The sequence below is a fragment of the Hordeum vulgare genome, chromosome 6H, assembly GCF_904849725.1.
Source record: "Hordeum vulgare subsp. vulgare chromosome 6H, MorexV3_pseudomolecules_assembly, whole genome shotgun sequence".
In the NCBI taxonomy this organism is placed as follows: Eukaryota; Viridiplantae; Streptophyta; class Magnoliopsida; order Poales; family Poaceae; genus Hordeum; species Hordeum vulgare.
The window spans coordinates 542,383,370-542,455,458 of record NC_058523.1 but is presented as its reverse complement, the minus strand read 5'-3'; the positions used below and the strand labels follow the sequence as shown (position 1 = coordinate 542,455,458).

At 46.0% G+C, this 72,089-nt stretch overlaps 3 protein-coding genes across 3 annotated transcripts; 2 read left to right on the top strand and 1 right to left on the bottom strand.

Moving 5' to 3' along the window:
• The first annotated feature begins 22,546 nt into the window (after positions 1 to 22,546).
• LOC123403753 (probable protein phosphatase 2C 27) lies at positions 22,547 to 26,528 on the top strand. Its single transcript, XM_045097667.1, has 4 exons — positions 22,547 to 22,925; positions 24,678 to 24,902; positions 25,002 to 25,213; positions 25,551 to 26,528. Exons 1-4 carry the CDS (start codon positions 22,872 to 22,874, stop codon positions 26,116 to 26,118), a joined length of 1,059 nt encoding a protein of 352 aa, XP_044953602.1. The 5' UTR covers positions 22,547 to 22,871; the 3' UTR covers positions 26,119 to 26,528.
• Positions 26,529 to 39,490: 12,962 nt separating this feature from the next.
• LOC123405817 lies at positions 39,491 to 46,672 on the top strand. Its single transcript, XM_045099361.1, has 2 exons — positions 39,491 to 40,108; positions 46,254 to 46,672. The coding sequence occupies exons 1-2, from the start codon at positions 39,491 to 39,493 to the stop codon at positions 46,518 to 46,520; spliced, it is 885 nt and encodes a 294-aa protein (XP_044955296.1). The 3' UTR covers positions 46,521 to 46,672.
• LOC123406094 lies at positions 40,271 to 43,744 on the bottom strand. The gene is made up of 2 exons (XM_045099584.1): positions 42,003 to 43,744; positions 40,271 to 41,891 (listed from the first exon to the last, which is right to left on the bottom strand). The coding sequence occupies exons 1-2, from the start codon at positions 43,055 to 43,057 to the stop codon at positions 40,433 to 40,435; spliced, it is 2,514 nt and encodes an 837-aa protein (XP_044955519.1). The 5' UTR covers positions 43,058 to 43,744; the 3' UTR covers positions 40,271 to 40,432.
• Positions 46,673 to 72,089: the final 25,417 nt, after the last annotated feature.

The following is a 72,089-nucleotide window of genomic DNA, read 5'->3' as shown; positions in this document are numbered from 1 at the left end:
ATCAAACTTTTTTAAAATGTTCATGAGACCTGGAAAAAGGTCATTGAATTCGAAAGAAGTTCTTCATATATTAAAAAAATTCATCAAATTTTAAAAAAATATCATTTTGAAAAGAAGGTCATCAATTTTGAAAGAAAAATCATTGAATTTGAAAATAATTTCATTGCTTATGCAAAATGTTCATCTATATTTATTTTTAAAAAGAGTAAAATAAAGTGGAGATCCAAAAAGTATTTCAAGTGTGTCAAGTAGGTCCCAAAAGTTTAAAATCGTTAATCGTGGGTCCTAAATGTTTGTAAGTCATTCATCATAGATCTTAAAAGTATTCAAAGTGTGTCAAGTAGGTCCTAAAAGCTACTGGTAAAATATACATATAGGTCTGGTGGTGAACGATCTCAAATTTTAAGGACTTACTTGACACAGTTGAAATACGTTTAGGAACCTCTGTGTATTTTACTCTTTTCAAAATCATCGATTATTCAATAAAATATATGAATTTTAATAGAATCCTGCTTTAGAAAACAGATAAATCATAGAATAAAACCCGCATAAACAGCCCCGGAAATGACCAGTGAACCGCGAAAAAAGGGTTTGGGACTGCAGGATTTGCCCAAAAACTAGAAAAACGAAGAGAGAATTAAAACCAAAAAACAGGTTTGAAACATCTATTACTAGATGGCGTACTGATAGTTGTTGTTGATAGTTGTTGTTCGAAGTCCCACTGCACACCTTCTTAAAACGTTTTAGGAAATAAAAATGGATGATACATAGGCTGGCCCAGTTCGTATCAGTGGGGGACTGCGCTGCAGGTGCCCATTTGCCAACGGTGCCAAATAGAATTTGCGAGCGCTTCTTCGGAAGCCTCCCAGCAAGTATTCTCATGTGTTGCCGCTTGACACCTTCTTAGTCGTAGCCATGAATCGTGTTCTTAGTGCTTCCTTCGGATTTCGTTTTTCTTTTATTGTTTACACGCTATTTTGGCTTTTTAGATTTATTTTTTGGGTGTTTCAAGTTGTCATCGATATTTTCTAGTTTTTTTACGAAAAATCAATATTTTTTCATGCAAAAGAACACGTTTTTTTTTACGAGAGACACGGTTTTGCTCTCGCGAAAGGCACGACCGTGCCTCTCAGAAAAGAAAAAACGCATTTTTTTTATGAGAGTCATGATTTTGTTTCCGCAAGAGGTACTTTTTTGCCTTCATGAAAGGCACACCCGTGCCTCCCGATAGGAAATTAACATGTTTTTTCTGCGAGAGGCACGGTTTTGTTTTCGTGAAAGTCCTGTTTTTACCTTCATGAGAGGCACGGCCATGTCTCTCCGAAAGGGGAAAAAACACATTTTTTTTTTCATTAGAGGCACGGGTTTGCCTTCGTGAGAGGCACGCCGTGCCTCCCGGAAAGGAAAAAAACACATTTTTTTTTTCATTAGAGGCACGGGTTTGCCTTCGTGAGAGGCACGCCGTGCCTCCCGGAAAGGAAAAAAAATATATTTCTTGTTTTTTCCTACTGCGAGAGACACAATTTTTTGATACTGTTTTTTCTGAACAAAAAGTTCATTAAAAGTTATCAACATGGGATCTAGTTTTGACGATTTCATCGCAAAAAATCCAATAATGAAAATGATTCTAGATTTGGACCATAGTTTAAAAGATAAAATATTTTAAAAATACAAATTTACGAAAAAAATCATAGGTTACGAAAAGTGACACATGTAGTGTGCCACCTGTTGCAACCTGAGAAGGTGGGAGTGATCTTTAAAACATGTATTTCTCAATTAGTGATTTCAGTGGAAGATGCATATGTGGGCTGCTGAGCAGAGCCATGGGCTGGGCCGTGCTAAACAGAGGCCTCCGTCCCTTGCATAATACCGTCCAGGTAAATCTTTACTTGTAGGAGTACTGATGTGTAGTATTTCCTTTTAACTTCTGCCACAAAAGGTGTATTTCCTTTTAACTTTTAGCAGTGAGCATATCTCAAAAAAAGTGAACACTGGCAGCAGCAGCGGTTGTTAAAAAAAAAGGATGGCCGATCACTGCACCATTAGCATAATTTGTTCATACGTTAGATATATGCAGAGCCAAGAAATTTACTACCTCCGTCCTAAAATAAATGACTCAAAAATGATTCAACTTTACACTAACTTTAGTATAAAGTTGGGTTACTTTTGAATTATTTATTTTAAAACGGAAAAAGTATATTTTACTGTAAAATTTTGTAGTATCTTCGAGGAGCCACCAAAGAAGCACCGATTCCAGAGCAGAACCAAGTTTTTCCTTCCTTCCATCCATCCATCCACACGACACAAAGCACTAAAAAAGGAAAGTCAGTCAAAGAGCACATACCACCTTCCCATAGAAAACATCAAAAAAAGGCGTCAAAGTTGCATTACCACCATCTCGCTGACCCACTGTTACCCGGTGAACGGTGAATCAGAATCCACGATGCGACGGCATTATTCCGGATGAAGCCAAGCCACGCAACAAGCTAGCTTAGGATCTATACCTTCTTCGACATATATTCCAACGAGCTGATTGATATTCTTCCTCTGAAGAAACGATCTCTATCTGGTTACTAGTATCTCCGATGATACTATATCTTTCCGGCTGGCGTCGATTGATTTCACGCCGTCCCCCACCCCAATCCCACCCGTCGCCGTCGCCAACTTTTGGAGCAGGAGAAGAAAGAAACGCGCCGTCGCCGGGACCCACCGGAAATTCTCGCCGGCGGCGGCTGCGTAGGCGCTACGTAGTGCGGGCGGATCGCGCGCCCACCCACCGCATATACCCTGCGTTGCTGCGTCAAGGGGAGACCGAACAAACAAGCTGCGCAAAATATCACTATATCAGCCCGGATTTCTCGACCGTTCCGGCGATCAGACGGGCTGAGGATGGCCGGGATTTCGGTGGTGAACGCGGGTGGAAAGGTGAGGCGTGAAGTGTGAACCGGCGAGCATCACCAACACACGCACGAAAAGGGACGCGTGCGGTAAACCGGAACGAAATGGCGCGCTCCAGCGACAGAGGGAAAACAGCGCGCGCTAACCGGTTGCGCGCGCGCGAAAAGGCGGCAGCTCGCGCGTCATTTTAGTGCGCCTACTAAAACGCAACTCTGCCGCCGCGAGGAGGACACGAGGGGCAAGGCGCCATTTTAGTGCGCCATTTTGGGCAAGGCGCCGCGAGGAGCGATTGGACAGGCGTCGGCGGAAGACATTGGCGAGTGCGCAGGCCGACCTCGTCAATGCAGGCGGGAGCTCCTTCTTCACTGAAGAAGACGAGCGTTGGTTCGACATCTGGCTGTCAACCTCTGACGACACCACCGACGATGATGATGGTGCAGATGATTGGAGCGACTGGGATTAGTTTTTATATTTTCGAACTATCTAGCATCGAATTATCTATCTATGTTTTCAAACTACCTATCTGTGTAAAATAACTTTGTATGCTTTTTATTTGAATCCAATCTATTTAAAAAATGGGTTGCGCGTCGCATTTTCAGACACTGTTGGAGCGGCGCGTGCGCTGCATTATAACGCGGCTGCTGGAGCCTGCGCCTAACCCCGTGCTAAACCAGCCGAAGCGCGCGCGGCAAACGTATTTTTTGGACGCGACGCGAAGAGCGGTTGTTGGTGATGCTCTAAAATCTGCCGCGGATACGTTGCAAATATAAAACCCAAACGTACGTGCGGCTGCAACTTGGAGGGAGTTCGTTTTCCTTGGGAGCTGGATGTTAGCCGTCCTTTTTTGTCCGGGGATAGTCTCGCAAGCCATCATCTCCGTGACAGCGATCGGTGTGATGTGACGCGGACCGACCAACGGTTCTACTCTTCACAGCGGCTATGCTAAGGCCGCTCTGAACTGATCTCCAGAACATCCTTGCAAGCTCCAGAAATTGTGTAGCAAGCACTCACGCGGGGGGACGGATGCTTTGGCCACAAGGAATGGCGAGGTCAGGTGATGGGCGCATAAAATAATTGTTTCGGCCGGAGATATGTAGACGGCCTAATGTACGGTGTCAATTGCTGGGTCTAGTGGAACGCCCATGGCCGAAAGGGCGCCAAAAGCATCGATCGTTGACTTGAAAAGGTCTTGCACCGATCTGATCTTTTAAGAGTGTCCATCTCGCATGTATGGGCGATGTATCTATGTTCCTTCGGCCATAAGGTTGCGTATCCTCCTGTGTGCAGGAAGAGTTCGTTCACTAGTAGGAGTATCTCACAAGAAGGTGCAAATGAAACTTCCTCCACGGGACTAATCCGACCACACGCAACCAGTATGAAAACAGCAGTGCGAACCAATCAAGATTAAAAATAATAATTAGGCGTTTTTTTCTAAACGAGGTAAGTGGCTAAGTGCGTCTTCAAAACGGACCCTCAAATCTTTACTACTATGCTATTCAATGAAGACTCTTATATATCCGCTTAGCAGTTGAGACATTGGTATTAGTTATACTAATAACAAACGTAGGGGAGCTTTGCCGGAGTTCGGACATGCATTTGAATATAATAAAACCTTGAGTGATTGGGAAATATATATGACATGGAAGCACTAATCCATGAAAAGCAATAGTGATCTTGTTTACACTTTTTAAAGTACTTGCTTGTTATCAATTATATGATTATTGCTTTCAATCACGTTTATCCTAAATTCACACCACAATACGTCATTCGTTCAAGATCATGCTATATAGCGTTTAATGTATTTTTTATATTTTTTAATATTTACCTACTCAAAGACGAGCAAGAATTAACCTTGACGATGTTGATGCATCTCAAACGTTTTTCATATTTTTTACTACTAACTGCTATTATGTTATTATTTCTATATATTTTATTATAACAATTTATGTTATTTTTATGAATTAACCTTTTAATTTAGTGTCGAGTGATAGTTTCTGTTTTCTACTTGTTTTTAATTTCATCGAAAATCAATATCTACGAAGGTAAAAATAAATTACCGACTTTACACTATTTTTTGGGGCGGTAAGGAACACTGAAAGCTTCGAGAAGCATCGATGGGCACCACAAGTCAGCCACAAGGCAAGTGGCGCGGCGAGCGGGTTGCCGCGCCACCTGGTTTTTGTGGACCCCCTAGTTATCGCCTTGGTTCAATTCCACCATCATAATTTCCTATAAGTACAAAAAATATTTGTCGTACTTCCAGAAGACTTTTATTGTGGCCACAAGCGTGTCTTCAGAAGTGGTCCCATTTAGAGCCCTGCTCCGGAGCCCTGCCGGAGGGGTAAGCCATTGACGGGAGGCTCTTCATCAACATTGATGTTTCTCTAACCATGTGTGAGTAGTTTCTTCAGGACCTACGGGTCCATAGTAGTAGATGGATGGTTCTCTTTCTTTTTGGATTTTCAATATCATGTCCCTCTTTTTCCTTGTATGATTGGAAACAATCCAATGTAGTTTTACTGTTTACTTCCTGGGACATGATGAATAGTGAGTTTATGATCAGATTGTTCATTAAATATATGTGAATCTTTGATATTTATTTGTTGTATGATTAAGTAGCTATGTATACTTTTGGTTCTATTTTTCTTCTCTGGCCAAGATTGATTGGTAGATCTTTAGAAGCACTGGTGCATAACAGTGGATTTAATTTTGCGGTGAATGATAATATCACAGTGACAGAATGGATACAAGACACGCATTTGTATTGTTGTCACTAAGGAGAAAACGACGCGGTTGTATCTTATTGTTAGGTTTCTTTCTGTCTATATTATGTCATCTTGCTCAAAGTGTTACTTTATTTTTTATTAACTTAATACTTTGAGACACATACTGGATAGCGGTCTTACATTGGAGTAATAATAATAGATGCAGTTGGATTGATTCTCTACTTGTCACGACCATACTGCTTATAAAAGATTATGCCATGAATGATCATAGTCATACTCACTCTATTCTTGTCAACTGTCCAACTATAATTCATTACCATGCCTTTTGCCTTCTTTTCGAAAAAGATGCCTCCAGTGAACCTATGGCCCCGAGTCTACTCTCCGATCATGATTTTTAAATTCATGTCAAGTGCAACACCGAGTAAATATACAAATAGCATAGTACGGCAATAGTTCACATCCAAAAGCATGGTAATATAAGAGTTACCACTTAAGTTTGTCCCAAAAATATGGGATCACACACAATTAGACGTGATCAAATCAAGAAACACCATTGTTGAGTGTTGACAAGATCATCGCCATCACACCTTTATTGGCCAAAGCGCCATCACCAAATCTCTATTGGCCAAAAGCACCATCACCACCATTGTCGGAAGTACCACCACTGGCCATAAGATCTTGAAACTCTTACGTCCTCCGAAACATGTTCTTCATTCTTTACAATTTCCCAAACTCCCCATCACTCGTTCCATGTCTTTCAAATTGCGGGGTACATGATACGTCAGAGGGGGTGGAGGAGCACACGTCCTCGATTCGTCGAAGCCTTGCCCTTCCTCAAGCCCTCGTCTTGTGATTTCAACCGTCTGCCTGAGGGGGTGGAGGAGACGCCCGTCCTCTAGCCGACCCTCTAAACGGCACCATTGTACGCAGGAGGGTGCATGGTGCCTGCGGTCGGAAGGGCCCTCACTCCATGGATGACATGGTTACCCGACCGCTTTCGTTCCACACTGATGAAGGAAGGAATTGGGCTTGGTAACCGGTAAGCCGGCCATACGAGGCGCGGAAGGTCGAGGTGACACCGATGGGGTCAACGAGGCACGAAAACCGACAGACGGTGGCTTGGGTGCTCCATGACATCGATCAGGTGACGTGGCGACCCGAGAAGGCGCGGGGTCAGGGAAATCGACGATAACAGCGGTGGGAAAGAGCAAGGAGCTGAAATGTCACTTCCGCCAACTCACACGAGAGACAAAGGGAATGGTAAAATGGGATGGCGAAACTGAACGTATGTTTTTTTTTTGACAACATAAATGGCAGTCGGGGTTGAACATACCGCATTCTCGAATTTTATGGGTCGTGCCTTTTTTGGGACATGTTCGGGTCGTTCTTCTGCCTGGCGTTTCCGGGATGCAAAGCAAGTGTGTGCGTGGGGCGTATCATGTGTGTCGTGCGGGGACGGAGCTAGGATGAACACATGAAGGGGGCAAAGATTTTATGTTTTAGGAAATTTTGGCTAAAGTATCTGCTAGCATTGAAGAATAATTAATTCATTGAGGGGGGTCTAGCCCCCCCCCCCCCCCCCCGCCCGCCCTCGTCCTCCCTTAGGGTGTGTTTGGTAGTTGTTCCCATTCTAGCATAGTTGTTCCCCTTTAAGACATGCTAAGTTGAGACATATTGTAGGCATACATGTATGGTTGTTTGGTAGTGATGTATGTGTTGAAACATGTTGAGTTTAGACTGTATTTGATAGCCACTGCGGCGGGGTTGAAACATGTTGAGTTCAGGCGGCGGGGTAGACCCTACTCCTTCACCACCGTGACCTCGTCGGATCCGCAGCCCCACACCGCCTAGCGACCGGATCCATGCGGATTCACTCAACCACCGGCCTCACCTAACCTGCACCCGATCCAGATCCAGGCGTCGCCGATGGCCACCAGACAACGAAGAGAAGGAAGGCGAGGTGAGGGAACCAACGTTCTGAAAGATCAGCGACCTGGTGACACGAGACAGAAGAGGAAGAGGATGAGCGGCGGCGGCCACGCGGTGGAGATCGAGGAGGAGGAGAGAGGGCGAGGCCACCGGGGCTCGGGAGGGGCGCAGGAGTGCGAGGGCAAGGCGAGGGTGCATGGACTCAGCATAGCTCTCCTCAGCACGCCTCCGCTGGTCAGCTATAATGAGGCTTTTTTTTGCATCAGTTGATGCATGCTTTCCTCCTCTATCAAATAGCGAAAAATAAATCGAGGACGGATTTTTTAAGCTCATACACTCTCCTTACATGCTAGCAAACACGGGCTTAGTGTTGGGGAACGTCGCAAGGGAAACAAAAATTTTCCTACGCGCACGAAGACCTATCATGGTGATGTCCATCTACGAGAGGGGATGAGTGATCTACGTACCCTTGTAGATCGTACAGCAGAAGCGATTAGAGATCGCGGTTGATGTAGTGGAACGTCCTCACGTCCCTCGATCCGCCCCGCGAACAATCCCGCGATCAGTCCCACGATCTAGTACCGAACGGACGGCACCTCCGCGTTCAGCACACGTACAGCTCGACGATGATCTCGGCCTTCTTGATCCAGCAAGAGAGACGGAGAGGTAGAAGAGTTCTCCAGCAGCGTGACGGCGCTCCGGAGGTTGGTGATGATCTTGTCTCAGCAGGGCTCCGCCCGAGCTCCGCAGAAACACGATCTAGAGGAAAAACTATGGAGGTATGTGGTCGGGCAGCCGTGAGAAAGTCGTCTCAAATCAGCCCTAAAACCTCCGTATATATAGGTGGGAGGGAGGGGAGGAGGCAGCCTCAAAACCTAAAGGTTTGGCCGAAATTGGAGGTGGAGGAGTCCTACTCCAATCCTACTTGGAGTAGGATTCCACCTTCCCACTTGGAAACTCTTTCCACCTTGTGTTTTTTCCTTCTCAAACCTTATGGGCCTTAGTGGAAACTTATTCCAGCCCACTAGGGGCTGGTTTATCTCTTCCCATAGCCCATGAGACCCCTTGGGGCGTGACACCCCTCCCGATGGTCCCCGGCACCCCTCCCGGCACTCCCGGTACACTACCGATGAGCCCGAAACTTTTCCGGTAATGCACGAAAACCTTCCGGTAACCAAATGAGGTCATCCTATATATCAATCTTCGTTTCCGGACCATTCCGGAAACCCTCGTGACGTCCGTGATCTCATCCGGGACTCCGAACAACATTCGGTAACCAACCATATAACTCAAATACGCATAAAACAACGTCGAACCTTAAGTGTGCAGAACCTGCGGGTTCGAGAACTATGTAGACATGACCCGAGAGACTCCTCGGTCAATATCCAATAGCGGGACCTGGATGCCCATATTGGATCCTACATATTCTACGAAGATCTTATCGTTTGAACCTCAGTGCCAAGGATTCATATAATCCCGTATGTCATTCCCTTTGTCCTTCGGTATGTTACTTGCCCGAGATTCGATCGTCAGTATCCGTATACCTATTTCAATCTCGTTTACTGGCAAGTCTCTTTACTCGTTCCGTAATACAAGATCCCGCAACTTACACTAAGTTACATTGCTTGCAAGGCTTGTGTGTGATGTTGTATTACCGAGTGGGCCCCGAGATACCTCTCCGTTCACACGGAGTGACAAATCCCAGTCTTGATCCATACTAACTCAACTAACACCTTCGGAGATACCTGTAGAGCATCTTTATAGTCACCCAGTTACGTTGCGACGTTTGATACACACAAAGCATTCCTCCGGTGTCAGTGAGTTATATGATCTCATGGTCATAGGAATAAATACTTGACACGCAGAAAACAGTAGCAACAAAATGACACGATCAACATGCTACGTCTATTAGTTTGGGTCTAGTCCATCACATGATTCTCCTAATGATGTGATCCCGTTATCAAGTGACAACACTTGCCTATGGCCAGGAAACCTTGACCATCTTTTGAACAACGAGCTAGTCAACTAGAGGCTTACTAGGGACAGTGTTTTGTCTATGTATCCACACAAGTATTGTGTTTCCAATCAATACAATTATAGCATGGATAATAAACGATTATCATGAACTAAGAAATATAATAATAACTAATTTGTTATTGCCTCTAGGGCATATTTCCAACAGTCTCCCACTTGCACTAGAGTCAATAATCTAGTTCACATCACCATGTGATTCCAACGAATCCAACACCCATATAGTTATGGGGTCTGATCACGTCTTGCTCGTGAGAGAGGTTTTAGTCAACGGTTCTGAAACTTTCAGATTCGTGCGTTCTTTACAAATCTTTATGTCATCTTATAGATGCTGCTACTACGTGCTTTTCGGAAATGCTCCAAATATCTACTCTACTATATGAATCCGTTTCACTACTCATAGTTATCCGGATTAGTGTCAAAGCTTGCATTGACGTAACCCTTTACGACAAACTCTTTAACCACCTCCATAATCGAGAAAAATTCCTTAGTCCATTAGTTACTAAGGATAAATTTCGACCGCTGCTAGTGATTCAATCATGGATCACTCTCTGTACCTCTCAACATACTTTGAGTCAAGGCACACTTCAGGTGCGGTACACAGCATGGCATACTTTAGATTCTACGGCTAAGGCATAGAAGACGACCTTCGTCTATTCTCTTTATTCTGCCGTGGTCGGGTTTTGAGTCTTACTCAAATTCACACCTCACAACGCAACCAAGAACTCCTTCTTTGCTGGTCTATTTTGAACTCTTTCAAAAACTTGTCAAGGCATGCATCTTGTTGAAACTTCTATTAAGCGCTTTCGATCTATCTCCATAGATCTTTGATGCTCAACGTTCAAGTAGCGTAATCCAGGTACTCCTTTGAAAACTTCTTTCAAACAACCTTGTATGCTTTACAGAAATTCTACATTACTTCTGATCCACAATATGTCAACCACATATACCTATCAGAAATTCTATAGTGCTCCCACTCACTTCTTTGGAAATACAAGTTTCTCATAAACCTTGTACAAACCCAAAATCTTTGATCATCTCATCAAAGTGTATATTCCAACTCCGAGATGCTTGCACCAGTCCATTGAAGGATTACTGGAGCTTGCATACTTGCTAGTATCTTTAGGATCGACAAAACCTTCTGGTTGAATCACATACAATGTTTGCTCAAGGAAACCGTCGAGAAAACAATGTTTTGACATCCTACGTGCAATATTTCATAAATAATGCATCAACAACTAACATAATTCTAACAGACTTTTAGCATCGCTACGAGTGAGAAAGTCTCATCATAGTCAACTGTTTGATCTTATCGAAAACATCTTTGCGACAAGTCGAGCTTTTCTTAATAGTGACTTATCACCATCATCGTCTGTCTTCTTTTAAAGATCCATCTTTACTCAATAGTCTTATGACCATCAAGTAGTTCTTTTAAAGTCTACACTTTGTTTTCATACATGGATCCTCTCTCGGATTTCATGGCTTCCAGCCATTTGTCGGAATCTGGGCCCACCATCGCTTTCTCCATAACTCGTAGGTTCACTGTTGCTCAACAACATGACCTCCAAGACAGGGTTACCGTACTACTCTGCAGCAGTACGCGACCTTGTCGACCTACGAGGTTTGTAGTGACTTGATTCGAAGCTCAATGATCACCATCATTAGCTTCCACTTCAATTGGTGTAGGCGCCACAGGAACAACTTCCTGCGCCCTGCTACACACTGGTTGAAGTGATGGTTCAATAACCTCATCAAGTTCTACTACCCTCCCACTCAATTCTTTCGAGAGAAACCTTTCCTCGAGAAAGGATCCGTTTCTAGAAACAAACACTTTGCTTTTGGATCTGAGATAGGAGATGTATCCAACTGTTTTGGATATCCTATGAAGATGCATTTGTCCGCTTTGGGTTCGAGCTTATCATACTGAAACTTTTTCACATAAGTGTCAAAGCCCCAAACTTTCAAGAAACGACAGTTTAGATTTCTCTAAACCTCAGTCTATACTGTGTCATCTCAACGGAAATACGCGGTGCCCTATTTAAAGTGAGTGTGGTTGTCTCTAATGCATAACCCATAAACGATAGTGGTAATTCGATAAAAGATATCATAGTATGCACCATATCAAATAGTGCGTGGCTATGACGTTCAGACACATCATCACACTATGATGTTCCAGGTGGCATGAACCGCGAAACAATTTCCACATTGTCTTAACTGCGTACCAAAACTCGTAACTCAGATATTCATTTCTTATGATCATATCGTAGACAGTTTGTCCTCTTGTTACGACGATCTTCACTCTGAAACGGATTTGAACTTTTCAACATTTCAGACTTGTGATTCATTAAGTAAATATTCCTGTATCTACTCAAATCATCAGTGAAGTAAGAACATAATGATATCTACTGCGTGCCTCAGTACCTATTGGACTGCATACATCAAAATGTATCACTTCCAACAAGTTACTATCTTATTTCATCTCAATGAAAACAAGGCCTTGCTCATGTGGTATGATTTGCATGTCACTAGTGATTCGAAATCAGGTGAGTACAAAGATCCATCAGCATGGAGCCTCATCATGCAATTTATACTAACATGACTCAAGCTGCAGTGCCACAAGTAAGTGGTACTATCATCATTAACTCGTATCTTTTGGCACTAATATTATGAACATGTGTAATACTACGATCGAGATTCAATAAACCATTGAAGGTGAATATTCAAGAAAATAGAGTAACCATTATTCTCTTTAAATGAATAATCGTATTGCAACAAACACGATCCAATCATGTTCATGCTTAACGCAAGCACCAAATAACAATTAGTTAGGTTTAACACCAATCCCGATGGTAGAGCGGGCGCGCGACGTTTGATCATATCAACCTTGGAAACACTTCCAACACGTATCGTCACCTCGCCTTTAGCTAGTCTCCGTTTATGCCGTAGCTTTCATTTCGTGTTACTAATCACTTAGCAACCGAACCGGTATCCAATACCCTCATGCTACTAGGAGTACTAGTAAAGTACACATCAACATCATGTATATCAAATACACTTCTTTCGACTTTTGCCAGCCTTCTTTATCTACCAAGTATCTAGAGTTGCTTCGCCTCAGTGACTGTTCCCCTCATTACAGAAGCACTTAGTCTCGGGTTTGGGTTTAATCTTGGGTCTCTTCATTAGTGCAGCAACTGTTTTGCCGTTTCACGAAGTATCCCTTCTAGCCCTTGCCTTTCTTGAAACTTTAGTGGTTTTACAAACCATCAACTATTGATGCTCCTTCTTGATTTCTACTTTCGCAGTGTCAAACATCACGAATCGCTCAAGGATCATTGTATCTATCCTTGATATGTATAGTTCATCACGAAGCTCTCTCAGCTTGGTGGCAGTGTCTTTGGAGAACCATCACTATCTCATCTGGAAGATTAGCTCACACTTGATTCAAGTGATTGTTGTACTCAGACAATCTGAGCACACGCTCAACGATTGAGCTTTTCTCCTCCACTTTGTGGTCAAAGAATCTTGTTGGAGGTCTTGTACCTCTTAACAAGGGCACAAGCATGAAATCACAATTTCATCTCTTTAGAACATCACTTATGTTCCGTGACGTTTTAAAACGTTTTCGGTGCCTTGCTTCTAAGCCATTAAGTACTTTGCACTGAACTATCGCGTAGTCATCAGAAACGTGTATGTCGGATGTTCACAGCATCCACAGACGACGCTCGAGGTGCAGCACACCGAGTGGTGCATTAAGGACATAAGCTTTCTGCGTAGCAACGAGGACAATCCTCGGTTTTACAGACTCAGTCTGCAAAGTTTGCTACTATCAATTTTCAACTAAATTTTCTCTAGGAACATATAAAAACAGTAGAGCTATAGCGCAAGCTACATCGTAATTCGTAAAGACCATTAGACTATATTCATGACAATTAGTTCAATTAATCATATTACTTAAGAACTCCCACTCAAAAAGTACATCTCTCTAGTCATTTGAGTGGTACATGATCCAAATCCGCTATCTCAAGTCCGATCATCACGTGAGTCGAGAATAGTTTCAGTGGTAAGCATCCCTATGCTAATCATATCAACTATACGATTCATGCTCGACCTTTCGGTCTCATGTGTTCCGAGGCCATGTCTGCACATGCTAGGCTCGTCAAGCTTAACCCGAGTGTTCCGCGTGTGCAACTGTTTTGCACCCGTTGTATGTGAACGTTGAGTCTATCACACCCGATCATCACGTGGTGTCTCGAAACGAAGAACTGTCGCAACGGTGCACAGTCGGGGAGAACACAATTTCGTCTTGAAATTTCAGTGAGAGATCACCTCATAATGCTACCGTCGTTCTAAGCAAAATAAGGTGCATAAAAGGATTAACATCACATGCAATTCATAAGTGACATGATATGGCCATCATCACGTGCTTCTTGATCTCCATCACCAAAGCACCGGCACGATCTTCTTGTCACCGGCGCCACACCATGATCATCCATCAACGTGTTGCCATCGGGGTTGTCGTGCTACTTATGCTATTACTACTAAAGCTACATCCTAGCAAAATAGTAAACGCATCTGCAAGCACAAATGTTAGTATAAAGACAACCCTATGGCTCCTGCCGGTTGCCGTACCATCGACGTGCAAGTCGATATTTCTATTACAACATGATCATCTCATACATCCAATATATCACATCACATCGTTGGCCATATCACATCACAATCATACCCTGCAAAAACAAGTTAGACGTCCTCTAATTTTCTTGTTGCATGTTTTACGTGGTGACCGAGGGTATCTAGTAGGATCGCATCTTACTTACGCAAACACCACAACGGAGATATATGAGTTGCTATTTAACCTCATCCAAGGACCTCCTCGGTCAAATCCGATTCAACTAAAGTTGGAGAAACAGTCACTTGCCAGTCATCTTTGAGCAAAGGGGGTTACTCGTAACGATGAAACCAGTCTCTCGTAAGCGTACGAGTAATGTCGGTCCAAGCCGCTTCAATCCAACAATACCGCGGAATCAAGAGAAGACTAAGGAGGGCAGCAAAACGCACATCACCGCCCACAAAACCTTTTGTGTTCTACTCGAGAAGACATCTACGCATGAACCTAGCTCATGATGCCACTGTTGGGGAACGTCGCAAGGGAAACAAAAATTTTCCTACGCGCACGAAGACCTATCATGGTGATGTCCATCTACGAGAGGGGATGAGTGATCTACGTACCCTTGTAGATCGTACAGCAGAAGCGATTAGAGATCGCGGTTGATGTAGTGGAACGTCCTCACGTCCCTCGATCCGCCCCGCGAACAATCCCGCGATCAGTCCCACGATCTAGTACCGAACGGACGGCACCTCCGCGTTCAGCACACGTACAGCTCGACGATGATCTCGGCCTTCTTGATCCAGCAAGAGAGACGGAGAGGTAGAAGAGTTCTCCAGCAGCGTGACGGCGCTCCGGAGGTTGGTGATGATCTTGTCTCAGCAGGGCTCCGCCCGAGCTCCGCAGAAACACGATCTAGAGGAAAAACTATGGAGGTATGTGGTCGGGCAGCCGTGAGAAAGTCGTCTCAAATCAGCCCTAAAACCTCCGTATATATAGGTGGGAGGGAGGGGAGGAGGCAGCCTCAAAACCTAAAGGTTTGGCCGAAATTGGAGGTGGAGGAGTCCTACTCCAATCCTACTTGGAGTAGGATTCCACCTTCCCACTTGGAAACTCTTTCCACCTTGTGTTTTTTCCTTCTCAAACCTTATGGGCCTTAGTGGAAACTTATTCCAGCCCACTAGGGGCTGGTTTATCTCTTCCCATAGCCCATGAGACCCCTTGGGGCGTGACACCCCTCCCGATGGTCCCCGGCACCCCTCCCGGCACTCCCGGTACACTACCGATGAGCCCGAAACTTTTCCGGTAATGCACGAAAACCTTCCGGTAACCAAATGAGGTCATCCTATATATCAATCTTCGTTTCCGGACCATTCCGGAAACCCTCGTGACGTCCGTGATCTCATCCGGGACTCCGAACAACATTCGGTAACCAACCATATAACTCAAATACGCATAAAACAACGTCGAACCTTAAGTGTGCAGAACCTGCGGGTTCGAGAACTATGTAGACATGACCCGAGAGACTCCTCGGTCAATATCCAATAGCGGGACCTGGATGCCCATATTGGATCCTACATATTCTACGAAGATCTTATCGTTTGAACCTCAGTGCCAAGGATTCATATAATCCCGTATGTCATTCCCTTTGTCCTTCGGTATGTTACTTGCCCGAGATTCGATCGTCAGTATCCGTATACCTATTTCAATCTCGTTTACTGGCAAGTCTCTTTACTCGTTCCGTAATACAAGATCCCGCAACTTACACTAAGTTACATTGCTTGCAAGGCTTGTGTGTGATGTTGTATTACCGAGTGGGCCCCGAGATACCTCTCCGTTCACACGGAGTGACAAATCCCAGTCTTGATCCATACTAACTCAACTAACACCTTCGGAGATACCTGTAGAGCATCTTTATAGTCACCCAGTTACGTTGCGACGTTTGATACACACAAAGCATTCCTCCGGTGTCAGTGAGTTATATGATCTCATGGTCATAGGAATAAATACTTGACACGCAGAAAACAGTAGCAACAAAATGACACGATCAACATGCTACGTCTATTAGTTTGGGTCTAGTCCATCACATGATTCTCCTAATGATGTGATCCCGTTATCAAGTGACAACACTTGCCTATGGCCAGGAAACCTTGACCATCTTTTGAACAACGAGCTAGTCAACTAGAGGCTTACTAGGGACAGTGTTTTGTCTATGTATCCACACAAGTATTGTGTTTCCAATCAATACAATTATAGCATGGATAATAAACGATTATCATGAACTAAGAAATATAATAATAACTAATTTGTTATTGCCTCTAGGGCATATTTCCAACACTTAGAGCATCTCCAACAGCCACGCTTCGCGCCGCGCCCAAAAAATGCGTTTGCCGCGCGCGCTTCGGCTGGTATAGCGCGGGGTTAGGCGCATGCTCCAGCAGCCGCGCTATAATGCAGCGCGTGCGCGCCGCTCCAGCAGTGCCCAAAAATGCAGCGCGCGCAAACCATTTTTTAAATAGATTGCATTCAAATAAAAAGCATACAAAGTTATTTTACATAGATTGCAACTTGATAGGTAGTTCGAAAACATAGATAGATAATTCGGTGCTAAATAGTTCGAAAACATAAAAACTAATCTCAGTCGCTCCAATCATCTGCACCATCATCATCGTCGTTGGTGTCGTCAGAGGTTGACAGCCAGATGTCGAACCAACGCTCGTCTTCTTCAGTGAAGAAGAAGCTCCCGCCTGCATTGACGAGGTCGGCCTGCGCACTCGCCAATGCCTTCCGCCGACGCCTGTCCAACCGCTCCTCGCGGCGCCGGCGCGTGTCCTCCTCGCGGCGTCTTGCCCAATAACTCTGCTCGTAGGCGACATCCTCCGGGTGGCGCCGGCGCCACTCTGCCATGACCCGCTCGTCCTCCTGGGCGACGAGGAGGCGGCGCTGCCGCGCAGTGTGCTCCGCACGGTCTTGTGCGGAGTTTACACGAGGCGGCAGGGCGACGTCTAACGCCTGTTGGAGCGTGTAGACGTCCTGGAAGTTCATTTGGCGGCGCGGCCTGCCTAGGCGCCACGCCGCCGCGTCGAACGCGCGGGGCGGCCTCGTGCGCCGTGTCGTACGTGTCGAGGCTAAGCCGGAGATCGCCTGAGCGTATCTCGGCGTAGAACCCGTCGTTGGGGCGCTCGGGGACGCCGCGGTAGCCGGACGCAGAACGGCGACGCGGCGGCATGATGGCGCGTCGGGGGCGGGGCGCTGGAGCGGCAGTGGCGCGAGAGGCAGAGGGAGAGAGAGTGGAGCGGTGGCGGCGCGAGGGAGCGGCAGAGCTGCGCTTTTATAGGCGCGCACGAAGCGACGCGGCAAAAAATGATGTGCGAGCTGCCGCCTTTTCGCGCGCGCGTTGCCGCGCGCTCTCTTTTCCCGCCGCCGCTGGAGCGCGTCATTTCGTCCCAGGCGCGCTAGAATGACGGTTTAGGGTGCACGCTCTTTTTCGCGAGATGCTCTTAGATCCGTCCCGTGGTCGTGCCTCGAGAGACCACGCGCGTATTCCCGGTCGACGGGGGTCCGTCGAGCTGCTGTGTGTCGTGCACCTGACCGGACGTCACCACTGCGCGCAGTGACAGCGAGCAAGAAGCAGACGTGTCGCCGCCAAAACGAATTAGGAAACACGAGCAGCTAACACACAAGCAAGCGTGTCGCGTCGTGTCGTCGCCAGCACGACGACGAACTGACCACAGGCAGCTAGTAGTAACAAACACAAGCGAGGCGAGCGTACGCGTCGTCGCCAGGACGACGGCGACAGACGGGTCGATCGATCCTTAACCGAGCAAGCAAACGTGTCGCCTTAACCCGCTCGCGGGCCTCGCCGCCGTGTCGCGTCGGTCCGGGCGCGTGTAGAGAACACGCGGACCCGACCCTGCCCGCCACGTGTCCCTCCTCCCGCGCGTCACCGGCGACTCGCGCTGCGCCGCGGGGCCCGACCCCGGCGATGCCACCCGAATTTATCCGTCCACTCGCCGCCGTCAACTCTGGCTGGAATAGTCAAACACTGTGCGTACATATGGTATGGTGAGTGCAGTGTAGTTAATCGCGGCCTGCGTGCGTGCGCTTGACGTCGATGCTGATGAGCGGCCGATGTGCTGCTTGCCCCTCTCTCTCCTCCACGGAGAGTGACGCACCTCATCCACCGGCGGTCCTTCGGTGGGGTGGTTGCGTCGCCCACATCCTTCGCCTTCTTCTCCTTCTTCCGTTCGTCAATGATGATGCCACTCTACTCGCCGACCTATACGGTATGGTATGGTTGACCCAGCCTGGCACGGGCAGCCTGCCTGCCTTAACTGGCAATCAAATCAAGCCCGGAAGTTGACTGCTCCATTGCTCTTCTGGTTGCACCGTTACGGCCACTGCATGCGTAACCCGCGAGATCGTGGCCAGCGCGTTCCTTGAAATGCTCCGGAAGTTTCCATGCACACAATCCAGCCGTGTTGCGGGATGTTTTCCTCGAGTTTAATTACATCGTTTGAGTGGCCCTACTACAAATCCACACTTTTAAGCGCTGGATTAGACGATCGAGCCGTGCGGAATTTGATCGCGCTCACGACAAGGAATTGGGAATGATATGACCAAAATGACATATTGGAATGGCCTCGTCATATCATTTTAATTCTTTGTGTGCTAGTATATTTAAGTAGCTACAAGTATACGCTAAACTCTTCATTTCCTTCCAAATATGAAGGGATATTGTAAACTGCCGGCTACCCTTTCTTTCCGGCTATTCTACAAGTTCTAAAATTTTAACTTAAGCATAAATGTATGATTCCACTGTTATTTTGACCGAAAGTGATCCGGACACCAACACATACATATATACTCCTCATATGAATACGCACATAAATCCCCTATTCCTGTAAACACCTTTAAAATTTTAAAATTAAGGAAGTCACTGTACGCGTATCATCTCATACCATAATTTTACCTTCACAACACGTAGTCAAGCATAAAAATACGGTGGCCAGTGTAAGAAGTAAAAATGGCATACAAAGTGGACGTTATCCTGCATTAAAGATGGTTAAAAAGACGATGTATCCTCAGTCCATCAGCATTGTTTTATCAATATGAACCATCATTTATATTTAAAAGGCTAATCCACATTAATATATTTCTTTCAACTTTCAAGCATAACACCTCATCATGAAACATGCATATGTCCACTTAATTAACCATGCAGGAAAACCTTGTCTCAATATGCAAATATGGATGATGATTTTCATTCTACTATGTTATTTATGTTTAATACACAATTTATAATTATACAATAAGCAAACACAGTAAGTCATGTGCTCTATATAAATTAACATGCACGGTAAACATGATACATGTTTTTCTTAAAAACTGCATAGTCCACAACACGAATATGGTAAACAGTTTCCCCCCATAATATCGCTTGAGTGAAGTGCATGATAAGTCCTTGGGCTATTTCAAATGTGTCACATAGGTCCTTGAGGTATCAAAAATATAATCTAGATCCTCAAATTGCAATAAGTGTGTACAGACGTGACATCTGTGAAATGGTTTAAGGACCTACATGTCATTTTTGAAATAGTGTCAATCCCTAAACTCCTCTCCACCAACGTCGGCGAAGCCATAGCCGTCGTTGTGTCCCCGTTTCCATCTCATTAATGATTTTTCATCGTCTACGATATTGTGGCCAACTGACTATGGCGTCCCTTCCTCAAGATCGGTGCTCAACGCGTGCATAGAATCGGCACGTCAAGAATAACATACACCACAATATAAATGGTCTTCTTTTGCAAGCCAACTTTAAGTGCATTGGACGATTGCATAACCATAATCTATTTCCCTTCCTCAATTTGCTCTGTGTATTAGGGTTTTTTCAACATTGTTGTGTTGCATTACATTTACATATTAGGACACCACGCTAACTAAGTCAATGCATGCTTGACCATTTATGACCAATAACTCTCTAACAATATATGTTAGGCCTAAACAATCTCTCATGGCATGTCTTTAATATGCAAATTATTTAATACATGTTGTAAAATGAATCAAATGAAATAAAATTTTATGACATTCACTAGGGTATAATGTACATCGTAAACCATCAAACTCATAAAACCAAATAAACTTCATAGAATCAACCGCTAGCACGCATCAAGTTAAAGCTCATGATAATGGCCACATGGGGTTGGTGCACCTCTCTCATCCTAGAAGTCACTTGCGGAAGAATTTCCACACCATGCTCATCCTGATTTACGAGAAGATTGTATTTTCTTTGCAAGGAATGCTATTTGGGACATTTGGAAAGATCAAAACAACAACGTCTGCAACATTGTATCTCTCTCCAAAGCCCATGTCCTCAGTCGAGTGCTCAGGGTCGTTGAGGAGTTGCTTTTAGCCCCATGGCCGTTTAGTCATAGCATTTCTAAGGTGATGAATGATGTAGCGTGAACAGATTACATATTGTTTTCTACTCTCATATATGATACACATGCCTATACGTATTCAAGAAGTGTACTTCCTTTTACAAGAATGTAGAGATAGCTTTCATATCATGGACGACAGACTCGAAATGATTTTCCACTCCATGCTTATCCTCGGGGCATTTTTATTTCTTTGCAACGAACGTTATTTGGTAGATTTGGAAGCATTGAATCAATATCGTCTGCAATAGCTCATCTCCCCGTGAAGTTCATGTCCGTAGTGGAGTGCCTAAGGAAGACAATGCTCGGTGCACGGTGCGTATGCTACACGGTGATCTGGATGGCTTTTGTGGGGCGTTGTTTACGTGCAGGGTTGTCGAGTAGCTACTTTTAGTCTTGTGGGTGGTTGGTGGTAGCGTGTTTCTTTTACAAGAATCTAGAGATAGCTCTCACATCCTAGATGGCACTCGCGGAAGGATTTCCACTCCATGCATATCCTCGAAGGATTTTGATTATTTGCAAGAAAAGTTAGTTGGTAGATTTGGAAGCATCGAAAAGACATCACCTGCAGCGCATCTCCCCTTGAAGCCCATGCCCACAGATGAGTGCCGAAGGAAGGCAATGCATGGTGCGCAACAGGCATGTTACGTAAGCGGTGATCTTCGGGGCTTTCTTACGTGGAGGGTTTTCGAGTAGCTACTTTTAGTCCCGTGGACGCTTGGTGGTAGCGTTCTGTAATGTGATGATGTAGGGAGTATTAGATTATTATATATGACATCACGAGATAAAGAAACTAACGAGCACACGTGACACTAACGAGCACACGTGAACGGGTTTTTGTTTTGACATCACGAGCATGATAAAACATTTTTTCCTTTGCAGGGAACACTATTCATGAAATTTGGAAACATTGAAACAATTGTGTATACAACATCGTATGCCTCCTCCAAAGTCCATGCCCTCACTTGAGTGCTCAGAGTTGTTAAGTAGCTCCTTTTACCCCCCTTGGATGTTTGATCGTAGCGTTTGTAAAGTGATGAATGGATTACTTACGTACCGTTTTCTACTCTCATACATGATACACATGCTTATTAGTATTCTAGAAGTATACTTTCTTTTACAAGAACCCTGAGATAGCTCTTGCATCCTGGACGGCACTCGCGAAAGGATTTCCACTCCATGCTTATCCCCGGGGGCATTTTTGTTTCCTTGCAACGATCGTTATCCGATAGATTCGGAAGCATCGACTCAACACCGTCCGCGACAGCTCATCTCCCCGTGAAGCTCATGTCCTCACTTGAGTAGCCGAGGGAGGCAATGCTCGGTGCACGACACTCACATTACACGGTGACCCATAGGTCCTTTTGTGAGGCGTTGTTTATATGAAGGGTTATCGAGTAGCTACTTGCAGTCCCGTGGACGTTTGGCGGCAGTGTTTCATATACCGTGGACGACTTATATATCCTTTATTTTCTTCTTTGATGTACTAGTAGAGTATTATACATGACACGCATGCTTAAGTATTTCTTCCTCTAGATTTACTAATTCCCGTCTAGGTAAGAATTAACAATGGCCACGCTAATTCCATCACCCACATTACTTTACATTACAAGAACACGTAGATAGATAGTTCTTCCCATCAAAACCATACACTCCAGCCAATCATCTCCGAATAACAAAAAAGATAAAAGAGCACCGTAAACATTTTCTTTCCCCTTCGAACAGCATGAGCGTGGTAAACATTTTTGTGTCGCAAAACCCCTCGCCCGAGTGAAAAACGAGCTCCACAAAATAAACGACGGGAGCAAGGAGAAACGAGGTGCCAGAAAAAAGAAAGAAAAGGAAAACAGGCATGGGCCCCACCATGGGCTCAAACCAGCACGTGTTTCCCCCGGCCTCTCGTCCCTGGAATAAATACCCCCCTCCCCTCCCCCGTCTCCGTGACAACCAAACCCGGAAACAGAGCACAACGCAAAGAAAACCAGCAGCGAATCCCACACATCCTCCGCCTGCCATCTCCAACCCTCGATCAGGTTGGTATTCCGGCGAACCCTCCACTCGGACTCCAACCCGCCCCGGTCTCGGCCGCGTCCCAGTCCCCCCCCCCCCCCCCTTCAATCCCTCTTCGTCGGAGCCAGAGGTCCCCTGCGGCAGCAGTTCGAGCCGAATCGCTCCTTCTTCCTCGTCGTCAGGCACAGCAACAGAGAGACAGAGCTCACCGGCGGCGGCGGCGGCGAACCGGACATGTGCGTGGAGGGATTCGAGGACGCGCAGATCGAGAGGCCGGCAGATTTCGTGGTCGGTAAACCCTCCTCCCCTCCCCTGTTCTTACGCCCATTCGATTCGACTCTGTTTCCTTCTCTTTCTTTCTTTTTTCTCGACCATCCCGCTCGCTGAATCCGGTGGTTTTTCTTTCCGCCGACGATAGAATACTACGAGATTCAAATCGGTTTCTGCTCGTCGCTGATCCGCGCGCGTTCGTTCCCTTGGGCCTGGACGATCGATTACTACTACACACTTTGAGTTTTGATGAGTGGAAGAAGGAGGAAAAAAAACGCTAGTGGGTTGGTTGCTTCGTTCACACACTTCGCGTGCTGCGCGAGCGAATGCTTCCCGTGTCTCCCCTTCCTTCTCCCTCAAAAATCCACAGCCAAGCAGCAGCAGCAGCAGCAGCAGCAGGGATTATTCAGCACTTACAGGAAGTAGTTTATTTACTTATTGCAACTGGAATTAATGAACTACTCCCATTATCTCATCTTTTAGTACTAGTACAAGACTGCTATTAGTATTACTATCAGTATTATCCCAACAATTATATTTTTGTTAGCAAAAAAATATATTACTGTATTATTATTATTATTATATCCTCTTGTGTGGAAGGTGTGAACAGAGGGATATGCCTTGAATTGTTCGGCGGCCCAGAAGTTTCTTCTAGCTGCGATTAAGCGTGCCGCAAAAGCGAAATCTTTTTCCTTGTCCTGGCTCAGCGGATGTCATGCCCCCCGTCTGCTTCTGCGAGTGCATTCTTGTTCCCATGCGGCGCTCCTCTCATCCTGTGATCGAAATCGTATGTGGGATTTCCGGTCGACGTGTATGCTTGGCATCCTCTCGTCCGCTGTCCGCCACAAAGATATCTCCATCTCATCTCCTCTGACAGAGATATTTGCATCTGAAAGTAGGACAAACTGAACTGTTCATAGTAAAATATATCAACTGATGCAAAGTTCACAGCTATAGCAGCACCCGGTTTCTTTCTTGGCCTCGACGGAGGAAGATTTGTTAATGGCTATAATCATCCATGATCCATCGTCCGTGTTGTTTACATGTAGTAGAACAGTCAGCGCCGCCGGTAAAGTCCAGATAGTGCTGCACCCCCTTTCTGCATTCAGGCCAAGGGAAAGGCTGGCCTTTTCCGCGCTGTCAAGCCTCCGGGCACGACACGTCCTTGGCAATTTCCTAGTGATCTCTGTGCGCCTTTATAGGTCTGAATTACATAATCATGGGGTCGCTTTTGTCCCTTTGGCTTGCAATTATGGGTTACAATGCAGGCAGGTAGTGGGCTATGCAGTGGTGCTCAAGAATGTACACCTGGAGCCTTCACATTTCTCTGCTATATATACCAGCTTCTGCCGTTATATAGCATCCGTGTGCATTTATCAGTGCCCACACTGAAAATGGCTAACTCGTGGCATTCTTTGTCCACTAAGGGATTGCCTTCTGTCGCCGACTTGACCGAGTTGGGGTTCGGTTTGTACGTCCCTTTCGGCTAGGTGGATTAGTGTTGCTGCAAGCCTGCAAGTCATCCACTGATGGTGGCGACGTTGTTTAAGCTATTGTAGAGTTGTTGACGGAGTTGAAAGCTTGAGAAAATAGATTCATTTAACCTGGCTATTGTTAGTAAGATGCTGAGTTCATCCTGTATCACATTATTTATACTAAATGTACATTGCTTTCCCTTATTGCAACTTTTTTTAAGCTGATGCAGTATCTTGTTCAATGAGAATTGCTTTTTGCTGTGACCTAATCTTCTGTTAATTGTGTAATGTGCAGATGGAGAGAGTTTGTGAGAACACGGTGTCCATTGATTTCAAGCAAACTACAATGGTGACTGTGATTGGAGAGAGTTGGCACAATTTTGTCCCAACTATCCGGTCAGGGGACTGGTCTGACATTGGTGGCCGTGACTACATGGAAGATGCGCATGTGTGCATCCCCAACCTAGCCAAGAATTTTGGTTTTAACATGGTGGATGATGAAGTTATTTCCTTTTATGGGGTAATTGCTTATTCACTCCTTGAATCTAGTTCTTCAAATTCATATTAAATGCTCATCTTTTTTTCTTTTCTAAAATCATTATGTCCTTCCATTTCTCAGGTCTTTGATGGCCATGGTGGAAAAGATGCTGCACAGTATGTTCGCGATAACTTGCCACGGGTCATCGTGGAAGATGCTGCTTTTCCTCTTGAGCTTGAGAAGGCAGTCAGGAGGTCGTTTGTGCAAACTGATAGTCAGTTTGCAGAGAAGTGCTCTCTACATGATGGACTTTCTTCTGGAACAACCGCACTTACAGCAATGATTTTTGGAAGGTACTGTTCCTGTGACCTGCAATCCTGGCTCTTCTTTTAGTATTTTCATTCCACTGATGACCAGAGAAAATCATAATGCAATAGGAGTTGACACTAGTTAACTTGTTCCTAAAGCTGCTTTCAAACTAATGCATCATAATTCAAAAAATCTCAACATGGCCTAAGGTTAAATTTCTCTAAACTGCTGCACTTGCACTAGGACCTCTTGTGATACTGCTACCATGCATTGTGTTATATGCCAATGCCAGTATGACTCTCATCAGAGTTAGCACCCTAGCTGTAGGTTGCTCTGTTATTGAGTGACCAGCAATGCTAATTGCTTGCATGTCTTGTGCAGGTCTCTTCTGGTTGCAAATGCTGGTGATTGCCGAGCGGTCCTTTCCCGGCGCGGCGCCGCAATCGAAATGTCCAAGGACCACAGGGCCTGCTGCCTGAATGAAAGAAAGCGGGTCGAATCCCTAGGCGGCTACGTCGACGACGGCTATCTGAACGGCCAGTTAGCGGTCACCAGAGCGCTCGGTGACTGGCATCTCGACGGGCTCAAGGAGATGGGCGAGCCGGGAGGCCCGCTGAGCGCTGAGCCGGAGCTCAAGATGATCACGCTGACCAAGGACGACGAGTTCCTCATCATCGGCAGCGACGGCATCTGGGACTTCTTCTCCAACCAGAACTCGGTGGACTTTGCACGGCGGAGGCTCCAGGAGCACAACGACCTGAGGCGGTGCTGCAAGGAGATCGTGGAGGAGGCGATCAGGCGGGGCGCCACCGACAACCTGACGGCGGTGATGGTCGCCTTCCACCAGGAGGCCCCTCCCCAGATCAGGGTGAGCAGGATGGGCAGGGTGGAGCGGAGCATCTCGGCCGAGGGGCTCCATAGCCTCAGGGTGCTCCTGGAAGGCCAGTGATCTTCGGCGGCGCGCCATTGTCGCCGCCTTGTTCGTTCTACATTGTTGAGCGTCAACTGTAAGTACCGATTGCGGCCTCCCTGCTGTTGCTCATGTTTGTCCGTCCGTTCATCATCCATCGTCGTCGTCGACATGCCAGTGGTGGCTCTATTGCTACCTGGGAGGAATAAAACCAACGAACCTGGAGAAGGTCTCACGCGCCATTGTGAATTGTGAGGCACCTGTAAATATAAGTTGGGAGCTTAGGGTTGGTAACAGAGTCAGTAGCGTGCATCCAGGGGGCTTTGAGGCTCATTATGAGATGAGATGAGATGTTTTTCTTCCCCCCTGTTTCTATTTTGTCTGTAAAAGAAACAATCCTGTCTGATGATCATTATTATATCAGTGTAACTAGAGTTGTGTCATGTGAATCACCTCCTCATTTGTCATCCTGGTCCCACCCATCCACACCGCACGGATCCACCCATCGTCCGGAACGGTGCAAACCAGGACAAGGGAAGAGTCAACCAAGCGAGACGGCTCAGGGTCGACTTCCAGGCTTGATTGCCAATGAAGGCAGGCTGGGACTGGGTCAACCATACAATATACAGTACGTAGTAGGTCGGCGAGTAGAGCAGCATCATCATTGACGGACGGGAGAGGAAGCAGAGCACGAGGGCGAAAAGGATCGGATGTGGGCGACGCAGCGCAGCCACCGAGACCGAACCACCGCCGGTCGATGGGAAGAAAAGGAGAGGCGGTGCGCCCCTCCACCACCACCGCCACCGGACCTGCTCAGCGCCAACGCCAGCGCGCGCATCGGTCACCATCGGCGTCATCGGGAGCGGCGCCCGCACGTGGGCGAAGGTCGGCAGCCCTTGACGGCGGTGGGCGGACACGTTGCGGGCAGAGTCGGTCCGCGTGTTTTTACTATATACTGTCTCGGCTAGGCTCGAGTGACACGACACCGGCGGCGAGGCGAGCGGGTTAGGCGACACGTTTGCTTGCTTATTAAGCTGCTTGTGGTCTTGGCAACGACACGCTTGCTTGTTTCAGCTGCTTGTAATTCGTTCGGGCGGCGACACGTTTGCTTCGTGCTCACGCCTGGCGTCCGTCCGGGCGGCGACAGCTCGCCGGCACGTTGCCGATCGACAAGACGCCCGCGGGTTCTCGAGGCACCACGCACTTGCTTGGCATTCTACTAGCATCAGCATGTACCAGACCTTTTGGTTTAGCAATGCAGTACTTCTACTAAATTATACTTTTTCCGTTTTAAAATAAATGACATAGATTTAATACTAATCTAGTAGTACAAAATTTATACTAGTGTATTGTCAACATGCAAAGAACGTAAGCAAATGGATAGAAACATAGACATCCTGAGAAACCCCGGAGAAAAAGGAGGGCTTTATGCTTCGGAATGACTTTAATCTTGTCGGGGCGTTCTGAGATTTTTTATTTTCAAAAAAGCAAAACTTCTAAAGACATTCAAATGACCAATGAAATTTAGGCTTTAAATGATGGAAATATCTGCACCTTTACAATTAGACTAATCCTAAACAGTAAACATGATAATCATGGTATACAATTATATATTTGAATATATAGTTTTTTTTAAGGATATTTAAATATCCATCTATGGATGGGTAGCAGCTTCCATAGAATATAGGCAAAAGTGTGTGCATAAAGCATACGCATATAACTATATATTTAAATATCCTTGCAAAAAACTATATATTCAAATCATTTGTACTATCGGGAGGGAGACCAGGATCATGGAGGTTGTGAGGGTACATTATATATTCAAATCATTTATACTATGGACGGGAAATGAAGTCAGAAAAATAGCTAAGGTTGGAAAAAAAATCCCATGCACCTATTGGCTTAGCCAAGACCAATTAGTCATGTCGGGGACTTATTGGTCTTCGCTAGGCCGACATGAACTAATTGGCCTAGCCAAGGCCGATTAGTCCCTGTCATGCACCCACACATGCAGGTTGATAGGCCTGTCGGCCTAGTCAAGGCCGACTGGGACTGATTGGTCTTGGCTAGGCCGATTAGTCCCTGTCGGCCACGTCTAAGCCGAGGCAGGTATATATATATTTTTTTTTAAATTTGAGCATTATTTTCCGAAAAGAATAAAAAAATGCAATATTTTAAAAAAAATAGCGATTTCTTCAACTGTTTTATCTAATGTTGGCATAGGTATTAGCTACAATTTATGTGTTGGCAAATGCTCCCTATACAACAGATTGATGTGTCACTAAATCTTGACTGTGGTGTAATGAGTTGTGAGATATTACGTTCACCCCTTTGGTCCATTTAATCTTATTTTATTGTTCGTATTATTGCTGAATTGTTATTTTTCAGCAATTCATTTTTTTGTGCTGCTCTATATTTTTCCTTTTTTTATTTTTAAACAAATCAGGTTGACGTGTATATGTGATAACAGTTTTCTACCACCTTGGCGCAAATTGTTTAAAACCACCGAAAGTAGGATAGGATCAAAGGATAACGTAAACAGATTTGAATTGTTTATTTAGAAAATGGGAACAATTTTTCATTAGAGTCTACTGGGGTTGACGAGTCAACTTGCACGATTATCAACGTTGATGGGTGTATTTTCGTCACAATTTTAAAGCGTGTAGGTACACTAAAAAATACGTCCAATTGAGCTTAGATACATCGCACATCGTACGCAACCTTGTGGCCGAAGGAGCATAGATACATCGCACATACCTGCGAGATGGACACTCCTAAAGATCAGATCAGTGCAAGACCTGTTCAAGTCAATGGTGCTTTTGGTGCCTTCCGGTCATGGGCGTTCCACTACCGCCATCAATTAGCACTGTACATTAAGGTCATCACATATTCACATATCTAGGAGTATCTATCTCCAGCTCAATCTCCATCTTTTTTTTATGCGCACATCACCTGGCCGCAGGGACGGAGCCAACATTCATGCATACAGGGGGTATGTTTATTCATGAAAGGGATAAAGTTTATATGTCTGAAGTAAAAAAACTGGCTGCAAAAATCATAATCATAGTATAAAGATCAATTTGTTAGGGGGTCTAGCCCCCCTTCCCCCCTAAATTCGTCCCTGCCTGGCCGTTCCTTGAAGCGAAAGTATCATCCCCGCGTGCGTGCTTAGAGCAACTTCAACAAGCCGACTCAAATGGAAAACAATTTTGTCCGCTTTTTATCTGTCTGGGTCGGCCAGACGAACACGAATGTTCGCTTCCGCGTTTGGGTCGACGAATGCATCCAACACTGGCCTGATCCATTTTAACGACTCGAAAAAAATGCATGCGTATTTAAGATAAAAAAGCAAGGGAAAAAGAATCAGACGTCAGGAGCGCCCGTCGGCGCCGCACCTCCTCCGCGTGCGCCCTAGCCGACCGCGGCGTCGCCAGCACTGGGATCCTCTCCGGATCCAGGTGCCAGTCGTGCGGCAGGGTGGCGTCGGGGTACAGGAGAGGCACGCGGTGCTGCCAGTGCCACTCCGCCTGGTGCACTGGCATGTTGACGTGCTGCCTCGGCTGACGAGCTGGCGCCGACGAAGGCGAGAGAAACTCCGAGGGAAATGGAATGGCAGGGGACTTGCCCTTGGCCTTGCTGCTGCCGGCGAAGGCGAGAGGAACTCCGAGGGAAAAGAAAAATGGCGGGGGACTTACCCTTGGCCTTGCTGCTGCCGGCGCCGGAGAAGAGCCTCATCTAGCACGGTTGGGGTGGCTAGGGTTTGCCGGCGCCGGGGGAGTGAGTGTGGCTAGATGAAGACGGGGCTGGCTAGAAGCGGATGGACGGCCCCGCCGCACGGTCGGCTTAAAAAAGGACGACCGCCGTCGCTGACGCGTGGGTCCGAGGTCATAAATTAAGCTGATCAAGTAGGCCGCGGGCAGTTGGACGACCGTCCGATGGGGACGCAGCGAACACCGAGAAGGCGCGTGTGGTGTCCGTTTCGCGTCCGCGCCGACACATTTGGAACGCAAATTTGGGCAGTAAATGTGTCGGCGCGGACGCGAAGCGGACTCGATTTAGGTTTGGTTCGACGCATTGAGCCTTCTCTTTTATCCGTGTTGTCCCAAACGGACGATGATGGATGAAACGAGTCGCCTGATTAAGATTGCTCTTACACAATTTCTCGAGTTGGCAAGGATGTTCCGGAGATCAGGTTCAGAGTTCCAAACATATGGCAGTATTAACACTATCCTGTGAAGAGTAGAACCGGTGGTCGGTCCGCGTCACATCACACTGATCACTTTCGCGGGGATGATGGCTTGGGAGACTAGCCCGCAAAAAGGACAAGGAAAAGAAACTTCAAAGTTGCAGCCGCACGTACGTTTGGGTATTAGTATAATTGTGGCCTATCAGGAGCAGATTCCCAGCTTAGCGCGATACGCCCGCACTACGTAGCGCCTACGCAGCCGCCGACGAGAATTTCCGGTGGTGCCGTGAGGGCCCCGGCGACGGCACCGCATGCGACGAGGCCGCCTTTCTTTCTTCTCCTGCCGCGCGAAAAGCTGGCGACGGCGACGGCGACGGCGACGGGCGGGATGGGACGGGTGACGGGGGACGGCGTGAAATCCATCGTCGCCGGCCAGAAAGGAAGATACATCATGGGAGAGAGACGGAGATAGATAGAGATCGTTTCTTCAGAGGAAAATATCAGGTCGTTGTCACGCTCGCATACTGCAATTTCTGATCGATCCTGGTTGCTTGTTGCGTGGCTTAGCTTCATCCGGAATAATGTCGCGTCGTGGATCCTGATTCACCGTCCACCAGCTGACACTTAACAGTGAGTGAGATCGTGGTGAGTGATGATTGAGCCCAGGCCCCAGGGTAATGCTGTTCTAACCTGACGCCATTTCTGGCCTTCTCCGTGGAAAGGGATTTGTGCTCTTTGACTGATTTTAAAATGGATCACACTTTGTGTTCGTTTATATGACCCTGGTGGTATTTCTTCGCTCTGCACAATTAAGCTACTGGTTAGAGATGTTTCCTTGTGAAATACTGCTGCAGTGCTCTGTTTTTTTTAAACATTTGGTGAAGGTAGGTCGGACTCTATGCTTGGTCTGGGCTCGAATTTTTTGACCCGTCATGCACTTTGGGTTGGGCTGGGACCTAAAAAAATAAATAAGCAGTTTACATAGAGGCCCGACCCGGCCCGGCCCGAAACTAATTTGTTTCTGAGGTCGTCCTAATACACTTGAGTGTTTGATCAATATTTTAAAAATTCATAACAAATTTATTAAAATACAAATAAGGTATCCGAATATTTTAAAAAATATTACGTTTACATGTATATCATTTGCATTTAGAATAAAAAGTACAAAATATCCAACGTAAAAAAGGTATAAACAGTAATTTTGTATTACGGTTTTGCTAAAAAAAATCAATTTTTCTTCTTTTTACATACTATACTACTTGACTGAGACTTCGTAAAGTCTCAACCGACTGAGACCTAGACACATCCTTTATATTAACAAAAGGTGACACACAAATATAGATGAATGTTTTTGTACATTAGTTGCATTGGAACTTATATCAACTTGTCGTGAAATTTCAAAGTAGGGATTGACTTGGGAGTGGCGCCGCATACGTGCTCTTCCATGCGGAGGCTATTTAAACGGCCGGCTGCGCCGATTCCTTTTGATGTTTAAAATTCAAAAAGATTTATTTACAAAACCGTTAATTCAATCGATGATCCGTATTCATCATTGACTTTCTCGCGACGAGTTCTTCAAAACTAGAATCCATGTCGACATGTTCTCACAATTTTTTTTCCGGTTCATACTTGTCATATTTTTTAACCCCACTTGCCATATTATTAACCACTTACTTGTCTGAGAAAAATAACTTGATTGACACTTTTTAATGTTGTTTTCTATAAAGTCGTGTAGCAGTTTCTATTATGCTTGATATAAAAAAGCATGTAATGGGTTGTGTTTGTCAATTTAAATATGCTAACTTGTCGTATTTACATATAACTTTGCCAGAAAACAATTTTGTGTGCTTGTTAGTTTAACGATGCCGAGTTGTCATATTACAGACGATGACCAAAAAAGATTTCTTGTGGTCATTGGTTTAAATATGTTGAGTTGTCATATTTTCCCGCGTAATCGCCTATAAAAAGTTGTTTGTGTTTGCTAGTATGATTATGTCGAGATATCATATTTATATGCAATTTTAAAAAAAAATGGCGATTAAATTATTTTTTGTCAGACGGATAAGTAGTACTTACTAATATGACAAGTAAGTGCAACAAATATGGTAAGTACGAATAAAAAAAATTATCGAAACATGTCGACATGAGATCTAGTTTTGAACATTTCGTCGAAACAAAGTCAACGACGAAAACGAATCATTAATCGAATTAACGGTTTAAGAGATTTTTTTTTGAATTTCGATCATTTAAAGATGAATCATTGCATCATGCATGCATGCATGCATGATGAAGAAAACATAATTCATGCTTGTGCAGACTGTCGCACGGTAATACCGAGATGCGGCGCTGCTACTTAGATTTTTCCTTCAAAGGGTCAAGGTCGTTATGAAGTGGAATGCGAGGAGAACTTGTCATCCTGGTCCCATCGACTGGCCGATCGATCGGTATCAAAAAAGAAAAGAAAAAAATGGTGCAACCAGGACAAGGAAGTAGTCAACCAACTGAGGTATAGCTTAGGGTCGACTTCCAGGCTTGATTGCCAATTAAGGCCTTTTCTGGTCGATGGGAAGGAAAGGAAAGGCGGTCCACCACCACCACCACCACCACCACCACCACCACCACCAGACGTCCAGACCTGCTCAACCCCAATCCCAATGAATGAAGATGAGGATGGAGAAAACATATCGCTCGTCAGCTTGGGCGTCAGCAGGAGCGTGAGCGCGAACGTAGGCAAAGGCAGCCGCGATTATTTTAACAATAAAACACTGGCATTTGATTATGGAATCCGGCCGGCCAAAGTTGACGGCGGCAACCGGATTCGGCTGGCGATCTACTGGCCCAGTCCCCGCCCCGCGTGCCAGTGTCGAGCACACGTGCGGGCCAAGGAGACCGGGGGTGGGAGCGGTGGGTGGAGGGACACGTCGCGGGCGGAGTGGTCCGCGTAGTTTTTTTTTACCGCCGGCTCGCCTCGACACGACACGGGTAGCGACACGTTTGCTTGCCTTTTTGGCGTCGATCGTCTTGTCAATCACACGTTTAGCTGCCTGCTTGTACTCTACTACGTAATTTTTTCTGGCGGCGACACGTTTGCTTCCGCCTCGCTCCTCAACGTGCGTGCGGTCAGTCCAGTGCAGTTGTCGACCGAGAAGGCGCGCGCGGTTTCTCGAGGCATGATCCACACTACATGCTCCGCTGCTCGACGCACTTGCCTGGCATTCTAGCATGTACCAGACCCTTTGTGTAGTATACTGTATAGGGTAGGTTGTGTGCACTTGCATGGGTGAGTGTATGTGATTATGTTATTTATGAGGGTTTGTGTTTGCATTGTGAAAAAAAAAAAAACGTGCATGTAAGGGCTGCCTCGTTAAAAATTACTACCCCTCCGTTCCTAAATATAAGACCTTTTAAAAATTGTACTATAAACTACATACGGATGTATATAGACATATTTTAGAGTATAGATTCATTCATTTTGCTCCGTATGTAGTCTTTTAATGAAATACCTAAAAGGTCTTATATTTTGGAACGGAGGGAGTAGATGATATCCGCGTGTTGCCGCGAGAATCGGCTGAAAACCTTGTGGCCCAAGTAACATGTTCGCATACAGGTCAGATCAGTGCAAGACCTGTTCAAGTTAATGGTGCTTTTGGCGGCCTTTCGGTCAAGGGCGTTCCACTACGTACTACACCCAGCAATTGACACTGTACACTACTACTAGGTCGGCTACATCCAATACCTATCCATCTATCTCCAGTTCAAACCCCATCACCCAGCCATTCCTTGCAACGAAAGCATCCGCCACCCGCGTGCGTGCTTACTCATTTTCTGGAGCTCGCAAGGATCTTCTTGTGGAGATCAGTTCAGAGCTTTTGCATATCAGCAGTTATAAATTTATAATAACCACTGTCAGGAGTAGAACCGTTGGTCGGTTCGCGTAGCATCACACTGATCACTTTCACGGGGATGATGGCTTGGGAGACTAGCCCGGACAAAAAGGACAAGGAAAAGAAACTTCAAAGTTCAAAGTTGCAGCCGCACGTACGATCGGGTTTTAGTATAATTGTGGCTTATCAGCAGCAGATCCCCAGCTTAGCGCCGGTTCACAATACTTCACGCCTCACCTTTGCACCCGTGATCACCACAGAAATCTCTCGGACCATTTCATGGCTGGAACCATCGAGAAAAATCGGGCTGATTTAGTGACATTTCGTGCGGTATGGTTTGCCCCCTTCTCATTTTTATCAGGGCGCAACGCGATCCGCCCGCACTACGTAGCGCCTACGCTGCCGCCGACGAGAATTTCCGGCGGTGCCGTGCGGGCCCCGCGACGACACTGCTTCTTCTCCTGCCCCGCGAAAAGCTGGCGACGGCGACGGGCGGGATGGGACGGGGGGACGGCGTGAAGTAGATCATCGCCGGCCAGAAAGAAAGATACATCATCGGAGAGAGACGGAGATGGATAGAGATCGTTTCTTCAGAGGAAAATATCAGGTCATTGTCACACTCGCATACTGCAATTTCTGATCGATCCTGGTAGCTTGTTGCGAAGCTTAGCTTCATCCGGAATAATGTCGCGTCGTGGATCCTGATTCACCGTCCACCAGCTGACACTTAACAGTGAGTGAGATGGTGGTGATGATTGAGCCCAGGCCCCAGGGTAATGCTATTCTAACCTGACGCCATTTCCGGCCTTCTCCGTGGAAAGGGGTTTGCGCTCTTTGACTGACTTTTTCTTTGTGTGCTTTTGTCGTGCGTGCATGGATGGATAGAGATTAAAACTTGGCTCTGCTCTGGAACCGGTGCTATTTTTGGTGGGGTTGGTGGTAGAAGATACCCTGAAAATGCGACAGTAAAATGGATCACACTTTCTGTTCGTTGATCTGACCCTGGTGGTATTCCATCGCTCTGCATAATTAAGAGATGTTTCCTTGTGAAATACTGATGCAGTGCTCTGTTTTTTTTAAAAAAAAAACAGCTGCTGCTGCTGCCAGTGGTCACTGTTGAAGGGAAACAAATACCCCTTCAGCAATTTTTTTGGAGATCATGTGGTGAAGCTAGGTGCTCACGAGATCGCGGCGGAGGATTCCTGCCGCCGGCCGCCACCCAATCCCGGACCAGCCGTATCCGTTCGGTTCCTCCCTCCCGGCCCCGGCATTCGTCGATCCTCTGAGGTATGGATCAGGGTCGATCCCTTTCCCCTTTTGAGCAGAGCGACCATGATTTAGCAGAGCCAGCCGAGGTCACCGCCTAGGTGAACTCGATTGCTGCACCGCACTTGGATATTTCTGTTGATTCCGCACTCTAGTCTGTCTCCTGCACTTGGCTCTGTTGATTCCATGACAGTGTTGTGTCTGGTAGTCGGTAGACTGGTGCTGCCACTGGCCCATTTATGTATGAACCTGCTCTTGAACTTTGGGTATGTGCGGAATGCAGGAGTGGATAAGTTTGTTCTTTTTAGTAGCAGATGTTCCGGAGCGTCTACAATTCGTTACATGATCATTTTGTTGGTCAGGTGCATCAACACATGTATGGCGCCGTTAGGTACAAATAATCAATGGACTATTTTTGTCCCACGATTCAGAATTTCAGATGCAAACGGGTGCTATCATCGCCGACCGTCGAACAACCTGAGTCTGAAGGGGGAGCTGCCCCGTATAATTTAATGAGTTAGGAGTTATTATTGTAAGACACTAGCGCTCGTCACAGGACTGGAGCTCTACTCGGTAGGGGCATGAACCACAATGCGCTATGACTCAGTTCTCAGTTAGGGTTCATTGTGAAGATTGACACACAAATCTTTTACAAGGTATATAACCGTTCGAAGCCTCAGCAGTGTTTGCTTTACATGAGTTTTAACAGCTATTTATCTGATTATGTTTAATGTGCTCCATTCTCATAATAATATTTCAATTTCAGCGCCCTGCCGAGCATTGAGACTCCCAAGTCATGCCACGGAGATTCTGGATGGAGGGTCTCCCAGAGGAACTGCTTGTAGAGATCGTCAAGAGGGTTACCAAGACAAGTGATCGTAATTCTCTTTCCTCGTGTCGAAGCAGCTCTGCACCGTGGAGGCGGAGCATAAAGATGCTATCCGTGTCGGCTGTGGACAGTGGCGCACCCAGAAATGAAATGATGGATGTGCACACCTTAAAATGTGAGGTCTATTTTAATTGATTTGGATAGGTCATGAAAATCAGCTAATTTTTATATAGTAAAATAATGTCTTTCAAAATTCTAGGTGTGCCATGGCACACCCCCTAAGTACGCCAACGGATGTGTACTCAACCCTAGGACAGAAGCCTTGTTTCGCTATTCTCCCAGTTCAATCGTGATTGAGTGACGCCGACGTGAGGAGCGCTTCCCTTTTTCTTGGGCTGGCGCACGAGCGGGGTCGCGTGAGCGCCAACATGAGGCTTTATAGATGCGGCTTCACACAGGACGAGCCTATTAGCAGGCTTTCTGGGCCGCTTGACGCTGGTTCAGTTGTTTTCGTTTATTTTCTGTTTGTTCTAGTACCGTTGTACTGTTTTACAGTTTTCTGCTCGTTCAGCTATTCCAAAAATACTACCAGGTATTTCACTGTTTCACACAAAAGTGCTACTTGGAGTTTCATGGTTTGTTGGAAAAAATTCAACATTTGAACAAACTTATGAAACTGTGAACAATTTTTGAATTGTCAATAAATTTTGAAACTGCAAACTTTTTTGAATTGTGAACAAATTTCAAATTCATGAACAAAATTATTAAACTACGACCATTTTTTAAATTATGAACAAATTTTCAAACCGTAAACATTTTTCTAAAACATGAACATTTTTTAGAACGGAGAACAAATTTTTAGAGCATGGAATTTTTTGGAATATTGAGAATTTCTTTTAAAACAGAGAACAATTTTAAAAATCATGAACAAGTTGAAAGCGCGAACAATTTTTTAAAGTATGAACATTTTTTGAATCTTGAGAACATAATTTTGAAAAACCGCGAAGAAATTCGAAACTGCGAACGAAGTTGTAATGCACGGACATTTGTAGAATCTTGACAACAAATTTTGAAACCGAGCACAATTTCGAAAAGTCCTGAACAAATTTGTAAGCGCGATCATTTTTTGAATCTTGAAAAAAAAATTGAATGGATTTTTTTGAAGAAACCCTAACAAATTTGTAAGCACGAACAATTCTTTAAAGCACCGACATTTTTTGAATCTTTAGAACAAATTCTGAAACAGAGAACAAATTTGAAACCCCAAAAATAACTTGGAAGCGCGAACAATTTTTTGAATCTTGAGAACAAAATTTAGAAACAGAGAACAATTTTGAAAACCTCCAAAATATTTGGAAGCGAAAATAATTTTGAACATTTTTAAAACAGAGAACAAATTTGAAAGCGCGAACAAATTTTTAAAGCACTATCATTTTTTGAATCTTCAGAACAAATTTAGAAACCGAGAACAATTTTGAAAAAATGTGAACAAATTTGGAAGCACTAACAATTTTTGAACTTGAGAACAAAATTTGAAATGGAGAATAGTTTTGACCCCCCCCCCCCAAAAAAAAAATTTGGAAGCGCAAACAATTTTGAACATTTTCTAAAATAGAGAACCAATTTAAAATCGCGAACAAATTTTGAAAGCACGAACATTTAACAATTTTTGAAATCCAGAACAACTTTGAAAAAACGTGAACATATTTGGATGCACGGACATTTTTTTAAAAAAGAACACTTTTTGAATCTTGAGAATGAAATGTTGAAACAGAGAACAATTTTTCAAAAGCCAAAACAAATTTGGAAGCGCAAACAATTTTGAACATTTTTTAAAACAGAGAAAAAATTTGAAAGCGCGGACAAATTTTGAAAGCACGAACATTTTTTGAATCTTCAGAACTAATTTTGAAACCGGGAACAGTTTTGAAAAAATGTGAACAAATTTGAAGCGTGAATATTTTTTAAAAACTCGAATACTTTTTTGAATCTTGAGAACAAAATTTGAAATGGAGAATAATTTTGGAACTCCCACAAAAATTGGTAGCGTTAATTTTTTTGATCATTTTTAAAACAGAGAACAAAATTGAAAGCGCGAACAAAATTTTAAAGCACGAACTTTTTTTGAATCTTGAGGTCAATTTTTGAAATCGAGAACAACTTTGAAAAAAGGTGAACAAATTTGGAAGCACGAACATTTTTATTTCAAGAACAATTTTAAAACATTTATCGAATTTGGAAATCCAGGACTCTTTTTTAAAAACCCCATCATTTTCTGAAAATCTTGAACATTTTCTGAAAATCCAGATCATTTTTGAAAAAGTAGAAACATTTTTCCAATTTGAAGAACTTTTTTTGAAAATGTGGAAAAACTTTTTTTAAAATCCAGAACACTTTTTGAAAATCCATAAGTTTTTTTGAACTCCAGAAGATTTTTTTTATACAGCAAGAACATTTTTCGAATTTGAAAACCATTATTTGAAAATCCAAACCATTTTGTGAAACAGAAACAGAAAATAAAAAAATAAAAATAAAGAATAAAGTAAAATATAAAACGAAAAAACCGGTTTAGGAAAACCTTCTAGAAGTTTTCCAAAACCAGAATAAACCGGATGGAATCTCTAGAAGGTTCCCAAACCGGGGCGCTGTAATAGTTATATGGACCGATCCGTTGCGTCGCTGCTCGGTCGCTCGCCTGTGCAAAGCACCGACAGGTTGACGCAACCGACGACAAATAGCTTATTCCCGCTCAGCTTGTCGATATCGACTATTTGTTTTTTGAATAGGGCACTGATCTACGATGCCGCGTCGGCCGGTCGCGCGCGAGCCGTCAGATCGAATCATGTTTGTTTGTTGGATGGAACCATCCAGCAAAAATCGTTGTTTAGCAAATTTCGGTGATAGATGCAGCAAAAACATGATTGTAGGAAAAAAACAACGCTGATGATGGATGGTAGCAAAACAAAATATGAAATGTAGCAAAAAGAAAAATCGATGAACTTGGATTGTAACTCTGTCGAACGTGGATGCAGCTTTTTTAGTTAACGTTTGTAGCAAAAATTGTTACCGATTATAGCAAAAATCAATACCATTTGTACCGAAAAAATGCGACGAACTCAGTTTACAACTAAACGCGGATGCAAGTTTTTTAATGAATAATTGTAGCAAATTTGTACGTCAGTTGTAACAAATTTGGACGCTGGTTGTAGCAAAAGTCGATGGTGACCGTGATGATCATGCAACACCATGGACCGTCGTTTGCAGTGCAGGTGTCACGGTTACAACACGGAAGAAAAAAGAATTACAATCATAGCAAATTTAGAGGCTCATTGTAAGAAAACGCGGCCATTAGATCGGATCGATTGCGCCGGCGCGCTGGCGGGAAGGCTTTCCCTTTTGAATACCAACGTCGACACGAGACAGAGCTGTGCGAGAGCCAGGAGCAGGAGCCAAGGCGGCGCCGGTCCTTTTCTCCGTCACTCGCCGGCGACGGCCCACCCCGACCTGCACCTGGCCTTCCACTTTCCGGTGTCCCGCGCGCAGAAGATCGCAAGGAGCGACTTAGCGCGGGCGCGGCTGGTTCGGCTAAACCATCATCCAGATTCGCGCAGCGCCTCCATTCGCGCCTCCAGCAGCTGCTTCCGATCCATGCGCCCACGCTCGAGGAATCCTCTCCAACTAAGATGGCGCCAGCCTCCGACCCTAGCGTACGCATCTATCGATCGACTAACGCCGGCACGCACGACGGCGCGCTGCTCAGCCTTCATCCGCGCGCGGGGATCGGGCGCCCTGCAGGTGTTCGGCGAATTTCCTCACCGGGAAGATTTCGCCGCTGGCGTCCGATGGCCGGGCTCCGGCTTCAGGGTATGTTCCCTCTCGGTCAGTGATTATCATTCATTAGGATTCGGATTGGACAATGATTCAGGATGTACATAGTGACATAGTATGTTTCAGTAGTAACGAATGCTTCAGTTTCCTATAAATATGCACTTCCCATTCAAGTTCTTATGAGACAGAGCGTACAAATAGGATAAAAAAGAATCACCTATCATGCATAATCAGTGGATTAAGATACACAAACAATGTCGGCATGCTCCAGTTGTGATACAGGTTTATCCTTCTACATCAACTAGACTAGGAATCTAAAGACAGGGACAGCTAGCTAGATCATACCAAAATGAATCACACTCAGGGATTTCCTTGGCTCCTTTGATGCCTCTCACGGAGAAGACGACGGCGGCGACGACGACAATCAGACCACATCGACAGCGTCATATGGATTGCAAAGTAGCCCAGAACGGCAAGTATGAGCAAGCCGACATACACAGACGTCTTCCACCCCCTGCTGGAGCCGGCTGCATAGGCCACTAGGAGAGTGACCAAATCCAGTAGGATAGTCCAGTTCATCACCCTCAGCCACCATTTCCTCCATTCTTTTTCTTCATTCTTGTTTGGTAGCCAGTGCGGTAGCAGCATCATGATGACAACAATGGAAGCCATGAAGGAAATGGAGTTGCTGTAGAAGAAGACCAGGTACCGGGGCCTCCTGTTAACGTGCATCACCGGGTCACCCGCCTCATACCCATTGCCACCGCTCTGCCATGCTCCGCCGGGCGGATCCAGGCCGGCCTGGTAGGCTACACTTGCCACCAAGATGCCTAGCAGCATCAGGTACTTGCTCCTCGCGTGCTTCTTCCTTTCTTCTTCCCCGTCTTCCTGTTCAGGGGGCATGGATGGCGCATCAGCTGTTGGATCTTCATTTTTGCTTGGCTTCGTGAGCAAAAACACCAGCAGCAGTCCAGCTGCAACAAAGAGGACCGCACCGACCAACACAAAGAGATAAACGGATGTCTTGAAGTGTTGCGTGCTTCCGGCGGCATAGGCCACCGTCAAGCAAAACAAGCCCACTGCCGTACATACAGATAACGCATTGCTTCGTATTGCTGGCCTGTACAGATTGGGGTTCACCAGCAGGATGATGAGGGCGATGGACAACATGAAGCTCACCGAGTTGCAGTAGAAGAAGACCTTGTAGCGGAATGGGTAGTTGTAGAAGAGGACGGGGTCCCCGGCGTGGTGCCCGAGATTGTCGTCCTTGAGCAAGACGCCGCCGGGAGGGGTGAGGCCTGCTTGGTAGGTGATGGTCGCGGCCAATATCGCAAAGAGGAGCAACCGCTTGCGCCTCTTCTCCAGCAACTGATCTGCTTGGTCGTCTTTTTGGTCCTTGTGATCCAGTGTGAAGAAGACGACATGGATCACCACATAGACCAGGACGGCGCCTGCCAATGCCATGGCGTAAATGGAGGTGTTGACGTCCCGGCAGCTCCCAGCGGCATAAGCGCCGATGAGGCCAAACAAGTCCAGTATCATGGCTGCCTCAAGCACGTGGTGCTTGACCAGAATCTCCTTCTGGACCAGGACGATGGCCACCAAAGAGGCCACAAACGCAATCGAGTTGCAGTAGAAGAAGGCCTTGTACCTCCTAGCGTTTGTGGTGAGGAGGATCGGGTCGCCGGCCATGTGCCCATCGCCGTTCTCCTGCCAAACGCCGCCCGGCGGGTCCAGCCCTGCTGTGTAGGTGATGGTGGCGGCAAGAGTGGCGAGCAGTAGAACAAGAGAGCGAGCCTTCTCCAGAAGCTCCTTAGTACTGCATTCACACATCGCAGAGAAGAAGAAACAGAGTTCAGTTCAGTTGCAGAGAAAGAAAGAAAGAAACTCTGTGACTGCAAACAGAGGATATGTATGTGCGCTGCGTTACCTGTTATCATCATCAGTTCGTTCTGCTGGACTGAAACAAGAACACGAAATTTTTCTCACTGGCGTATAGAAACCGCCATAGAGTAGGACGTATGCCATTGCCAGGACGGCGCCGACCAGGCCGACCAATTTGGCGGTGGTGCCGGTCTTCCTGCAGCTGCCAGCGGTGTATGCGCCGACGAGACCGACAAGCGCGACGATGATGCACCCGTAGAGCACGCGAGAGCGAGCCGTCTTCTCGCGGAACTTCTTGCCGTCAATGATGAGCAGCATGGTGATGAACAGGGACGCCGCGAACGCCGTGGTGTTGCAGAGCAGGAACACCGTCAGGCGCAGGCTGTGGTGGTCCGTGAGGATTGCATCGCCGGGGCGGTAGGTGGCCCCGGTGCTGTCCCAGAAGCCGCCCGGCGTGCTCAGACCGGCGACGTACGTGACGCTCACCGCGAACGTTGCCAGGAGCATCAGCACCTTGCAGAGCCGTTCTTCGGCCTTGGGCTTCGTCAGGGGCATTGTCGCGCCACCGGAGCCGGGGCACCAGCAATCCATCAACTTGAGAACGAAGATGCAGACAAAGACGATGGCCACCAGCACCGCGGAGTAGGCGATGGAGACCTTGTCCCGGCAGGTTCCGGCGCCGTAGGCGCCCACGAGGCTGAGGAGGTCGAGCACCATGAAGCCCCGCAGCGGCAGGACGACCCGGATGGCGTCATTCTTCTTCTTCTCCTTCTCCTTGTCGTGGCGGATGGCGAGGACGAGGATGAGGACGATGACGACGAGGGAGGCGGCGAAGGCGGTGGCGTTGCAGTAGAAGAAGGCGAGGTAGCGGTGGTAGTTGGTTTGGCGGATGATGGGGTCGCCGGCGAGTTGGCCGTCGTGGGTGACCTGCCAGACGCCCCCCGGCGGGTTGAAGCCGGCGGCGTACGTGACGGTGACCACCAGGGTGGCCAGCAGCAGGAGGTACTTCCGCAGGCTGTACTCCCATGGCTGCTGCTGCCCGGACGCCGTTGCCTGCTCGTCGGACTCATCCGTTGGCATTGCCGCAGGGGCGCCGGGCATTCCACTCTCTCAAATCTCAAGCTCTCAGCAAGTGTGGCTCCTCTTTCTTACTAATATTAACACTGTGATGCAGAGATGTGGGACGATGGGTAAGAGAGTTGCGTGATAATAAGACGACTTGACTCGGCGCGTCGTCCGGAGGGAAGGTGGCCAGTCCGTGCGCCCTGCGGCTGTGCATAATCAAATCCTGACGGTCGGAGCGCCACTATTTTACTGCCACTGCCCTATATATTTTTACAGCAACTCCGACGCGTGTGAAGACGGACGACTCGGGGTCCTGTGAGCAGCCAAGGCTTCTTCTAGCCGCGGCCGGGCTCCATTGCCGGCCGCACCACAGCTGCGTCGAAGCCACTCCAATCTCTGAGCAGCTGTGCTTTTCCTCCTCTTCTCACTCCCATCGTCGGCGGCTGGAAGGTGCCGAGCCTCTGCGGTGTGCACCCTCCCCGATGTGCGCGCAGTCAGGTCATCGTGGAAGGCCAGCAGCAAGTCAACGAGCAAGTCTTTCTCCGGTCTAGTAGTAAACTAAACTAGGGTAGCAGCAAATAAGCAATTCTACTTCTTATTCCAAAACATCGTGAGGGAGCGGCTCTGAGGAAAAAAAAAACGTTTGCATCTGACAGAGCCGGCGGTGACGTGATGCCTGGTCACGTTGAGCACGTCAGCTGAATTCGTCATGGAATTGTGTCAGGTGAAAGCACCCTATGCAAACAATCTCCTCGACCGATGGATTTTCAATCTAAAAGAGCACAGTACGAGAGCATGCGCAGCGGGCCGCCTGTGCTGGCGGCACGTGCCACCTGCCCGGCCGGCCGCCGAGGTGGCGGGGGGCCCAGACCCGTGGCGCAATGAAAAATAAGGGTCTTTTCTCATATTTCATACTGATGTGATCTTTTTTAACAATAACATTCAGCTAGGGGTTTTTTTAGACAAAAATCCGAAAGCATAGGCTCCCTAATAAACAGTAAAATCAAAATAAGTAGCAATAAATTTTGAAAAACCTGTTTTTTTATATATATGTTCATATTAGTGTGACAAGTGGGCTTGCCAATTTGTATGCCATATGATATAGTGGTGCTCCCTCATTGAAAAAAACAAAATTAATTATAGCATTTGGAGGTAACATTTGTCGTTTTACTTTCTTTTTTGCACTAGTCAAAATGATTAAGTATTTCCCGTGCAAATTTGCATGTACCATTTAAGTTAAGTCATACTGAATACATCTATATTTTTTTCATTTTTTTAACATTTGTAAAATCCATTTTTTAGAAAAATAATCCAATTTTGACAAGCAGGAGCATGTGCTTTCTAGAGGCAAATTGAATATCCGCACAGTTCGGACCTACTGTGATATTTTATACGGAGCCCTACTATGTCCACGTCGGCAGGAATGTCCTCTTCTGCTCCGGCCCAACAGAAGAAGGTGTGCAAGTTGCGATGTCTAGTGGGGGTCGAGTGAGACCGTGAGAGTGAGCACACTGCCATCGCCTCCTCCGATCCCACAGCTTCAAAATGCTTAAGAGCATCTCTAGTAGAACCCTCAAACCCTTAAAACAAAAACCAGTTTTAAGGGTTGAGAATTGCACATTTTTAACACTTTTAAGGGTTGAAAAACAGGGGCAAAGACTAGAACCCTCAAACCCAACCCTTATAACGGAATATTCCGTTATAAGGGTTGGGTTTGAGGGTTCTAGTCTTTGCCCCAACCCCAAACCTTAAAACTGTCATTTGGCATTGCATAATTTTCACAAGACAAACATAATAGACCTTCAAACAAACACGGAAATAAAGATCATTGATGCATGGTTTAATAGTTTTTACATCACACAATCATCATCTTCTCCCTCTCATCGGCACCATCACCAAAAAGTTGCACTTGGCGCCATTTCCTAGATCACTTGCACGTCCATCAAGCACCTCCATTGGAGTCATCCACACTGCCATCGCCACCACCACTCATCGGAGTGTCACCTCGAAGAGTAGAGGACGCACCACGGAATATCCTCTTCCTCTCTGCGATGTCCTCCTTGTAGTCCTTCCACCATTGCAATTGTTCTTCATCCATGTCCTTCTTGGACATCATCATGTGCTCCTTCTCTTCCATCATGAGTTCTTTCCATACCTTTGCCTCTTTCACCTTGATCATCCTATCCTCCAAGTCGGCCTTACGCTTTGCTTCCTCACCAAAGGGTTCTAGAGGCGGAGCCCCGAGGTCCACCTCCACGTCTTGAAGGAGGTCCATGAACGAGGTTGGGTTTGCCATTTCCTCGAACACCTCGTGCGCGGCGGGAGGAGGTTCGGCGACGGCGACGACCGGGGGCACGGGCTTCTTCCGCGCCGCGACCTTCTTCCGCTTCGGGGATGCGTCGGCGGCCTTCGAGGAAGCCCCTCGCGGCCCACGCGAGGAGACCTTCGGCCGGCTCTTCTTCGCGGGGGCGGGCTGCACGGTGGCCGGGGCGGGCGCGGCAGCGGCCGGGGCGGGAGGAGGCGGTGCGAGGCCCGCCCGCCGCCGCTTGGCCCCGGCGTGGGTCGCCGCCACCACGTCGGCCACGGTGGCCGGGGCGTGCGGGGCGGGGGCGGGGGCGGGCGGGGCTGGCGCGGCGGCAGCCTGGGCGGGCGGGGCCGGCGTGGTGGCGGGCGCGGCGTGCGCGGCGGCGGCCTGGGCGGGCGGGGCGGCGGGCGCGGCGGCGGGCGCGGCGGCGGGCAGGGGCGCGGCGGCGGCCGAGGGATCCATGGCGGCGGGAGGAGCTGGGAGGCGGGCGGTTTTCGCTCCCGCGCTGGAGAGGAACAGGAGTGCGGGTTGGGATTGGGTTTTCCCTCCCAACCCTCACTTCTACAGGCTGGGATTGGGTTTGAAGGTTCGACCTTTAATTTTTTTTACAGGTTTAAGGGTTTAAGGGTTTTAGTCTACGTCGTTTTGTCGACGAAAACTGTAAAAAAACGATTATTTTTAAGGATTTAAGGGTTTGAGGGTTTTACTAGACTTGCTCAAGTCTGGATTGAGGCAGTACACTTTTCTACTCAACGTTGACCCCTAAATCAAACACCTGACGGGTGGAGACTAATCTGCCGATACTAACGCGGGAGGCGCAGCCGCATACATTCAAATTGAATTAAAAAAAAACTAGATGAAATTTGTTCAAATCAAATGTTTTTTCACATAAATTGGAGCACATTATTTACATTATTTACATTTTAGGGCATATTCATGTTGCTCGGCGATGAAATTGGAGTTCGCCACGACCATGGCGTCACCGGTTCCTCACTCACTGGAGTGGCGGTTCCACCATTCGGGTCAGCTGGAGCGGCCGCCCTTGCTCTCCGGCGACGGAGCAGGTTATCTCCCGTGCCTAGCGACCATCGACGCAGTGCAATGAAGCTTCATCGTCATCAGCCGCCCCGGCAATCCTCAATATCTAGGTCCGCCACTGCTCACGTGCTAGTCATAGATTTGACCCTCCGTTAGTCAGTGTTGCTCGAGAAGGAACATGCTGTACCGTTGCTTCTCCTGCGCCTATTGAAACACCAACATAAACGCTGGCGCGGGATGCTCTTCCGCCATGGCAGCATTGAACTGTGTCTGCGCCTTCTCCACGTCAAGTCAGTGTGGGACGGTTCGGGTGCTAGTGTTGAGTCATCGTCCAAGGTCGTCTTCATCGTGGGGTGGTCGTCATCAAAGACCTCTGGCGAGCTGACCGACATGCCGACCTCTATTCGCCTAGCACGACGGCCTTGCCAGGCAGACACATGGGCGGTCACCTCGAGCTTCTGCTTCGTGCAGTTGCTCTCCCACAACGAGTTCCCGCTCACGCTCATGGCGGACATGTGCACGGGAGGAGGATGTAGAACGGATTTGGTGTGATGTGGTTTGAGCTGGGAGTGGCTGTTTTTAAATAGCGGATGACGGCGAGGCCAAGCTTCCTGGTATGTCAATGCAAGGGTGTGAGAGTTGGTTTCTCGACCGACTTGTGCCTATTTAATGGTGACAGATACGCATTGAACACGGGGCTTAGATATACATTTTGTTCCGTCCAGTAACGTCTGTCTTTCCGTCACTGAACGTGCACGAACACAGGGGATGCGGTGTGGGCGGGGCCCTAGGCTGTTAAATTTACTTTTGTTTTTTTAGAAAAAAAGGTATTTAATTATAAAAGTACATCTAGGTCTCCCTAGTGGGCTTTGGTGATCAATAGCGAACCAACCAAGATACTGAGTGAACGTTCTCAGTAGGCCTTCATGCAATAATGGTTCAACAGCAAAGAACAATTAACATATTAACATACTTTTTATGTAGGTATGTCTAATGTAGAGAGGGATTTTTCTTTTGGAAGAATAATGTAGAAGTTTGACGTAGCAAAGCTAGATTTACATTAATCTGGAGACGATGTGGAAGAGATCATTGGACTTTCATTAATAGAAATACTCACGATTGATTGCTTAGGAATGGCCAATGGGACATACTCAACAGTCCAGCTTATATCAACATGCGGCCTGCCGATGAAAGCGGAGTCTTGCAGAGAAAAAAAGAAAAGGGAAGAAAAATGACCGCCAGTTGGTCATGCTCTCCTTGCTCGAGAAAAGTAAGAGCAATCGCCCTCACTGTATGCGTCACTAGGTCCCAAAGATGTGGCCGCGTTGAGTGGCTGGAGTCACAGACGGTGGTCTCATTTCCCTAGTTCATGCCCTTAGAGGTATCACACGAGCCGATGCTGTGGAAAGTTGGTTGACAACCAAAGAGATGGACGCCTCCAGGTCCAGGAGCTATCCAACACCAGAGGAAGATGACACGACCCTGGGCTGGGCGGGAACGATTCCGGCTGCTGACTGCACCAGTGTTTTTCTCATGTGTCCAACCGTCCAAGATAGTTCGTTGCCATCAACTCCGTTTCACTCAGGCCATTTTTAACCAATCCCCTATAACCAGCTAGTGAAGTATATTTAGCTTTTTATTCCACTAGCCGGCACCTAACCGATTTCCAATTCAGTCTAACGGAGTATAATTTTATTTCTTTTCCTATTTATACTCACGTTTTCCTTTGCTGCCTTTCCCTCCCCTTCCGCGCCGCATCTTCACCCTGCCGCCCCTTCTACACCTCCCCCTCCCCTTTGGCACCGGCCCACCGTCCAGGAAGCCTTGTAGGCCTCCGCCGCTGTCCTCCAGCACCTCCTCGCTCCGTCGCCTGCAAAAAATCGAGGGGATTTGTGGCTGTTGTTAACGCCATAGGTTTAGCGTTTTCGGCCGCCGCCTGGGTGCACCTTGCCATGGATTGGCTGGAAAGCGATCCACACAACACCGACAAAGCCGTCACGCCGCATGCAGGTACCAACTCTTCATCTAGCCACTCTAATCGCTTTCATCGTCGGTTTGCCAGCGAATACACGGCCGACCATCGCCAGGCTCGGCGCTCGCGCAGCGGCTCACTGGCTTGCAGCTGTCGGTCATATAAGTGCGACGACTGCATACGGTAAGTGGTGCGCCGAGTTTCTAGCACGCCGCAACATCCCGGATGGGTGTTCTTCAAATGCACAAACGGGGTATGTGTTTGTTTTGATTTGATTTTTTACCATATGCGATTCAGTTTTTATAGCTCATTGGTGCTCATCTATGTGTGTAGGATGATGGATGCTCGTTTTGGTATTGGGAAGAAGAATACATCGATCTATTAATAGCACGAAAATTAATAGATGTTCGTGCATTCGTTGCTATAATTAAGGCTAAAGTTGAGACTGGATGTGAGATTAGAGAAAAAATTAGAGGGGAAGCAACGTCTACTTCTTTAGAATCAAAGAAGCATAATGAAGTATGCAAGACCGAGAATTTGCAGATCAACAATGAAGACATCGAGAAGATATTAATCCAACTAGTGAAAGTAGTTATAAAAGTTGGGTATCTTCTAAAATGTCTAATTGTGATTCTTGTTTCTTTGATCTTGCTCTTCTAGCAAAGAGATTAGTGAATTATTATGTAATTCAATGTCGTTGAATGAAATAAAGAAGCAAAAAATGTGTTTCGGTAACCGAAATTAAAATGCAAATAAAAATATATACTCCACTAAGTTTAGGGAAACAGCTAGGTCCGGTCAAAAGTTAGAAACGTACATATACTTCACTAAGACTTTCACTCCCTTAATTTATTGGGGATGGGTTAGAGTTGGCCTGACCCGTTCATCATGTTTGGCTGTCTGCATCGACCAGAGACTTCTGCCTAGATTTTGTGGCCATGCCATCTTCAATAAGGCTAGTTATAGTAGAGAGTATCATATATTAGTATCATGCAAATAATATTAGTACATGATATTACATCCGTAATGCATAATATTATACTCCCTCCGTTCCTAAATATAAGACGTTTTACAGATTCCATTATATACTACATATGGATATATGTAGTCATATTTTAGAGTATGGATGCACTCATTTTACTTCGTATGTAGTCTATAGTCAAATCTCTAAAATGTCTTATATTTCGGAACGGAGGGAGTAGATTAGTATCGTGATAGTTTATTTATTGTCATGCACGATATATACTAGCACAACATTTAATATGATACGGTATCATGATATGATGCTTAACTCTCTCTTTGTTTAATTATATGACACCTTATCAAATATGCCTAGTTGGCATGTATGATACTAACTATGATACTTTTATTACGTGTAGCCTAATAACGCCTAATAATGTCATAACCTCTATAATCACTTACACTAAGATCTATTATTGGTGTCTAACACGCCCGTGGCTGACGTATTATGCAGGTCGGCAGCATAGACACATATAGTCAGTAGTTTATAATGTCTCCGACCTATTATTTCCCTTCGTAATAAGTAACTAAGTAAAGTTGACGGTCTATCCACAGCCAGACGTAGATGCATGGCCCGCATGATCGAGGCCTTTGCACTTTCACACATCACACTTCCATCTTCGTACGTGTAATCGTGGTGTCTACATATGACATGGACTGGCGGAAAGGCTCACATACCGGCCGGCTACACTTGCACCAATGCTTTCCGTGTGAGCACGATCGCCATTGTGGTCGCCATGGGTATAAGTCCTGCGCAGGCGCGTCATTTCATTCCCAAGGCCGAGCAGACACGCGCGACCAAGCTATAGGGCCAGGTGATCGATCTACACGACCTGACGTGACGATGGGAGTGGTGGCGGCGGCGCTGTGGGACATCCTGGCCAAGGCCGCCAACCTGGCGCAGATGTCCGGCGTGCACGCCGCCATGCTGGTCGCGGCGGGCGCGAGCCTCCTGCGCATCCCGGAGAGCAGGCGGGAGTGCGCCAAGCTCGAGCGGTGCAGCCGCAGGCTGCAAGCGCTGCTGCAGTGGCCGACGGGCTGCGGCGCGGCGCTGCTGTGCTCGGAGATGGGAGGCCCCGTGCTAATGGCGCTCGTCGACGCGGCCGGCCTCGTGGACTCCTACAAGAAGAGCACGCTGTGGCGCCGCGTCCGGAGGTGTAGGGGCATGGCCGCCCAGCTCCGGGACATGCAGGACGTCGTCGACTCCTACTGCGGCCTGCTGCTCTACGTCAACGCGCATCTCCTGCTACAACCGGCGGCTGATCGTCCCATGTCAGATGCTATTGCTACCACGTACGGGTACGTGCATGAACTTGGGATATATACACATTGATTTGATTTAATTACGGCAGTCTAGAAAACTGTTCATATGACACCATCATGCTGATTTGATTGGCGACGCAGGATTCATGAGGTGAATGAGATTGAGCCATCACAGACAGTAACCAATAGCCCGGGAGCTCCAGAAACTCATGGCACTCAAAGGCCCGATCATTGTTAAGATTTAGTTAATTAGTTTAGTTAAAGGGAATCCCAGCTTTTCCCAGATCGACATGCATGTGGGTTTTTCTCTCCAAAGAGATGCGCCCGTTCCCTCTCTGTCTTTCCTAACCGACGCGTCTGTTAAATTGTATCGTCTGTAAACCGTCGTGCTTGTGCGATACGCCCTTTCAGAGAATATAAATGTACTGTTCATCATCGTCAATAGATATCGATTCACATATCATTTTACACGTTATCACACACGTCTTTCCAACAAGAGCACTATGCCACCGGACTCGTTGGAGAAAGTTGGAACAAACTAATACAATGGAGGAGGAAATGTGTTTAGCGGATAGTGGATCTACTAACACGTTATTTAGGGAGATGAAGTATTTCCACACACTCAAGAAGAGTAATGAAAGTGTCATGACAATTGCTGGTCGGGTCGAGACACTGTAATTATTGATTCTGGTGAAGCTACAATTACACTCCCTATGGGTACTAGATTAATAATCTCGGATGCTCTATTGTATCCCGATTCTACTCGTACCTTGCTGAGTTTCAAGGATATCCGCAAAAATGGTTTTCATGTGGAAACTAGTGAAGAGAGTGGGTCTAAATGCCTACTCATAACTCAACAAAAGGGGTTTCGAAAGAAAATCCTTAAGAAATTGCCTTCTGTATCTTCTGGGTTGTATTATACATACATTAAACCACACACACATATGGCATACAAGATAGTTTTTCAAAATCTTGATAAGTTCAAGATTTGGCATGGCCGCCTGGGTCATCCTGGTATTGGGATGGTGAGAAAAATTATTGATGGTTCTGTTGGACACAACATAACAACGGATAGGAAGTTCTCAAAATCGTCGAATTTTGTATGCACATCATGTGCAACTGAGAAATTGATCACTAGGCCATCTTATGTGAAAATAAAGGATGAGCCACTTGATTTCCTTGAACGTATTCAAGGAGATATTTATGGTCCAATACAACCGTTATCTGGACCATTCAAATATTTCATGGTCCTAATTGTTGCATCCACGAGATGGTCAAAATATTTGTCTTTTATCAACAAGGAACCATGCGTTTGCAAAGCTAATTACTCAAACCATTAAATTGAGAGCAAATCATCATGAGCATAGGATAAAAATCACCAGAATGGATAATGCTGCGGAATTTAGTTCACGAGCATTTAATGATTACTGCCTAGCTTTGGGCATTTCTGTGGAACATTCAGTACCTTATGTACATACCCAAAATGGTCTTGCGAAATCACTTATCAAGAGGATCAAGTTGATAGCAAGACCGCTCCTACAGAATAGTAATCTTCCAGCTTCATGTTGGGGCATGCAGTATTACATGCTGCAGAGTTGATACAAATTCGACCAACTGCATATCATACGGTCTCCCCGTTGCAGTTAGTACGTGGAAACCATCCAAGTATTTTCGATCTGCGGCAATTCGGTTGCGCGATATATGTACCAATCTCACCACCGCAACGTACATCAATGAGCCCTCATAGACGAATGGGGATCTATGTGGGGTACAATTCTCCATCAATCATTAAGTACCTGAAACCCCTGCCAGGGGATTGGTTTACAACCCGGTACGCTGATTGCATTTTTATGAGGACAATTTCTCGACATTAGGGGGAGAGAATAATCACAAAGAATGCTGTGAAATCGATTGGGATGTGAAAGGCATCCAGTCTTTAGATCCACGTACAAATGAATCTGAATTGGAGGTTCAGAAAATTATAAATTTACAAAATATTGCAAATAATCTGCCAAACGCATTTACTGATTATAAATGTGTCACAAAATCAAATGTTCCCGCTATGTATGTACCAGAGAGAGTAGATGTGACCCATAGATCTACTCAGCCACCTAAGAGGGGGAGGAATCTGGACACAAAGGACAAGGCTTCACAGAAGCGTCCAAGGGGAATGAGGAATTCTCAAATAGTAAATGCAAGTCAACGAGATGTTAATATTCAACCTAGGGTTGAAGGACACCTAAAGGATGTTGGACATCCAGAACCCAGTATGAGTGTGCATAATTTTTTTGGTGCTGGGACATCGGAAGACCTTGATCCAATTGTTGAGGGAAATCACGAAGGATCAGAAGGTATTGATGAGATATCCATTAACTATATTGATTCACGAGAATCATACAACATAAAGACTACAGTTGTCAACATTTATTTCTCCTCTAGAATTGCAGAAGGCCTTGAGTTGGATCGAGAACTTTAGTCAATGGCAGAGTGCATGAAGTGCTCAGACTGGTCCAAATGGAAGGCAACAATTGAGGATGAATTGCGCTCGCTTATGAAAAGAGGGGTATTTACTGCTGTAATACCCACTCCTCGGCATGTGTTCCCCATGGGAGAAAACTGAGTTTTTGTTCGTAAGAGGAACGAGAACAATGAGGTGGTGAGATACAAAGCGAGGCTTATAGCACAGGGGTTCACGCAGAGACCTGACATCAATTATGATGAAACATATTCTCCTGTTATGAGTGGAACAACGTTCCGATATTTAATATCATTGGCAGTGAAAATGAATTTGTCTATCCAATTGATGGATGTTGTGACTGCATATTTATATGGGTCACTGGATTTTGATATTTATATGAAAGTTCCTGAGGGAATGAAGCTTTCGAATCCAAAGGCTAATTGCAACATGTATTGCGTAAAACTTCAAAAGTCATTGTATGGCTTGAAGCAGTCGGGAAGAATGCGGTATAACCGATTGAGTGTATTCCTTCTTCAGAAGGGTTACTAAATAATAGTGATTGCCCATGTGTGTTTATCAAGAAATCTAAAGATCGATTTTGTATTATTTCTGTGTATGTGGATGATCTGAATATCATTGCGACTACACAAGAAATACATGAAGCAAGTAATCATCTTCAGACAGAGTTTGAGATGAAAGATCTGGGTAAGACTAAATTTTATTTGGGCTTACAACTTGAACATCTTCCTTCGGGAATACTTGTTCATCAGTCTGCTTATATCCAAAAGATTCTTAAGAATTTAATATGGATAAAGCATATCCATCGAAAACACCAATGACTGTTAGATCTCTTGATAGAGATAAAGACCCTTTTAGACCTAAGAATGATGATTAATATGGATGAAGATGTCTTGATGGACTAAAGATGGCAGTGTCGTCCGTCCGCTCCTAGCCGTTTAAACCGGAACTAATGCTAGCATTACTCCCGGTTCATAAAGTGATAGGGACTATTGCTCGATCGGGCTAGGAAGAAAGCCATGTTTTCTACTAGTGCCAGCTTAGTTCATTGATATTGACTCCGATCATCACCGACCCGTTCACCATGCCAGGACCAAGCTGGCATGATACTTTGCCTCGTCTTAGAGCATGCCAGCGCCACCAATGCTTTGAGTGTACAACATCACACACCACAAGTCCATCAAAGTAGATGGTTAAGATATCGTGGCCTTACATCAAGTTTAATACATATGATTGTGTGCATTACAATGATGCAGAGGCCGAGGTACACTACCAGAAGTCCATAACACTAAGGGTGCGTTTGGTTATCTGCATCGTATTTTGTCTCTTTACATGCTTGTCCCAGTTGAGCCTGGTTAACCATATGCAGGCAAAAAGTCATCATCTGCATGTTAATTGGTTGCTTGCATCTCCTCTCCGTGTATCGTAGCAATGCATCTAGTTATTCCGGTTGGTTGCTAGCATTGGTTGTGCTCATACGAATACATGTTGTTTGGTTGTATATACTGGACATTATTAAGAGTTAACAATTACACAGAACACACAGTGTTACAATAGAGTGCCTCGACGAAAGCGGTGGACGGTGATCGCGGCGCCGCATCCGACATGACAAGCACGAAGTCGCGGGTGAGCGATCCATCGGCGACATGGTGAACTAGTTGGTAGCGTCGTCGCCGCAAAGAAATTCTGTGTGGAGTAAGGAATATGAGGGCATCGAGGGAGAGGATTATGGAGAAAAAATACAGTGTACGCGCCATGGCGGAGTTAGTGTAGTAGGACGCGGAGGAGAAGACCGAAAAGAACGACGATGTCGACGGCGCCAGTGTAGGACATGACCAAGGATGCCGAGAGGAACGACATCGACGATGGCTTCAGTGTAGTAAGCAATGAAAGGGGAGACCGAGAGGAACAACGACCATGCGAGTGTAGCGGTACATGGGAGAGGAGGTTGAAAGAAACGACACCGACGGTGACGCTAGTGCAACAACGCGTGGGGGGAATGACGATGGCGACAGCGCCAATGTAGTAGGACATGAGCGAGGAGGCCAAGAGGAATGACATTGATGATGGCTTGAGTGTAGCAGGACATGGAAGAGAATGCACAGAGGAACTATAACTGCGCGAGTGTAGTAGGAGATGGGAGAGAAGGTTGAGAGGAACGACGCTGGGGTGACGCTAGTGCAACCGGGAGGTGTGATGTCGATGGTGACGCCTGTGTAGCAGGACACAAGAGAGGAGGCAAAACATATGTGTGTATACTTTTTATGATGAAGAAGTTAGATCTAATTATCTTCGAACGTTAAAACAGAAAATTTACAGCACAAAAAACGTATGAAATTGTAATATGAAGCTACCGGTCAAAGAAAGTTTCAAACGACCGACCGTTTGTGAGGAATTTGACAAAATTCATTCAAAATAGCTCCAACATGAACACAAAATTAAACATTTACGGTTAATGAAACCATGAACTGGTCGCAAAAATAGAACCAAAACATTGATATGCATCTTTTTCATGTAGAACTTACCTCAAAACAAAGTATCGTTGTGTAAATTAGAAGGAACAAGGGATAGGGCCGGTCCAGAAATTTTGGAGGCCCGCGCAAAACTAAAACCCGGAGCCCCTTAATATAAACTCCTCTTGGGACATTTATAGGGCTTATAACAGTTTACCAATTATGTAGATATCTTAAAGATGCATATGCTTCTTATAGTATTACAAAAACAATTAAATAAGGCAACAATTCATACCTCGAACATCGTTACGCTAGTAGAAAACAGGGCTATCGTTCGGCCCTGGCCAGCCCATTAGTCCCGGTTCTTCAAGAACCGGGACCAATGGGGGGTATTAGACCCGGTTCTGAGCCCAGAGGGCCGGCCGGGGCCTCGTGGGCATTGGTCCCGGTTCGTGTAGAACCATTTGTCCCGGTTCGAGCCACGAACCGGGACCAATGGTCCTCGCTGCTGACCCACAACCATTGGTCCCGGTTCGTGGCATGAACCGGGACAGAAGTGGTGGCTTTAGTCCTGGTTCATGCCATGAACCGGGACAAATAACTTGCCTATATATACCCACCGCCGTGGCAGAGCACTCCACAGTGCTCTGTTTTTTCAATCCGGCGAGGTTTCTAGTTCACCTCCTATGCACATGAGGTGTTCGATGAAATGCCCGAGCCACACTAGTTAAGCTTTCTCCTCTCGAAGCTCGACCTAGGAGCTCCATTTTTTTCGAGATTTGTCTAGATTTAGGGGCCTGTCACGCCCCGTCCCCGTTTTCACTGCCGTTGATCGCCCGCGCCGATCTCGTCGCCGGCACCACCGTGGTGAGCCTCTTGTTCTTATCTTCTTTATGATACTTGTCTGATTTTCTTACTTTAGATAGATATTTGTCTGATTTTCTTAATTTTGACACACATAATTATATGTAATGCACGCAGATGAACCGACAATGGATGTATGGTGACAGACACACCTCCGAGTACATTAAGGGCGTGCATATTTTTCTCGAAGTGGCTGAGGCAAACAAGCAGAATGGTTTTATGTGTTGTCCATGCAGTAAATCTGGGAATACGAAGTCTTACTCGGACCGGAAAATCCTTCACACCCACCTGCTTTACAAGGGTTTCATGCCACACTATAATGTTTGGACGAGGCATGGAGAAATAGGGGTTATGATGGAAGACGGCAAAGAGGAAGAGGACGATGACAACTATGTGCCCCCTGAATACGGTGATGCTGCAACGGGGGGAACTGCTGAAGATCAAGAGGAACCAGACGATGTGCCCGATGATGCTGCAACGGGGGAAGCTGCTGAAGATCAAGAGAAACCAGACGATGTGCCCGATGATGGTCTCCGCCGGGTCATTGTCGATGCAAGGACGCAATGCGAAAGTCAAAAGGAGAAGCTGAAGTTCGATCGCATGTTAGAGGATCACAAAAAAAAAGTTGTACCCCAATTGTGAAGATGGCAACACAAAGCTGGGTACCGTACTGGAATTGCTGCAGTGGAAGGCAAAGAATGTTGTGCCTGACAAAGGATTTGAGAAGCTACTGAAAATATTGAAGAAGAAGGTTCCAAAGGATAATGAATTGCCCGACAATACGTACACAACAAAGAAGGTCGTACGCCCTCTAGGATTGGAGGTGCAGAAGATACATGCATGCCCTAATGACTGCATCCTCTATCGCGGTGCGTACGAGGATTTCAACGCATGCCCGGTATGCGGTGCATTGCGGTATAAGATCAGACGAGATGACCCTGGTGATGTTGACGGCGAGCCCCACAGGAAGAGAGTTCCTGCGAAGGTGATGTGGTATGCTCCTATAATACCACGGTTGAAACAACTGTTTAGAAACAAAGAGCATGCCAAGTTGATGCGATGGCACAGTGAGGACCGTAAGAAAGACGGGAAGTTGAGAGCACCCGCTGACGGGTCGCAGTGGAGAAAAATCGAGAGAGAGTACTGGGCTGAGTTTGCACGTGACCCAAGGAACGTATGGTTTGGTTCGGGGAGCAGAGCAGCAATCACAACACCTGGCCCATGACTCTATATATGTATAACCTTCCTGCTTGGATGTGCATGTAGCGGAAGTTCATTATGATGCCAGTTCTCATCCAAGGCCCTAAGCAACCCGACAACGACATTGATGTGTACCTAAGGCCATTAGTTGAAGAACTTTTACAACTGTGGAATGGAAACGGTGCACGTGCGTGGGATGAGCACAAACATGAGGAATTTAACCTGCACGCGTTGCTGTTTGTAACCATCAACGATTGGCCCGTTCTTAGTAACCTTTTCAGACAAACAAACAAGGGATACCACACATGCACACACTGTTTAGCTGACACCGAAAGTATATACCTGGGAAGCTGCAGGAAGAATGTGTACCTGGGCCATCGTCGATTTCTTCCGACCAACCATCAATGTCGAAAGAAAGGCAAGCATTTCAAAGGCGAGGCAGATCACCGGAAGAAGCCCGCCATGCGTACCGGTGATCACGTACTTGCTATGGTCAATGATTTACACGTAATCTTTGGAAAGGGTCCCGGTGGACTAGCTGTTCCGAGTGACACTCGGGGACACACACTCATGTGGAAGAAGAAATCTATATTTTGGGACCTACCCTACTGGAAAGACCTAGAGGTCCGCTCTTCGATAGACGTGATGCACGTGACGAAGAACCTTTGCGTCAACCTGCTAGGCTTCTTGGGCGTGTATGGGAAGACAAAAGATACAGATGAGGCACGGGAGGACCTGCAACGTTTGCGCAAAAAAGACGACATGCCTCCAAAGCAGTATGAAGGTCCTGCCAGCTACGCTCTTACCAAAGAAGAGAAGGAAATCTTCTTTGAATGCCTGCTTAGTATGAAGGTCCCAACTGGCTTCTCGTCGAATATAAAGGGAATAATAAATATGGCAGAGAAAAAGTTTGAGAACCTAAAGTCTCATGACTGCCATGTGATTATGACGCAACTGCTTCCGGTTGCATTGAGGGGGCTTCTACCGGAAAACGTCCGATTAGCCATTGTGAAGCTATGTGCATTCCTCAATGCAATCTCTCAGAAGGTGATCGATCCAGAAATCATACCAAGGCTAAGGAGTGATGTGGTGCAATGTCTTGTCAGTTTCGAGCTGGTGTTCCCACCGTCCTTCTTCCATATCATGACGCACGTCCTAGTTCATCTAGTTGACGAGATTGTCATTCTCGGCCTTGTATTTCTACACAATATGTACACCTTTGAGAGGTTCATGGGAGTCCTAAAGAAATACGTCCGTAACCGCGCTAGGCCAGAAGGAAGCATCTCCATGGGCCATCAAACAGAGGATGTCATTGGGTTTTGTGTTGACTTCATTCCTGACCTTAAGAAGATAGGTCTCCCTAAATCGCGGTATGAGGGGAGACTGACTGGAAAAGGCACGCTTGGAGGGGAGACAATAATATGCAGGGACGGATATTCTTGGTCTCAAGCACACTGCACAGTACTACAGAACTCTACCTTGGTGACCCCTTATGTCGATGAACACAAGAACAGTCTGCGCTCCAAACACCCGGAGCAGTGCGACGACTGGATTACATGTGAACACATCAGGACTTTCAACATTTGGTTGGAAACACGTCTGAGAGATGAAAACACTGTTTGTGGTGAGCTGTACTCGTTGTCCAGGGGACCATCTTCGACTTTTACGATTTGGAAAGGATACGAGATAAATAGGAATACATTTTACATGATCGCCCAAGATCAAAAGAGCACCAACCAAAACAGCGGTGTCCGCTTTGATGCAACCACCGAGAGGGGAAAGGACACATATTATGGTTACATAGTGGACATATGGGAACTTGACTACGGAACAGATTTTAAGGTCCCTTTGTTTAAGTGCAAATGGGTCAATCTGTTAGGAAGCGGGGTACAGGTAGACCCACAGTACGGAATGACAACAGTAGATCTGAACAATCTCGGGTACACTGACGAACCGTTCATCCTAGCCAATGATGTGGCACAGGTTATCTATGTGAAAGACATGTCTACCAAACCGAGAAAAAGAAAAAAATAAGGAAGCGAATACATCATACGATGAGCCAAAGCGCCACATAGTTCTTTCAGGAAAAAGGGACATCGTGGGAGTGGAGGGCAAGACAGACATGTCCGAAGATTATGAAAAGTTTCATGAAATTCCTCCCTTCAAAGTCAAGGCTGACCCAAGCATCCTGATAAATTATGAAGATTATCCATGGTTACGACGCAATAAGGAAAGGACACAAGCGAAGAAAAAGTGAAGACTTTCTCCACAACTATTATGATGATACAATGCCAACTTTCAACCTTTTTGTAGTTCATTTGAAATGCATGTTGTAACAAACAAGTTTTCGTATGAAATCCTGATACTTCGAAAGAGATTGTCCGTTTTGTACACGAAGTGCATCCAGTTTTTGCCGTAACCCTCTCAACTTTCTTGCATATGCTATGTGGATGAAATGATGATACCATGCCAAAATAAAAGAGAGGCGCAATGCTCACCTACACGTTGCTTAGCTTCAGGGCAACGTGCAGGTGAGCACTGCGCTTCTCCCTTCATCGTCTCTACACTCAGGGCTTATAAACCGCTGCGAGTGCCTCTCGTTTGGCGAGGTGGGACTAAAAAACAGCTGCAGAAAGAATCAACTAAAAAACTCTTTTACCGGTTCATGCCACGGACCGGTACTAAAAGGTGCTCGTGGGGCCCCAGCCTTAAAACCTGTACCAAATAAAATGCCTTTGTAACAGCCTTAGAACTCGTACTACAGAAATCAACTAAAAAGCTTTTATAAACCTCTAGTATTATTGAAACTAAAATTATATAGAATTTTGTTACAAACTTTAATAGCAAAAAGAATTATCATAAAAGAAAATAAATAAGTAATTAGAATTTTGTTCAAAACATTAAAAGAAAAAAGAATTATCATAAAAGAAAATAAATAAGTAATTAGAATTTTGTTACAAACTTTAATAGCAAAAAGAATTATCGTAAAAGAAAATAAATAAGTAATTAGAAACAAAAAAGAAAGCAAAAAAACTGGGAAAAAATTAAAATAAAGGAATCAACTAAAAAGCTTTTATAAACCTCTAGTATTATTGAAACTAAAATTATATAGAATTTTGTTTCAAACTTTAATAGCAAAAAGAATTATCGTAAAAGAAAATAAATAAGTAATTAGAATTTTGTTCAAAACATTAAAAGCAAAAGAATTATCATAAAAGAAAATAAATAAATAATTAGAATTTTGTTACAAACTTTAATAACAAAAAAATTATCGTAAAAGAAAATAAATAAGTAATTAGAAATAAAAAAGAAAGCAAAAAACAGGAATTTTTTTTTAAAAAAGTGCCACCTACAGGGCCAGCACGGCCTGCATACGACTAGAAACCCATTACTAGGCTAGGATGCAGGCCCGTAGTAGGCCCAATAGGCCCACAAGCACACAGAGTTATTTTAGGCCCGGAAGCCTGCAGTACACAGGAGCTCGAAGTGGTTGGTTCGGCAGGGCTTATAAACCACTCCGAGCCCTCTCGGCTAGCGAGGTGGGACTAAACAAAGCACCGCACCGCGCCAGCACACGCCCTTTGGTCCCGGTTGGTGCCACCAACCGGGACTAAAGGGGTGCATTGGTACCGGTTGGTGGCACCAACCGGTACCAATGCCTCTTTTCAGCAGCCCAAAGGGCGGGAAATAGAGACCTTTGGTCCCGGTTGGTGCCATGAACCGGGACCAATGCTGTGCCTATATAAGCAGCACTCGCGAAAATTTGGTTAAGTTCGTTCTTCCCCGCCGCCCGCCGCTGCCAGGCTGCCCGTCCGTCTCCGCCTCACCGTCGCCGTCATCGCCCCGCGCCATCCCGCGCCGCCCCGACGCCGTCGCCGCCCCCCCCCGCCCCGCGCCCCGTGCCCCGCGAGGCCGCCGGCCCCTGCCCGTCGCCGCCCCGCCCCGGCCCGCGCCGCACCTCACCGTCGAGCGTCGCCGCGCCGCGCCGCCCCGCGCCGCACCTCGCCGCGCCGCACCTCGCCGTCGCCATCCCCGACACCGTCGCCGTGAGCAAATTTTTTGCTAATTTAATTTGATGTTAGTAGTAGTTAATTTAGATGTGTAGTTAATTGAGTTAGATTTTGTTAGATTTTTTTTAGATTTTTTGTTAGATTTTTTTGTTAGATTTTTTTGTAGTTCATAGATTTTTTTGTTAGATGTGTAATAATTTAGATGTGTAGTTCATAGATTTTTCTGTTAGATTTTTTTTTCATATTGTGTTAGATTTTTTTTCTGTTAAAATATTTTTTTGTGATATTATTGTTGAATATGCATGTTTGTATGTTCATATATATGCAAAGATCGAATATGTCAAATTCTTATGATTTTTTTCTGTCCATAGAATTTTTATGATTTTTTTCGGTTGTAATTTTGTTCATAGGTTTTTAATGATTTTTTTGTTCATAGTATTTTATTTGTCAATTTATGTATATGTTCATATTGTGTATGTATAGGAAAATTGTGCATGATCAAAGTCATTTATGAATATGTTCATATTTAGAATAGAGGAAAAAGGAAAAAATAAGAAGAGAAAGTGTTTAATATAATTAGTTAGAAAAGTAATAGAACTGTAGTTAAACTAGTTTATTTTTAGTAAGTACTACTTTATTTTATTTATAGTAAGTGCTTCATATATAGTTGAACTAGCTAGTTGATTTAATAAACTACTTTATTTTACTATATATAGAAGTAGTTTGTTTTTAGTAAGTACTACTTTATTTATTTATAGTAAGTGCTTAGTAGTTGAACTAGTTGATTTAATTAATAAAACTACTTTATTTAACTATATATAGAAGTAGTTCCCGCATCAACGTCGACGATGCCTATCCCGCATCCTCGTCATCGTCGACTCGGTGGTGGAGGCCTCTTGATTAGGGCCATGTTCGGGACTGGGCTCCGCCGGGCTGGTATTGATAGGTGCTACCTTTCGGGGGACGTAGGTTGGTGAGGAGGCAGCCCGTTGTTGACCCGATCCTTGTTTGGTGACGGTCGCGTGGGCAAGTGACGGCGCCGAGGCTTCCGGACACCGCGGAGGTGGTACGTCACCGTGTCAGCATGGAGGACAAGCACGTCCGTCGCTACATGGTTGCATTGGAGGGCAGGTTCGACAATATCTGGCAGGTTCTTTAGGGATCTCACTGGAGCTATGATCCCGTGATGGTTCCTTATCTTCGGGTGTCCACCGCCCGCGATGATACCCGTCGGGCGCTACGGTTCTAGCTGTATTAATGATGCTATATGTATGACAAGAAATGATGTAGTTTTGCTTATAATTGAATGCATGCTAATTTGAATACTACTTTATTTTACGATTTGGTTTTGCTTATTGAATCCTCAAATTGGAAAAGTACTCCTACTTTGAATGCTAAAATTGGAGAGCACTATGCAGAAATCTAGGAGCCCCCTCCATCATCCACGTTGTCATCCCCGTCACCGACCCCCCTCCGACCTCGAGTCAGGGTCTATATTGTTTTATGCTATTTTACCTTAAAGAGGGTATTTAATTAGGTCCTACCTAATACTGATGATCATGTTGTTGTAAATGTTGTATGACAATGTTGTAAAGGGTAGTAATTGGTCTCTTCAGCTGCTTTTCAGAGATGGAGTTCTTCACGATTATACTTGAGAAATCCTCCAGCAGGCAGGTGCTGCCGGACAATTTTGTGAAGATGCTGGACGACCATCGGTCACAGAACATGAAGCTGAGGCAGGCCGGCAACGGGCTTCGCAAGCTATAAGACGTGGAGGTGGTGTTCGACACCGATGGAAGCATGTACCTAGCTCGTGGCTGGAAGCAGTTCATCCGTGCCTACGACCTGTGGCACGGGTACTTCCTTGTCTTCAAGTACGACGGCAACGCCACGTTCGTCGTGAAGGTGTTCGACACGACTATGTGTCGGAGGCGCTACCAGGACGACGACGATGCCAGTATGCTCTGTCTCTTCTTCCTCTCCATTAGGCTATGTCTCACACCCATTTTTAGAAAAACTTTTTTGCATTTGGCAAGGCAATGGGAGCAGGAGCAGCGAGTACTGACAATGTTGTAAAGGTTAGTAATTGGTCTCTTCTGCTGCTTTTCAGAGATGGAGTTCTTCACGATTATACTTGAGAAATCCTCCAGCAGGCAGGTGCTGCCGGACAATTTTGTGAAGATGTTGGACGGTCATCGGCCACAGAACATGAAGCTGAGGCAGGCCAGCAACGGGCTTCGCAAGCTGTGGGACGTGGAGGTGGCGTTCGACACCGATGGAAGCATGTACCTAGATCGTGGCTGGAAGCAGTTCATCCGTGCCTACGACCTGCGGCACGGGTACTTCCTTGTCTTCAGGTACGACGACAACGCCACGTTCGCCGTGAAGGTGTTCGACACGACTATGTGTCGGAGGCGCTACTAGGACGACGACGATGCCAGTACGCTCTATCTCTTCTTCCTATCCATTAGGCTATGTCTCACACCCATTTTAAAAAAACTTTTTTGCATTTGGCAAGGCAATGGGAGCAGGAGCAGTGAGTACTGCGACATGTGCTATGTCTACGGTAGCAGCGACTCTGACTATAGCAAAAGTAGCAGTGACTCTGGCTACAGCAAAAGTAGCAGCGACGATGGCCTCGCGATGGTGATCCCACAGCTGGGCGACAGGGCCATGCCAATTCTGGTAGAGGAGTACATCCCACTGCCTGGCCTGGGGCTTCGCCGCTCTAAGCGCATCAGGATGATGAAGGAGAAGGTGAAGAAGCAGGAGTGAATATCTTAAGAACCTGATGGAGCTTTAATCTTTATAGTGTAAACCTTTTAAGTACGATAGTGTTGAACTACTACTGCACTTTTAAGTATGATGGTGGTGTGCCTGATGAAATTTTGTGCTTGCTCATGGATGCTCATTGATGAAAGATAAAATTATTTCTTTTTGTGCTTGCTCATGAATGCTCCTTGGTTGGTGTATATAACAACCTAAATTAACCCCTAAACCAGCCCCTTTCAAAAAAAACTCAGCTTCAGCCAGGTGCTGACGCGTGGATGCCTTTTGGTCCCGGTTGGTGTCACCAACCGGGACTAAAGGCCCCCCTACCTGACCTGGCTGCAACGGCCACGTGGAGGCCCATCTGTCCCGGTTGGTGTAAGAACCGGGACTAAAGGCCGAGGGCATTAGTAATGACCTTTTAGTCCCGGTTCCAAAACCGGGACAGAAGGCCCTTACGAACCGGGACAAAAGGCCCTTTTTCTACTAGTGTTAGCGCACCATGTGCTTCCTTATACATATTCTTCTTGATAAGTTTTTCGGCTTATTGATGAAGCAGTAGAACCATGTCGTATATATAATGAGGACATTGAGTCAAGTTTCATTAATCAAAGAGAAAATCACTGAATAGAAAATTCAATAATTTCATTATATTACCTGTTATCATATGCAGATCGAGAAACATCATGTCAACTTTTATCCTCAAGTTCAAATATGATTTTTCTATGGGGAAGAACCATATGAATGGCTTTGAGATAATGTTTTCAGGTTTTCACTACAAAACCCCCCAAAAAGATTATCTAGTTAAACAAACGAGTCGTAGAGAATTCGACACAACTGTGATTAATTCCACTTGGGTAGACATCATCCCATGCTCATAATTTTAGTAATCAAACAACAACACAATGGCTCCTAATTTTTAGATGCAAATTGTAGATCCTGTTCATAGTAACTACGGTCTTATCCCCCGGTAGCTAGGAAGAGTGTAAGGTCATATTCAGAATCTCTCCACTCCGTTCTAATATTTCTGACTTCGCGCAGCTGTGGAGCTCACTTTTAGCAGCTCCGTGAAAATAAACTACAACCAGGTTCGTTCTGGGAGTGCAGTCGAGGGAGCGAAGAGGAACCGAACAGGGCCTAAATCTCAAAATCCATATAGTACCTAGAGGGTTCGATGATCAAGAACCAAAACGATTCTTACCAGAACCGGAAGACAAGCCTACTGATGTGCTCCTCCGTCTCTGCCCTGCGACACTGGCGGATGTGTTTTTTTAGAGAGAAACTGGCGGCTATGGTGATTGGGGAGTAAGACGTGGGCGTTCTATCCGTATTTTTTTTGAATGACAACCCACTTTATTCATCTCATAATATTTTGAAAAAATGAAACTCCATGGGCACTAGCACCCATGGTTTATTGATATAGAAGAAGCATCCCTAATGAGAAACCAGAAATTCGTCCCCGACGTGGATCAAACCCTGGTTGCTGAAGACGCCACTGCGCTCCCTTGCCACTAGGCTACAACCTAGTTCTCATCTCATAATATTTTGGGGATACATAGGTTGTCAGGAGGACAATCAAACCAAAGATGACGGTCTAGACCTAGGGTAGTAGCCATCCTTGCAAGTTTATGTGCCTCACTATTACTATCACGATGCTCATGAACAAAATCACAACTGATAAAACTCGATTTTCTCTTCTGAATGTCATTTAAGATCATACAATATTCTTCACGGTGCACTTGGCTCTTCAGATCATTAACGACTCTCAGACAGTCAGATGCTATGCGCACTTTAGTGATCATCAAATCTTCCGCCAGGCCAATTGCTTCTCTGCATGCATGGGCCTCGATCACTGCCGGTTCTGTCACTCCATGTAAAACTGTCGCTGAAGCCCCAAGAAACACTCCATGTGCACTGCGACATATGACTCCAACCGCCCCGATATTTGATGACTTGGCCACAGCTCCATCCACATTCAGCTTCATCTCTCCAATAGTAGGTGGAATCCATCGTGGGCCTGGTGTGTTTACCATCCTCCTGGTGTTATGCTTCTTATCTGGTAATCCTCTTAATTCTTGCAGATAGTGCTCAACGAACAGATGTGTTGATAGCGGGCTCTGGAATTCCTGCTCGTGAATCGCCTTTCGCCGTGCCCACCAAATCGCCCAAAGCGTAGTAAGAACAACTATGAACCGATCTTTGGTCAGTGTATTACATAGTCCATGTAGCCAGAGCCTCGGGTCGGTCGTCTCATCACCATACACCGGCATCAAAGAGTCATCATCATCAATCGATGCATGGCAGATCGGGCATGATGCGTCTTCTGTCATATGGCGTCTCTCCCTATCCTGCCCCGTCGGCAAGGACGCACGGGCAAGGCACCATGCAAAGATCCAAAGCTTGGCCGGGACCTGAACCCCCCACAGCTTCTTCCAATTGCTCTTCTCGTGGGCAAGATTTGATGGTTCCGCAACTCCATTGAGCCATCTCTCCCGCCTTAGCTTCATCGCCATAACCATCATGTAGCACGAGCGCATCGAGAACACGCCTGATCTCTCGAATGCGAAGCGTAGAAGTTATCTTGAGGAGTATGACTGAGTGGAATTTGACGCACTATATCTGCATCCATCGGGAGTAGATATTCTGCCAGATCCTGTTCATCCCAACATTGATCCACATGTGATATAAGATCAGCAACTCTCTCCGGGGGGTTTGAAGAGACCACACTAAGAGGGCGCATACAATGATCTCGTGGTAACCAGTTTTCATTCCAGATGTTCGTATTCTCGCCATTTCCAATCCGCTTGATCAGTCCTGTGTAAAAAATATCCCTTCCTTCGCAGAGGGAACGCCAAATCTGTGATGGCCGTGAACCTAGTTGGGAAGATAGAATATCGGAGGTTGGAAAATACACTGCCTTGAGTATCCTTGCGCTCATGGTATTGGGTTCAGAAAGAATTATCCAAACCTGCTTGGCGAGTGCTACTTCTCAAACAACAGCGCCCGAAATTGAAACGTTGACGGAGACTGGGCCTGCGTTGGTTTTTTCCTTGAAGAGGAAAGGGTGATGCAGCACAGGAGCAGTAAGTATTTCCCTCAGTTTGAGAACCAAGGTATCGATCCAGAAGGAGGGTCTCGTCAAGTCCAGAGTACCTGCGCAAACACAAACAAGCTTGCACCCAACGCTTCAAAGGGGTTGTCAATCCCTCCAAGATTGTTTGCAAAGTGAGATCTGAAGGCGGAAAGTGCAACGAAGTAAAAAGTGTAAGGATGAAAACATGGTGTGGAGGAGACCCTGGGGGCCATAGTGTTCACTAGAGGCTTCTCTCAAAATAGCAAATATCACGGTGGGTGAACAAATTACTGTCGAGCAATTGATAGAACCACGCAAAGTCATGACGATATCTAAGGCAATGGTCATACGTATAGGCATCACGTCCGAGACAAGTAGACCGATACTTTCTGCATCTACTACTATTACTCCACACATCGACCGCTATCCAGCATGGATCTAGTGTATTGAGTTCATGACGAACATAGTAACGCCTTAAGCAAGATGACATGATGTCGAGGGATAATCTCAAACCAATGATGAAAACCCCATCTTTTTACCCTTGATGGCAACAACACGATGCGTGCCTCGCTACCCCTTCTATCACTGGGTGAGGTCACCGCACGGTATGAACCCAAAACCAAGCACTTCTCCCATTGCAAGAATCATAGATCTATTTGGCCACACAAAACCCACAACTCGAAGAGAATTACAAGGATATGAAGTCATGCATAAGAGAGATCAGAGGAAACTCAAATAAGATTCATAGATAATCTGATCATAAATCCACAATTCATCGGATCTCGACAAACACACCGCAAAAGAAGATTACATCGGATAGATCTTCATGAAGATCATGGAGAACTTTGTATTGAAGATCCAAGAGAGAGAAGAAGCCATCTAGTTACTAGCTATGGACCCGTAGGTCTATGATGAACTACTCACGCATCATCGGAGAAGTCATGGTGTTGATGAAGAAGCCCTCCGTATCCGAATCCCCCCTTCGACAAGGCACCAGAGCGTGCCCCAGATGGGATCTTGCGGAGACAGAAGCTTGCGGCGGCGGAAAAGTACTTTCGATGATCTCCTGATTTTTTTTGGGATTTTTAGGGAATATATAGACGTGCACCCTAGGGCAGAGGGCGTCCACGGGGGCCACAAGCCAGTGGGCCGCGACCTGTTGGAATTATGCCCTAGAGGCAATAATAAATATAGTTATTATTATAATTCCTGTATCAAGATAATCGTTTATTATCCATGCTATAATTGTATTGAATGAAGACTTATATACATGTGTGGATACATAGACAAAACACTATCCCTAGCAAGCCTCTAGTTGGCCAGCCAGTTGATCAAAGATAGTCAGTGTCTTCTGATTATGAACAAGGTTTTGTTGCTTGATAACTGGATCACGTCATTAGGAGAATCCCGTGATTGACTAGACACAAACTAATAGACGTAGCATGTTGATCGTGTCATTTTATTGCTACTGTTTTCTGCGTGTCAAGTATTTGTTCCTATGACCATGAGATCATATAACTCACTAACACCGGAGGAATACTTTGTGTGTATCAAACGTTGCAACGTAACTGGGTGACTATAAAGATGCTCTACAGGTATCTCCGAAGGTGTTCGTTGAGTTAGTATGGATCGAGACTGGGATTTGTCACTCCGTGTGACGGAGAGGTATCTCGGGGCCCACTCGGTAATACAACATCACACACAAGCTTTGCAAGCAATGTGACTTAGTGTAAGTTGCGGGATCTTGTATTATGGAACGAGTAAAGATACTTGCCGGTAAACGAGATTGAAATAGGTATACGGATACTGACGATCGAATCTCGGGCAAGTAACATACCGAAGGACAAAGGGAATGACATACGGGATTATATGAATCCTTGGCACTGAGGTTCAAACGATAAGATCTTCGTATAATATGTAGGATCCAATATGGGCATCCAGGTCCCGCTATTGGGTATTGACCGAGGAGTCTCTCGGGTCATGTCTACATAGTTCTCGAACCCGCATGTTCTGCACACTTAAGGTTCGACGTTGTTTTATGCGTATTTGAGTTATATGGTTGGTTACCGAATGTTGTTCGGAGTCCCGGATGAGATCACGGACATCACGAGGGTTTCCGGAATGGTCCGGAAACGAAGATTGATACATAGGATGAGCACATTTGATTACCGGAAGGTTTTCGGAGTTACCGGGAATGTACCGGGAATGACGAATGGGTTCCGGGAGTTCACCGGGGGGGGGGGGGGGGGGCAACCCACCCCGGAGAAGCCCATAGGCATTGGGGGTGGCGCACCAGCCCTTAGTGGGCTGGTGGGACAGCCGAAAAGAGCCCTATGCGCCATAGGAAGAAAAATCAAAGAGAAAAAAAAGAGGAGGTGGGAAAAGGGGGAAGGACTCCTCCTTCCAAACCTAGTTGGACTCGGTTTGGAAGGGGAGAACTCCCCCCCTTGGCTCGGCCGAAGTCCTTGGGGGTCCTTGGACTCCAAGGCAAGGCTCCCCCTCTTCCCCCTATATATACGGAGGTTTTAGGGCTGATTTGACACAACTTTGCCACGGCAGCCCGACCACATATCACCACGGTTTTACCTCTAGATCGCGTTTCTGCGGAGCTCGGGTGGAGCCCTGCCGAGACAAGATCATCACCAACCTCCAGAGCGCCGTCACGCTGCCGGAGAACTCTTCTACCTCTCCGCCTCTCTTGCTGGATCAAGAAGGCCGAGATCATCGTCGAGCTGTACGTGTGCTGAACGCGGAGGTGCCGTCCGTTCGGCACTAGATCGTGGGACTGATCGCGGGACGGTTTGCGGGGCGGATCGAGGGACGTGAGGACGTTCCACTACATCAACCGCGTTCACTAACGCTTCTGCTGTATGTTTTACAAGGGTACGTAGATCACACATCCCCTCTCGTAGATGGACATCACCATGATAGGTCTTCGTGTGCGTAGGAATTTTTTTGTTTCCCATGCGACGTTCCCCAACAGTGGTATCAGAGCTAGGTTCATGCGTAGATGTGTTGTCGAGTAGAACACCAAAGGTTTTGTGGGCGGTGATGTGCGTTTTGCTGCCCTCCTTAGTCTTTTCTTGATTCCGCGGCATTGTTGGATCGAAGCGGCTCGGACCGACATTACTCGTACGCTTACGAGAGACTGGTTTCATCACTACGAGTAACTCCGTTGCTCAAAGATGACTGGCGGGTGTCAGTTTCTCCAACTTTAGTTGAATCGGATTTGACCAAAGAGGTCCTTGGATGAGGTTAAATAGCAACTCATATATCTCCGTTGTGGTGTTTGCGTAAGTAAGATGCGATCCTACTAGATACCCATGGTCACCATGTAAAACATGCAACAACAAAATTAGAGGACGTCTAACTTGTTTTTGCAGGGTATGCTTGTGATGTGATATGGCCAACGATGTGATGTGATATATTGGACGTATGAGATGATCATGTTGTAATAGATAATATCGACTTGCACGTCGATGGTACGGCAACCGGCAGGAGCCATAGGGTTGTCTTTATAACAAACGTTTGTGCTTGCAGATGCGTTTACTATTTTGTTAGGATGTAGCTTTAGTAGTAATAGCATGAGTAGCACGACAACCCTGATGGCGACACGTTGATGGAGATCATGGTGTGGCGCCGGTGACAAGAAGATCGTGCCGGTGCTTTGGTGATGGAGATCAAGGAGCACGTAATGATGGCCATATCATGTCACTTATGAATTGCATGTGATGTTAAACCTTTTATGCACCTTATTTTGCTTAGAACGACGGTAGCATTATGAGGTGATCTCTCACTAAAATTTCAAGACGAAATTGTGTTCTCCCCGACTATGCACCATTGCTACAGTTCGTCGTTTCGAGACACCACGTGATGATCGGGTGTGACAGACTCAACGTTCACATACAACGGGTGCAAAATAGTTGCGCACGCAGAACACTCGGGTTAAGCTTGACGAGCCTAGCATGTGCAGACATGGCCTCGGAACACATGAGACCGAAAGGTCGATCATGAATCATATAGAGGATATGATTAGCATGGGGATGCTTACCACTGAAACTATGCTCAACTCACGTGATGATCGGACTTGAGCTAGTGTAAGTGGATCATGAACCACTCCAATGACTAGAGAGATGTACTTTTTGAGTGGGAGTTTAGCGAGTAATTTGATTAAGTTAAACTCTAATTATCTTGAACATAGTCTAAGTCCACTTCGAATATATTTGTGTTGTAGATCATGGCTCACGCAACAGTCACCCTGAATTTTAATACGTTCCTAGAGAAAGCTAAGTTGAAAAATGATGGAAGCAACTTTGTAGACTGGGCTCGTAATCTTAAGCTAATCTTACAAGCTGGGAAGAAGGATTATGTCCTTAATGCTGCGCTAGGAGATGAACCACCCGCTACGGCTGATCAGGATGTTAAGAACGCTTGGTTAGCACGTAAGGAGGACTACTCAGTAGTTCAATGTGCAGTCTTGTATGGCTTAGAACCGGGACTTCAACGTCGCTTTGAGCGTCATGGAGCATTTGAGATGTTCCAGGAGTTGAAGTTTATCTTTCAGAAGAACGCCCGGATCGAGAGGTATGAGACCTCCGATAAATTCTATGCTTGCAAGATGGAGG

Coding starts and splice junctions, on each gene's coding strand:
- LOC123406094 (XM_045099584.1), bottom strand. CDS start 43,057: ATGCCCGGCGCCCCTGCGGCAATGCCAACGGATGAGTCCGACGAGCAG. Junction 41,892..42,002: donor CGAACTGATGATGATAACAG/GTAACGCAGCGC, acceptor GTGTGAATGCAG/TACTAAGGAGCTTCTGGAGA.
- LOC123403753 (XM_045097667.1), top strand. CDS start 22,872: ATGTGCGTGGAGGGATTCGAGGACGCGCAGATCGAGAGGCCGGCAGAT. Junction 22,926..24,677: donor AGAGGCCGGCAGATTTCGTG/GTCGGTAAACCC, acceptor TGTAATGTGCAG/ATGGAGAGAGTTTGTGAGAA. Junction 24,903..25,001: donor AAGTTATTTCCTTTTATGGG/GTAATTGCTTAT, acceptor TCCATTTCTCAG/GTCTTTGATGGCCATGGTGG.
- LOC123405817 (XM_045099361.1), top strand. CDS start 39,491: ATGGACCGTCGTTTGCAGTGCAGGTGTCACGGTTACAACACGGAAGAA. Junction 40,109..46,253: donor GGCCGGGCTCCGGCTTCAGG/GTATGTTCCCTC, acceptor TTTACATTTTAG/GGCATATTCATGTTGCTCGG.